This window comes from Anarhichas minor, unplaced genomic scaffold (assembly GCF_050575085.1).
Source record: "Anarhichas minor isolate MPS153535 unplaced genomic scaffold, ASM5057508v1 ptg000028l, whole genome shotgun sequence".
Taxonomy (NCBI): domain Eukaryota; kingdom Metazoa; phylum Chordata; class Actinopteri; order Perciformes; family Anarhichadidae; genus Anarhichas; species Anarhichas minor.
Window position 1 is genome coordinate 4,770,974 of NW_027466474.1, and position 70,461 is coordinate 4,841,434.

The window sequence follows — 70,461 nt, forward strand, 5'->3', positions numbered from 1 at the left end:
CTGCAGCAGGATGTTTGATTTGAGCTCTCTGGGTGGCTTTTGTTTATCAACAGGTGTAAACATGGAGATGCTGGGTCGCCGGGCATTGTGGGAGGTGGGCCTGAACTACGGCCACGGCACAGGTCACGGTGTTGGAAACTACTTTGGAGTTCATGAGTGTATGCTCTCGTTTTATTTTCCACATGTTTTCAAAGTTTACAACCCCAGTATGAAATTGACAAACGTATCCAGTGTAGTGACATCTTCATCCATCAATAAAAAGGTCATTTGAAAGCATATCTTAACAGAGTTCAAATGCAAATATCAATGATCTGTTAGTGTAAAAATGAATTCACACCAATGAAATGTTTTTAAGATTTGTCTTTACTTGGTTTTGCATGGTCTAATCTGTATTTTAATGATGTAAAGTCTTAATATTTTTCCAGGGCCAGTTGGATTTCAGAGCAACAACATTCCCTTCAGAACTGGCATGTTCACGTCTATTGGTGAGATTTTATTCTTTCTCAAAATAAATCCATGTCCACTACAGATACCACAACATTTTGATCATTTGAAAGGAAATTAACTTTGCATTTAGCATGCCTCAAATGTTCAAATAAAGAAAAATGGCTAATGATTTTCTTTACATAAGAACCTGGATATTACAAGGAGAATGACTTTGGGATCCGGATTGAAGATGTTGCTGTGATCGTACCTGTACACACAAAGGTAGCTAGAAAACAGAGCTTTATTGATCATTTAGAATCATGTCAATAATTACCTGCTTTTAATGAATGATATAAATTCAATCTAACTTCTTTGTGACTGTGCTTTTTTTCATTCAGTATGGTCATAACTATGTGACCTTTGACACTGTGTCGCTGGTTCCATATGACAGAAAACTGATTGACATCACTCTCCTCAGCTCAGAGCAGGTATGTAACTGTAGTCAACTGCAAAATGAGCTGGAATGTCTGGAATTTCACCATCATTTCTTTTAAAAAGGAGTACTAAAGGGTGTTAACCATTAAACACATTCAATAAATGCACATTAACAAGCTTTAATGTAAGTTTACTTCCCAAAAGATATGATCAGTTTCCTGATTTAATTTGTAAATACCTCTTTATATAAGAGAGTGACATCAACCGACTATTTCGTTTTCCTGTTTTACGAGTGGCGGTTTCCTTTAAAATCCCCTCTTTACACTTCAGGTCGAAGCTTCTCTGCAGCTCAGAGATCAAAATATTCTTTGAAAAAACAAAACCACGTGTGAAATCAACTTCTGTTTTGTTTTCATCGTGAGACTACACATACGATTTCTTTGTAGCATCATTGTACGGTAAAGAACAAGTTTACAAAATATTAACTTTTCATACAAGCACAAAACAAACCTGTTGTTTTTTTGGCTGCACAAATTGAGTTCCTGTTTTTTCTTCAACTTCAGTTTATTTATTGTGAACTTCACCTGGAGACTTAAAATCTGTGGTGGAAAGTAACTAAGTACATTTTTTCAATTAATGTACTTTAGTAAAATCTGAAGTATTTAAACTTGATTTTATGCTACTTTATCCTTCTATTCCACTACATTTTACAGGAATATATTGTATTTTTCAGTTTACTACATTTACCCGACAGCTATAGTTGCTAAATACTTTTAAGATTAAGATTTTATATTTAAACAATGGCAAAATATAATAGAATGCATTGTTAAGGATTAAACTATTGACCAAGTGGCAGAACAGAACACAGTGGTCCAAGAATTGATCCCTGTGGAACACCATTTTTAACCTTAGACCAGGAAGATACAGTATAATAATATTTATTTATTTATTTTTGTCTGTTATCCACTGATTACTTCTTTCCTTGATACCTGTTTTCACATGCCAGCAGTGTACATATTTAGGCTCACCTGTGACTGTCATTGAGAGTGGCCTTTTCTCACTGCAGCTTCAGTGGCTGAATAAATACTATAAGACAATACGGATGCTGGTGGGTCCTGAACTGGACAAACAGGGACTACAAGAGGAGAAGGACTGGATGCTCAAACATACAGAGTCCTTCGTGGAGTCTGGATCTTCTGCATCTGTCTGTTCCTCCTCGCTGACCCTCATTGCTCTGGCTGTCGCTCTCCTCCACAACATCATCTGAGCATCTGCATCTCTTTTGCACATTCACAGCAGACTTGCTCACTAATGTTACTCCTATGCAGTCTCTATTGAGCAGCTATACCAGGTTGAGAGATGCACTGCAATTTAGAGATTTTCAATTAAATATATATTTGTTTGATAATTTAATTGGGTGGGTAAATGACTGATATTATGGTATTATATATAAAGTAAAATTAACTTTTGTGTGATTTTTGATGTTTTCGCTTTTTTTGTTTTTAATCTGGACATTTGTATAACCAGCTGATTTAATTTCTATTTTATTAAAGTAACAGTCTTTAAAACAAAGGTGTGGATCCATAGAGGGAAATATTGTACTTTTCACTCAATTGTATTTATCTGACAGCTACAGTTAACATTACTAGTTATTTTATGGATAAATATTTTTATATTTAGAAAAGGATCAGTTTATAGATGATGCTGAATGTTTTGATTGATTAACTGGCCTAAGAGCATAAAGTGTTTTGTTAAACTCACCAAAATGGCCAAAGAAAAAAACTTGATCAAAATGGTTACAGAAGTTTACAGAAGGCAGCAGAGTGAGAAGTCCTTTGGAGGGGTCCCAGTTCCAATATGATGCAGCTGGTCGTGACACTCTATGGTTAGATGGTGGACAGGATGGTGGAAGCGCTGTTGTGCCTTCTTGCTCAGGGAGATGCAGTTGCGTGATCAGCTGAGGTCAACAGCACCGATGTGCACACCTAGAAACTTGCTCCAGACATGATCTGTTGATGAGAAGTGGAAGTCAATTTCCTTCTCTTTCCTCTTATGAACATTGAGACACTGCTCCGGTCAGCTGCTCCACCTCGCCTCTGTATGCTGTCCAGGACTGTTCTCGACCAATGACATTTTTAGTCGACAAACACTCGATTTTGTCAACTAATCGATTAATTGATTTAATCAACAGTAAAACTGAGTTTCTCCTCAAAGAATCACACAAAAGCACCACTTTAAATTTTGTGTCTTATAAGTTTATTAGAAAAAAAACATTTAGTATGAAAAAGCATACAAAAATGATGAATAGACTAAAGAGATCTCAGCTGACTGAGAACAAAGCAACCGTTTAGATTACTAATCGACTAAGAATAGGCAGCCCTATGTTGTTTCTAAAGAGGCCCACCAGGGTTGTGTCGTCTGCAAATGTATAATATGATTGGAGTCATATTTGGTGGCTATGGAGGTGATGTTCCCAATGCACACTGTATTGGGTCCCTCTGTGAGAAAGTCCAGGATCCAGTTACAAAGGAAATTGTTCATGCGTAGGGGGGCCCAGCTTCTGGGGGATGATTGTGTTAAATGCTGAACTTATTGAACAGGATTGTCACGTGAGTGTTCTCGTTTAGGTGGAGGGCAGAGGAGATGGCATCGCCTGTGGACCGGTTGGGTATATATGCAAACAGGAGGGTGTCAAGTGAGGTCGGTAAATGAGATTTGATGTGCTCCTAGACTAGCCTGTCAAAGCATTTATCTGTGATTGGTGTCCAGGGCGGTAGTCATCGTTAACGTGAGTTGGCTCTTAATTTTCCGTGCTTGCGTGTGCTTTTCTATTCTGATGGCCAGGGACAGGTTAGCAGTTGCTGCATACTCCTTTAGGTCATTTACCTGAAATTTAGTTTGTGGATCTGTGTAGCTTAATCATGGATGTATAAAGAGAACTGGATACAGCGTTTCATATGCAAGTTGTTTAGTGGCTCATGCAGCAACAAAAGTTTGACTTCCGAGTAGAACAATACCCTGTTCTTTGGTTCTTCCGGCTGTCTTCCCCATCCATGGGGCTCATGATGGCGTTTCCTTTAACCACGCCTTCCAGCCTTCGGCCCAGCCTCGTTCTCGGGCTCCTTCACATGAACGGAGGAAGGAAAACAACTCTGGATTTGGCCCTCAGGTGACAGAATCTGATGGGTCACATTAAACAGCATAACACCACATGTGTCAAGTCTTTGTGCTAAGCTAAATTAGCTGGCTGCTAGAGGTAGCATATCAAAAGCATATCTGTAGCATATCATATCAAAGCCTATACCAAAAGCCACTAGCTTTATTTACTTGAGGATGTGTTTTTTGAATTCATCATAACTCTGTTTTTCTGTAAAGACTCCATTAAACATAAAATCATATTGAAACTCGCCATTTAAACAGCTGAGAGCAGATGTTGCGGTTTTACTTCTTCCACTTGTTAAGAGTTCATGCCGGCAGATAGACGGTTGCATGGCAATTATGTCAAAGCGACTTGAAGGTGTGAATGTGCTGCCGTCACACCACACCCTGTGTCTGCATGCTCTTGTCAAACATCACGAAAAGCACATGAAGAAACATTTGATACAGAAAGTTCAACAGCTTTCAGAAAAGGCATATTCATCCATATCCGTTCTGCGTTGGGGTTTGTGGTAAAGAGGCCCAGAAAAAGAGGAATAACAAGTATGAGATCATTGTTCTCAGGGAACAAACGTCTCTTCTGCTGTGTTTTTGTATATGTAACACATATATTTATGTAGTTACTGTTAAGTATTTGAAATTCTATATTGTTTACATCTGTGTTTGCTAGCTAGCATAGCTAGCTGCCTTTGTTGTCAAAACATTGCTCCATAACTAGTGGTCAAACACTCAACAGGGTTCCTCTAAGTACTAAATGTTGTACTTCTTTATACTGGCAATTTAATCTACAACAATTCATCCTATTTTATAAACTGATCATACGTTTGAAATGTAAAATCTTTATCTTCAAAGTAACTAGTGACTAGAAAAAGTACAATATTTACTGTAGTGGATTAGTCCACATTAACAAACTACAACACCAGAGTGCTGCTTACACATTAATGCATCACTCATAGTAATGTATTTTCTAACATTATAATGGCTTTTTAACATTTTAAAAGGCGCCATTCTGCATGATGAGTACTTTTACTTTTTAATACTTTAAATATATCTTTCGTATACTTATGTTCTTTTACTGAAGTAATATTTTGAATGCTTTTCTTTTGCTTGTAATGGAATATTTTACGTTTTTACTTTACTCTAGTGACGGATCTAAATACTTCTTCCACCACTACCTCTGAGGTTTCAGGTAACCTCAGGTGGAATCAAAATGTGTTGCCTATTGTTTTTGTCTTTTTAAGCTCTGCAGACGGATCAGTTTGTTGCCAACCTTCAGTCGAGTGACAGGAAACTTAAATAGGGCATGCTCTTATCATGTGGTTTGCTACCCCACTAAAATAACAAGCTAAACTTGACTTACATTTTACTTCCCTCTCTGCTTCTACTGCTAATGTTTGCCTTGTTTTTGTCATGAGTGTACATTCAAACACACACACATTTCTGTGACTCACTCAAGCTTTTTTAATCTTAATTATCTGTTCTGGATGTTTTTACACTGTCAGCATTTGTCTGGCCTTTTGCAACTCATTTGACTCCCAAATTCTGTATAAATCCTGTGCTGGACGAGCTGGACTGTCTGATCACTAGTGTGTGTTTTTGTTATGGCCTCCTGTAGCTGCGGCAGGCTCCTCTGCTGCAGCTGCAAAGCCGTTACTGAGTTTCTAAATATGTCATCCTTAGATTTCTTTCACTTCCACACTTCAGATGCGATGGAAAATATGTGCTCTTTGAGAGGGATGGCGAAACAGCAAGCTGTAAAATCAAAAAACATAATTTGACACAGAGCTAGTTGGCAACTTCAAGAGCTGCCGTGTTGCAAGATGAAGATCTTTCCTGACTTAACTTTTACCTCGACATTTTGCTGAAGTTGAAAACTGATGACTGTGAGAGTAGAAATGTTTTAAAACAGTGACAATGCATCAAGAGATGACTTGATGTTTTTAATCCTGAGCTTTTATCTGACTGAACATATGAATATAATATGAGTAACCAGTGGTCGATTGATCATAACATAAAAAAATGACCTGTATTAAGCAATATACACAATTTCTTTTGAACCTTTATCAGCTTGTAGTGAAGGTCAAAACTGAATTGTGATGACATTTTCATGAACTGTTTTGTGTGTCAGTTCTGCTTGCCACAGAGAGTTTGTGGCACGCAGGACTGAGAAATACATGTAACAAACCCCCTGGCCTACCAGAGGACCAAAAACAGGGTTTGCCTCTCCAGTTTCTCTGTGGCCACGTAACTTCCTCTCAGCTTCTGCACTGTGTGCGGCTGCAGCAGAGTGCAACTCTACCTTTTTTTTTTTTATCTGACAACGTTGGCAGCGACAGCACGGTCACAGAAACCCTCACTGATTTAAGACCGGTGTATCACTCTCACGGCTTTTTATCCAAAGAGATCTCTGAAGGACCACTAAAGAAGAAAATGTTGAGGCGAAGGCCTTCCAATGCCTCGGAGAAAGAGCAAGTGCAGAAGAAGAAGGTGAGTTTTTGGCTATTAGTTTGTTTTGGAAGGTTTAAAGTGAATTTGCTCAAATTGTGCCTCTATAAATGTAAATATTATAGACAGTGAATTGTGAAGAGGTCTTCACCACATAGTGTTAAATGTGTTGATGTTTGCATTTCAACATCTAGTACAGCTGTCTTTGTGTGCACATCGTGTCAACACAGGATGTCTGCTCAAGTTAGTGCAAATGTTTGTGGTGAAGCTGAACGAACCCACCCACACAACTAAAAGTTCAGTACGATCTTAAAGTTAAAACAACTTTTACGTGTCTAAATACTCTCTGGCCTCAACATATTGTTGTACAAAAGCAAAGTTCCTCTTTTCTGGCCGGGTGAATCATCGCTGCAGATGTAGTTTGAGTCATAGCTTTGTGGCTTCTTTGTCCACAGCAGCCAACATGAGAGCGAGCCTCCTACGCTCGACACCAGTGCCCTTATTTACCATTAACATCTCACCTCCTGTCGTCCTATTCACGCCTTTTCATTACACATCTCGTTGTCTGTGTCCTCGGCAATCGTCTCCTAATACATAATTATCAACGGTGATAATCGAGGCTGGAGAGGATCATTGTTCCACATCACGAGTCACTACTCTGCGGCAATAAAAGATTGATTTATCTTAAAGCTTTGTGGCTTTTTAGGGAGCACAACTGTTGCAGGGAAAACAGACATTTACCAGCAACATTTGTAATAGCCTCAGAATGATAAAGGTCATTTGTTCCCTCGGCTGCACTGGTGGTTAAATTCTTCAGGTTAGACTCAGACAGAGACCATCAGCCTTCAGCACTGACTGGATGTCTGCACCAATTGTCTGCCAGCAGTCGCTCAAGCTTTGCCCGTTTCCTGTGGCTTCGACAAAGATTCGAGAAGGATGAGCTGCGATAAAATCATACAGAGTGACGTGGTTATATGGAAAATTTGATGAAAAGTTTCCGCTGGAGGAAACTCTAGGCTGTGAATATTATGCGAAAGAGTAAAAACTTGGCTTTTTGGTCTTAATTTTATGGCTTAGTATGGCTTAAGCAGAAAGGATCAGTTCATTGACTAGACGACAGATAATTGATCAGCAGCTATTTTCATAATGTTTCTTCGTCGTTCAAGTCACTTATTTCAAGCATAAAGGTCCAAAATCTCCCAGTTCCACCTCAATTATGATGATTAAGTTTTGTAGATTTGTATATTGAATTGGTTGGAGACATTTTGAGACATCATCTTGGGTGTCAGAAAAGTGAAAGAAGCAGTATTCACTATTTTCTGACATTTTATTAACCAAACGATTTATCGATTTATCCAGAAAATAATTGGCAGACAAATCGATACTGAAAATGAATCGTGCAGATTCAGAATAGGGGATTTTACAGTAAGATTTTTTCCACTGGCATTGAGTTCAAAGATGAATTCTAGTTGTTGTTTTACACAGAATACTTTCAGATGTTTCTGTTCCTGTTATGTGTCTTTGATAAGTTTAAAATAATGTCACACTATTTTTATACAGGGACTGACATGAATCGCCACACACGTCATTTTCTTTGTGTTTGCTGCTATACTGCTCAACTGCATTTGAAACATTTTACAGAACACATTACTGTCTGCAACATGACCCAGATTCATGAGTTCATCGTTGATAACTGGGTGGAAAGACAGTTGTTCCTTCTGAGAAATCCGTCTTTCACACATTTGAAGAGATAACGAGATAACAACATATGTGCTCAACCGTGAGATGAGTGTTATCAGTGTTGCATTACAGTAAAAACCACATGTTAATGCATTTTTGTTTACACCGTTTGCTTTGTGGTGAAAGTTTAGTACTGCCCCTTTGTTGGCTTTTGTCATTATGATTTTGACATGAATGCAATTCTTTGTGTTTCCAGCTCACTCTGCAGAGGTCCAGCAGCTTCAAGGATTTTATGAAGCACAAACCTACTTCTCCTGTTGCAACAGACAAGGAGTTCACCTTGGAGGAGAATGTAAGTTGGACTCCTCTCAAACATGTTCATAAAAACAAACAAACACATCTTCAAACATACAATACATATATGTTTTGAAAAGTAGAAGTAGATACCTCCCAAAGTCTTTTGTGTTTTTAGTTCCTAAATGGAAGATGTTCTATCACATTCTTCCTCATTCGTCACACAGAACATAAATGACGTTGCATCCAGAAGAGAGCAAAGAAGTTCACAGAGGGCAAGCACAAATTGTTATCAGTAACGGCCGTTACAGAAGTGCACAGTTTGTGCTTCCTGATTCAACACTCCGCCGCACGTGTGTGAAAATGTTTTATAAAAGTTCACAGAACTTCAGTAACTTCCCAGTAACACTCTGCGTACCCCGAGTAGAAGTTGGAGGACAAATAAGCGTAGAAGAAGAGAGGAAGTAAGAACGAGAAGCATTGCACAGAGCCCAGATGACAGCAGCATGTAGACAGGATGTCCGCTAGTCTCTCAAGCAGAGAGCCTCCGTATCAGACAGAGAGTTGCAGAAGCAGCAAGCATTTAACCAGGAGGTCCTCCCCCAGAGAATTTAGGCTTTTTTTTAATTTAATTTTAAGAATTTGTATTAATATGTTCAATCGTTTCATCCCTCTCTGTCTCTTTGAGTTAACAGTTAACTCTGCACTTTTGTGCTCAATCAAAAACACATTTTAGTTTTGTAAGAGAAAGACTTGAGCATTTGAATGCTGAGTACTGTGTCAGAATCACACAAAAACCAGCTATAATACACTCTGTTATAGTTTATTATTTACATTCACCTTCATAAAATAAATCCCTAGCTGCCAGTTTGTAGAAGCAACAGATTGATGTTCAATATTTAAATAGTCTACTACATCACGAACAATCCCTCTGAATAAACGCTCTATTTTCTCTAAATCGAACAGCGCTTCTGCTTTATTTTCCTTTGCAAATTGCAGGGGACTTTTCCTTTTGCGCTGTAACTGAGTGCCTCCATAAAAATACTGAAAACATCATTAGCTTTAATTACTGGGCCAACAGTGTTGTCTGCAGAGGAGTTAAACTGAGCTAAGTGCCTACCCACAATAGAGTACAGGTGTGTGTGTGTGTGTGTGTGTGTGTGTGTGTGTGTGTGTGTGTGTGTGTGTGTGTGTGCACTTTGTGGGCATCAGCAATGTGTGTGAATATGCAAACCCCATTACCGCAAAATCTGTATGTTGTCTAGTTTGTGAGAAGTGAATACTTGACAGTGATGCCACTGGGAACCACCGTGAGACTTAAGTCATGTCAAAGCCATAGTTTTCGCATGTTTTAAAATCATTTTACTTAAATTGAATACGGTTTTACCACATATCCTCTCATCTCCCAACACTTGTCGATATAATGATTTTTTTTACTCTCATCTCAGTTGGCGGAGGGTGTAACGCCAGAGGAAGCTGTGAAAAGTGGCAGCAAACTGGGAAAGAAATGGCGCAACGTCATCTCTCGTACCATGACCCGAAAAACATCCAAGATGGTGCAGAAGGCTCTGGCTGAAGAGGGGGTAAAATCCTGTTTACAGTTACATTTAAGTTACTGTGACATGATCACGGTAATAACACGTAACAGTATATTCTAAAACTATAAAACAGTATCTATAATAGTTGTAAATGAACTAAAGAGGATTGCTGATGCAAAAACACACCTTGACATCTTTACATAGAGCTGTTGTTGTTGTTGTAAAATATTTGAGTTGTGTCCATCTAGTGGACAAATGTATGTACTGTGTTTATGAAAAGAAAAGCAGGAAGTCTCAGTTAGATTTTCAATCATGGAAAGTAATATTAAGTAGAATATTATTAGTCAAACAAGTACAATTGAGTGTAAAAACAAATGTAAAGCGTTATGCTGTCATTATGCGACCTTCAGTTTTAAATCAACATTATTAATTGAGTGAACTGAAGGCGAATAGACTTCTGACCTGCACTGCTGTCCTGTGACGTCTCCAGGCTGAGAGTGGCGAGGAGCTGTCTCCGGTCTCTTGTGATTGGGTTCCAGATCTAACTGCAGGACAGAGGACGTCTGTGTGCTCCACGGGGTCAGAGGACACAGCGCCCAGCCTCATCAGCCGCCAGCTCTCAGGCAGTAAGTGTCCATCATGTACAGTATATATATACATGATACACGTTTGTATATATTTTATTTTTAGTGTTACTAACACTTCAACAGGATATCGTTGTCTCTGACGTCCATAAGTAAATAAATGTCCATAAATCTGCTTAGAAACCATATAGGTAAAAAATATTATTCTCCAAATCCAGAACTTGGCTAAGAATCATCACTTTGTAAAGTTTTCTTCAGCATCAAAGTAATTCAGTGGTAGTTTCCTGTATATCATTAGGTACTAGGAGTGTCTCCCACTAATAATTTACATAGTAAAATCTGATCAAGTCTTGCCTATAGTGGACTGATCAAATCATGTATATTTTATATATTTTCTTGCTCATTGATCCCCCTCAGTTTTTGTTTTATGTATCTATACAAATAGTAAAAACAGTAGCAACTTGTAGCAATCCACAGACAGAAGGGAGTCGACAGGGTTGATGTCGACTCCCTGATGTTAGATGTTAGAGATTCCTTAATGAATCCTAAATAAATCTAGTGCTCTGATAGTGCTACGTTCTTATGCGAGTGCTCTGATTAATACATGCAGGCCTATTCTTTGATTTTGAAATAGCCATGTTGTTATTTATGAATGTTGAATGATCCTTTCGTTTCATTACCACATTTTCCAGTCACAGCGACAATTCAACTGTGAGATTCGCAGTCGAATAAGGCCCCTTACATCGTGTCGTTGAATATTTGGGGTCGCTCCTATTGGGTACCTTACAAACAAGAACGCTAATTTGGCATACTTATGAAACAGGGCCAACATGTAAACAAATATAGGCCAAAAAAAATGAGTTCAAGTTGTAGCTTGCAGCTAACTGACTCCATGGCAAAATTATACTTCTTGGTTACATCCCCCAAAGCATTATGGGAACTATAGTTCCAAATCCTAGAGCATAAATATTCCCCAAATATAAGTTGAATACTGATAATAGGGGTGACTTAAACCCATAAATATGAATTCATTTTTTTCAACAACAGTAAGAAGGTACCATCAAAACATTTCTGTAATTTCTCAAACACTGACACTCTCCTCCATTCATTCACATGCAGATATTCACAGTGTGTTGGTAACCTGTGGACATAGAGTGGATGAATCTGACCCGGCTTCTTGTCTGTTGACCTCAGGTAGCGACAGACAGAGCCTGGACAGTGGATACTGCCAGCGGGACAGCATGAGGCTGGAGGAGAACGGCGTCTCTTACAACGGACCTTTCTGTGGTCGCGCTCTGGTCCACACTGACTTCACTCCCAGCCCCTACGACGTGGAGTCACTCAAGCTCAATGTGAGTCTCGTGGAGAAGTCGTCCTCGCTGATTCGGCCCTCGGCCTGTTCTGTCATCTCGACAAGTCGTCCTCCAGGGAGCTTGTTAACCGAGTGAAACAAGACGGGTCGTTTTGATTCATATTCCTCAAAGCAGAGTTTGAACTACACGACAAAATAAGATAATTTCAGTAGTGATTGTGTCACTGCATTGTAAATTATACAAGAGTTCAGAGAGAGAAGCAGTATTCCCTTTACACAGTAGCGATCATATTTCTTATATTATATCACTCTTAAATCATATGTATATTTTCCCTTTAACTCACGAGATGCAGGTAGCATGTTTTATACTTAATGTGAATATAATTTATACTTTGTTGGCATCTTATTCTGAAAACCGGATGTTCGTCTGAAGAAACCGGATGTTGTCTCACGTTAATCTTTCCGCTAACTTTCAAAGTCCTTCGCTCGCTCCCGACCTGTGCCGTTTGAATGCGTTTACCGTGAATTTCAGCATATAGGTGCACTAACATGTAAGTGTCTGCTGAGTTGACCACAGCGATGTCCAGTAGTCTCCAGGGAGAGCAACAGCTGGTACACGTTGTAACGCCATGTATTCTAACCGGCTGCAGTTTGTATCCACTTCTCTGTAGCATTTGTTAGCTTGTCTTGGTTTTGTTTATCTATACTTCTCCCACACGCTGCATCAACGTTGTCTGCTGAAGACTTCCTCCATGGACTTTCAAAATAAAAAAATGCGTTAACGCGCGATAAAATAATTGTCGGCGTCAATTAATGAATGCGTTAACGCGATAATAACGCGTTAACTTGCCCAGCACTAATAAATAGGTATATTTGTAGTGATTTAATAAACAACCAAACGGTTCTTTCTCTCAAGGTCTTTCTTTTGTTCGCCTTTTCCTCTTTATCTCCTCTTCGATAACACCGGCATGACTGAGCCTGGCGTTCATTTGTCATCTCTCTTCTAGAAAGGAGACATCATCTACATCATTGATAAGCCTCCTGTAGGGACCTGGACGGGGAAGCTCAACAACAAAATGGGCTCCTTTAAGTTCATCTACGTCAACCTGATGCCCGATGACACCCCTCCAGCCAGGAGGAGACGCTGCAATAGCAAGAACCGCCGATCCAAATCCAAACCCAAAACCCTGGAGGAGGTCCTGGACAGCATCGGTCTCACTGTAAGATTCACAGTGTTTGTTACACTGCAGAAGGACTACTGTACATCATAATGGTGGATATCGTTATCTAAATGTTTGTGTTTATGATCTTTTGTTTCAGGAGCTGAGTTCTCTGCTGTCCATGCATGGTTTTCAGAGCCTGGAGGACTTTACAGGACTGAAGGAGTCTCACCTCAACGATCTGAACATCACAGACCCAGACAAGCGCTCCAAGATCCTGAATACCTCTGAACTGCTGAGAGACTGTAGGTGCACCCGCTGTACACCTGCAATGAAATAAAATAAAACTCTAATCCAGAATTTCATTCAAATCTGAGAGAAATGTCACAGTATTGCTAATTACAGAGTTACTTTGTGCCTCTCAGACTTCAGGTTTAGGCAGCGTTAAAATGTCTTTGGGGAATACTTTATGCTTCCATCATATTTCTTCTTCCTCAGCTGCATAATTGGATCATTTTCTGGCTCAGTTGCACAGCATTACACTCAGTTTCTCATTAAAAAACAGGTATTTTTAAATGTCCGCTACATCAAAAACACTTTATTTTTAGGATTAAATATTTATTATCTATCTACTTCTATTATCTGTTAGTTTACCCATCTGTTACCCATCCAATTATTCCTGGCTCTCAACTATAATGACATTTTCCAATTTAGCATCCATCTCCTGTTTTGATGAAGTATTTTCTCTCTTACTGATTATTTTAAGAGTTGGAGCTGATTAAAAATAATGCCGCGTATTCTCCAGAGATTGACTATTTATTTGGAAATATTCAATAATAGAAGTACTTCACTCTCTATCACTGCAATGCTGAATTTTAAATGTCTTTTAAAAGTGGAACTTTTTTTTAAGTGGAATGGATTTTAATTCTATTCAGCAGAATTTTACTTTGAAATTCCCATAAAGATGGAAATTGTCTTTGATTCATGAACAACAGAAAACACCATTCCTAGTGTCCCCTATACTGGACATTACTGGAGAATAATTACAAAAAAAAAGGCTCACACTATCTGACTGTAGAGTTTGTCTCTGAAGCTGAAAAACGGCCTCTCGGAGTCCAGGATGGATTGTTTGTCAGTATTTAAATGTGGTTTATTTGCCCCGTGTAGCTGAAGACGAGTCAGAGCCAGAAGAGGAGGACAGATCTGGGGAGGATGACAAGGAGCCGAGGGATTCAGGCTGTTTCGAGAGCTCTGAGAACCTGGAGAGCCGACGTGAGGAGCCTAAGACGGAGGAGCAGACAAACCAGGAGGAGGCGGAGAAACATGAGCAGCAGGAGGAGAAGCAAAGTGAGCAGCTGGACGCTCTGCTGGAGCAGCTGCAGGAGCTGACGGTGGACGAAGGCTCTTGAGAAGTAATGGGAAAATACTTTCTTTTCTTTTCTTCCTGGTTCTCAGGGACTCTGTGGACGGAGGTTATTAAAATGCCTCTTCATTAAAAGAGAATGGACTAGTGATTGGAACACAATGTAATGTTCAAATACTGTATGAAGATGATGGTCTTTGTTTTCCACAGCGCGCTTGCGCTGTTGAGCGAGCGGCAGAGTTTCTCTTTGTCTTCCACGGCTCAGAGCGCTGCTTAAATGAGCATGTTGTTTGTTGTTGTTGTTTCCTCCTGAGGAAATCATATTCGGTGTTTGTTTATGATGGCACCAGCAAAGCATTCTCTTCATTTATGACCCGGTTATAAAAGTTTTCGTGTCGTTCACTCTTATACACAATTATGAATGTAAAGTATTTTTCATGTAACTTGAAATGAATTGTAACTTTCAGTAGTTTGCTTTTACTTGTGAAATGTTGTACTTTTCACTGATTTATGTCACATGATGAGGTTAACAGTTGCTGTAAATAGAATTGAAATAAAACTAAATTCGCTGAGATGTTGATAATGTAACCTGTGAATTACTGTCGTTCCAGTTTTAAATGTATATCTTAAGAAAGTTAACAGAAAATAGCAACTAATCAAATCAAGTTTTGTATTAAATCTCTATAATTCCTGGATAGTAAATAGTAAATACTTTGATTTACTAATCTGAACTCAATCTCACTCACTAGCTTGTTTCCACAGCTCATCAACTGTGCCACACGACTCTCTGGTGGAGCGGTTGTAGCTCAGGAGGTAGAGCTGGTCTTCTTTTAAGGCTCCTCCTCTCATCATGTCGTCCTTGAGCAAGACGTTGAACCTCAAGTTGCTAAACTATATTACTGTGCTACATTATGACTTTTTTCATAATAAGTCTCAGTATAGTATGTTTAAAAAAATCACCATGTAGGATGTCGAAAATAGTATTTTATACTCTGAGTTTTATCTTTTTATGACATACTATAATATTACATTTTACAACATGCTATAGCCTACTATGATTTTATTAATGACCTTTTTCGACTATATTATGACTTTTTTGATATACTATATACTACGACTTATTAGGACTTTTTTCGACATACTATTCTATGACTTTAAAGAAAGCATACTGAAATATAACTTTACGGACATACTTTACAAATTACTCTACGTACTTTTTTATGATTATACTGTGATTTGTTAAAGAATATTTTAGACATACTATATTCAGATTATTATTTTTTTTTTAAATACTACCCCATGGCTTTTTTTCCACCTTTCTTTGACAGTATAATATAGCATGAATAAGTCATAAAAAATAGTTGTATATAGTTATAAAAAAAAGTCTTAAAAACTGATACTACAGTCAAATTAATAAATAAATCATAGTATAGTAAGTCATAAAAAGTAATAGTATAGTACTGTAGTATGTTATAAAAATGCATGACTTGTATGACAAACTATAGGCCTAGTATTACTTTTTAGGCATTTTTTAATGACATTTCATGGCATTAATTTCAACTGTGTGTATCACATTGTAATGTCCCGTGGTTTCCGTCGATGTGTGTTCTACTGTCAACACGTTTCTGTATTTGGTCATGTTTTCTCTATTTGAAGCCGTGTGTTAAACATTTTCTAAAAAAATAAAACTTCTTTTGAAAGACAAATAATAATAAGACAACATTGTTTATTTACCAGACACATTGATCATGTAAAAAGAAGTGAAGTAAATTGAATGAAATACAGATAATCACAGTGCTGATACTTAACAAAGTGATCATAAATTAAGAGTTCCATCAATGGTATAGTACTGTATCTGTATACATAATGCAATGTAATAGGTTGATCAGAGCATTCAGATCTGACCACGTCATGGCATTTTAACACAGGAATCAGAAGTACAAGAGATCAGCTCAGATCTTAAGTCTGCAAAACCTTTAGAGCTTAAACTTATATCGTCCCTTTCAATTTAAAATCTCCCGTCCCTTCTTTTATCGAATATCATTCACATACATTCTTGCTTCTCGGTGACAGCTATCAAACACACCGTCTTCAAATACTTTCTACAAAGAAAGTTTAGCCACTAATATTAAAAAACTGGTCTTTGTTTCGTACTTTTTACTGTTAAGTTTTCCAAACAAATACTCAGCAGTTATACTTCTTTTTTATACTTCACAGAAACAATACTGCCACACACTTAAAGCTTCTTCCAATGCGTCAGTTATTTTTCCTGTGTTCCTCTTAGATAAATCTTGAGCTGAAATTATTACTCAATTAATCAATTGGTCGACCGCAAAAAAGCTATTCTTTGAAGCAAAAATGCCCAAAGTGTGCTAGTCCCAGCTTTTCGAATGTAAATATTTTCTGATAATAAATTGAATATTTGGGGGTTTTGGACTAAAGTTACTAACTTATATTAAATGTATCATTATATAGACCAAACAATCAAGAAAAGTATGCAGAGATGAACCAATAATTACTAAAACTGGCCTAGATTCATCTTCTATCATTCAAAGTGTGGAATCTCTTAAGGTTTAAACTGCTCCAATATTATGGTACAATAAAAATAATCAAACGGCTGTAAACAATCTCAGGATCCTTAATTGCCTTTCCCACTCTTTGTCTTTAAATCCAACGGAGAAAATGCGTCTTGATTTTAATTGTGTCTGAATAATAAATAATCTCGGTCAGATTTCAGAGTCTGATACGAAGCTGTTGAACACGCTAGAACTTCTACACAAGTATATTTCACAAACACTAACTGTCTTGCATACAACACAATCACTATTACAAACCCTCACTATCAGCTAACATCATTTAAATACTAAGAATTAGCTTCACTTTCTCTCTCTCCCTCTTTCCTTTCTGTGGATGCTGCCCCCTCGAGCAATCTGTGACCAAAACAAAATAAAGTCTCCAGCAGCCACATTAAACGCTGAAAAACAAGAAAGGATCTCTCTGGCTTGGCTTTATTCTTGCAGATAACGAGCCTGCCACAAACTACAAAGATGCAAGGAATAGGAGAAGAGTAAACTATGTTGGTATCGAGGGACGAGGCAAAAGATGGCAGGAAGAGGGAGAACTCGGAGGAAGATCAGCTCTGGTGTGATTCGCAGGAGGAAGTGCTCAAGCTCACAGGCAGCAAAATTAACACCAGCCCCACTGCAACAACGTTTTCAGTACATCTTTACTTTCTAAAACTATGTACAATTCAACAATGGCTTTGCTTAGTTTTTTGTTTCACAAGGTTTAATTCAGTGGTTCCCAACCTTTCAGACCTGTGAGCCCCTTGAAACTAAGCTATTTCATACATCTACTGAGTGTGACCTGTTCAACCAGAGTCATTGTATCTTCTCTGATTGTATTTTTTTTTCTTCTAAAAAAGGACAAACATTTACAGTATCTTATAAGTACACAATTTTGTAGTATTAGGTGTATGTGTATTATGCCTATCCTGGTAAAAGGAATACTTGGACACACGTTGTATCTGATTTCTTGCTGGGATTTAGATGAGTAGATCGATACGACTCTTGTGCGCTAAATATGAAGCTACAGCAAGCAGCTGGTTAGCTTAGCATAAAGGCTTGAAACAGGGGTGAAAAGCTAGCCTGGCTCTGTCTAAAGTTAAAACATGCATCTACCAGCACCTCTGAAGATCACTAACTTTTTTGTTCAATCCGTAAAAAATTCAAGTCAATCAAATTTGATTTAGCATAAAAATTTGTGCGCTTTCGAGGTGCCGTGTCCAGTCTTTATGCTAAGCTAAGCTAACCATTTCCTGGCTGTAGCTTCATATTTACTATACAGACATGAGAGAGGTATCGATCTTTTCATCCAACTCTCTGGAAGAAAGCAAATAAACTTCTCAAAATGTCTAACTGTTCCTTAAATCTCGTGACCCCTAAGATTTATCTTGCAACCCCCAGGTTGGGAAACACTGGACTAATTGGTGTATAAACGTTGGCATTTCTCATTTAACACTCATTTAGAACGGATCTCAAGGGATTCTCTGATGGTCGACCTCAGTTGCCTTTGATGGTGCAACTGTTGTGATAAGGCACTGTCTACTATCATGAGAAGTCAGGCCTTTTCTCTCACTCACTGGAACTCTGGCTGAGCGTCTCCTGAATACAAGACTTTAACTGCACATCAAGCAATTTCATCTGTTTCAGAGCACCGACGTCATGATACATCCTTGTTTTATAAAAATGGAAGGACAGGCGTTGGTCTGGATCACTTTAAAAAATAGATGCACGTAAGTAACAACAGTACTGAATGCAGCAATATCAGAATACAAGGTAGATTTTGACTTGCCTGGAAGGAGCCTTTAGGATATCTCAGCTAAGGATTTGCACATCTTCCCCTGCATGGACATCATGTGCGCTCAAAGACTCAAAAGGTGTTATCACTTCTTTCCACACATCAAAAAGCTGCTTGTCCAGCCTTCTCGTGGTTTGCATAGGGCATGTAATGTGCACACAACAGAAAAGTAACTGTATGTATGAAGTTGTATACATGTCCAGAAGTAATATTGTCTTTGCCAGACACTTGCAAGGAATATATTTGAACTGGCCTCTTACAATAAATGTCATTATGCAATTTTAAATCAATTTTATCAGAGCGACCCACTGGTGACCTGTGGGGATGTCATACGCCTGGAGATTTTTATGTCGCCGCAGTTCTTCCAGCAGCTTCTCCCTCTGCGTGTCTTTTCCATGCAGTGTTCAGGAGACAGAGAGGAAGCTGCTGACTTTCCATTAAAATCACTCCTCCTCCTGCAGGAGTAACTGTCAATCAAACAGCTCTGCAGCTACTGGTGGGGAGAGGAGGGAATGGGAGGAGCTGCCGCAGAAGCTCTGCTCTTCTGGTTTAATGTAGCGTGGGTGTCAGAGAACAACTGAGTCACCTGCACAGTAATCACACACTGATTATTAATGTTTCAGTTCCTGACCAGGCAGGATACTTGGGGAGTGGCTAGGGCAAGAGCCACGCCCCTCATGCAGCTACTGGGCCTTTTCCTTGGCGAGGGTTGCTTCCGCATCAGTCTCGGGTGAAGCCAGGGGCGGGACCTTTGGAGCAGGAGGTAATTCCTCTTTGGGGGAGTCGCTCTTCTCTGCTGAAGCGGCGATGCTCGGCTTGGCATCATCAGGTGTGTGCTCGTTGGGGATGAGTGGAGCTGTGGTTTTCTGTAGGCGGAGGAGAAAGAGACGCTGACAAACTGAGCTGCAGCAAAGCATCACAAGAATAAATACATGCAAACAACAAGCAATGTCATAGAATCAGTGAAACGTCAGAATGAGAAAGCAGCCAGTGGATGTTGCTAAAAATGATCGTGGTGGCTGTGACACAACACCAAGTGGCTCAATACGTTTGACGCGTTTGTGACATCAGCTGCACGTCATCTATAGCTTTTACATTCTATATGTAAAAGAAGCACAAACACTGCTAATGATCTATTAGCAGAAAATATGACAAATGAATTGTTTTTTTTAATGGATCCCAACAAAAGGTATGTAAAGAGCCACAAAATGGCTCCACATCCATGTGTCTCAAGATGGATTATCAATGTCACTTCGATAAGAAATGTGCTTTCCACTTTCTCTCACACACACCTCATTTCTGCTCTGTATTCACTATTCTGTGTTTTGCAGCCTCACTGCACTTTAGAGCCAGAGAGGTGCTTGGTAGGAGAGTTTACAGTATATGTGTGTGTGTGTGTGTCCTCTCACCATGGTTTGTGACACTGGGTAGCTGCTGCTGGAGATGGAGGGTGCAGCAGACGTAAAAGAAACAGGCGAATCCTCCTGCATCAGTCCTCTTCTGTCCAAGACGCTGGAGAGCGAGACAAGGCGATCAGTCACTAACTGCATCCTGCTCGTTATTCGCCAGGACAAAGTGTAGGATAGGGGACAAATCTAAAAGTCTATCAAAGGCACTGATATAAAGCTCATTGATAAGAACAGGAAGACAAGCACAAACCTAATACAGACAACATGACAATAAATGAAAGAAAAAGGATGTCCGATTCTTAATCTGACAGAGCTACCTTGGGTACGTTGGCCCACAGAGCGCCTCGCAGCAGTTCTTGATGAAGTTCTTGTGGCTGTACGGGTTCTGGACTCTGTTCTTTCCCGACCAGGATCCTTTAATCTGGGCAAAAACAAAATGTGCACAACACTCATCACCGGAGCAGCCAACCTTCCCAAAACACATCCCCCGATTTTCCCTGTGCTTATACCTTATTCAAAAGCATAGTTCCTTTTTTAGATGTTATTCCCACAGGCTTGGCTTTGACCTACTAAAAAGGATCTAGTCATGGATCTAATGATTCCTAGTTTAATAGGAACTCTATGTGCTAATGGGTGCACAGCAAGATGACAACAACTTTAATAATTCATTGAAACATCTGAGAATTAATACAAAGGATTCCCCGAGCAATAAATTAAGTCATTCCACATTGTACTGTAGGTGTGATCTCAGTCTAACAGGAGGCACATTTTAACATCAAATGGAAAAATGTACCACGTTTTTAAATGTATAAGGACATATTAGAATAGTCCAGACGGAATAGAATAGAATAATAGATAATACAATAGACGCTGCTCCTTGTAGTAAATATGCAAATACAACCGTATCATTTTTTATCAAGGAGACAAATTTGATTTTAAGCAGTTACTGCTTATTTTAATGTTTAATAATTTGATTGCTTTGTTATATTACCATTGATGTGAAAAACGCCATAACCAATTATTCCATCGTAATTTCTTAAGTGCGAGATTGATTGCATGAAAAAAAACATGCAGCAGAAGAAAAAGTAGATCGATTGACATTTACACTGACTGACCGTCCGGCGAGTCAAAGAAAACTGCTTTTTTTAGTTGCAGTACATATAGGTCAACAGTCTGGTACTTCTACGTGTACCATCTGTGTGTGTGTGTGTGTGTGTGTGTGTGTATGTGTGTGTGTGCAGGAGACACAGTTGACAGAGCATGTGGTATCCTATGGGAGAGACCAGAGCAGCTACAACACTTAAGGTGCTTTCTCTTGTTCGCCTTTATTCCACCATTTCTATCTCCCCCTTTATTTTTTTGTCTCCTCTCACCCACTCCCCCTCCCCCCACCTTTCTGCCACAGCAGTATATCTGGGAGCATGCCCAGCCCCTGCAGGTATCGATGCATCTGTTAGGCCAATCGCAGATATCGAAGCAGCCGGGCTGACAGCCATTGTTTCATCTCCTGGAGCAACATTACACTGTAGGCCTACTGTAGGTGCACATTGCAGAGCTTCATCACTGGTTAAATGAAAAAAAATGAGGCCAGCTTTACCACTGGAAAGAAAAAGGGGAATTATAAATTAATCATTACAACAAAGTACGAGTGCACTCTCTTGCTTTCAGGCATCTAGAACCTCCAACCACCACCATCACTGCTGCTCTCTGCTTCTCAGCAGAGTCTCTGCAGTCAGATCTGGGCTAACAAAGCCTGCAAACGTGTACACACCGTTAACGCCAGCATACACAGACGACATGATGGATTCATCCACCTGCATCACCACCACTCATCTTCTGCTTCACATCAGCCTGCATGTGCGTGTGTGGTGACTCAATAATGACTCAACGGTACTGCGATCAAGCAATCGATACTTCTTTTCCTCATTTAGCCTCACAAGCGTCTTCTAAATGTAGCTATAGTCAGGAGACAGCAGGTCTGTTTTGTTCTTATTTCAGCTCAGTTCTATCATTGTTTATTTTTATTAAGCTCTTCATGCTTATTTTTAGATCATTAGACGAAGACGACAGGTTGAGCAGAGAGTCCAAACCTAAACCAGCCGATTTCTCATATGGCTCAGACTCTGAGCAGAATAAAAGTGTTCCTGATGTATCGGCCACATTTGGTCTCAGTGTGGCTGAACTGGGTAAAAACAGGACACATTATACATTTTGAAATAAATCGGTCAGTCCCTCTGTGTGATCCATTTTGCCTCCCGCGAACAAACAAATGTGACACACGTGCGTCTCTGTTTGAACTGCAGTTATAAAAAGATTTCCTAGTTTCCGGTGAGATCTTGTTTTTCCACAATCTCGGTTTTCTTTTAACCGTTTCTGTATTTGCTTTACTGTTGTTTACAATATAACAACCTTGTTTAACAAGCTACAGTTTACCAGCCCGCCGTCCTTCGGTGCTGAAAGAGGCCGAGCCGTTGTCAAGGAAACAGCTCTGTAGTCTTAGAAAGTCCATGTTTATTCCTCCGAGATGTACGTTTGTCTTTCCAGACACGTGAAGCCAGGCTGCCTGATCACAACATTTACACACTTATATTCCTAAAACTGTACTTAATCTTCATCATGACTATTATAGCGTCAACAATTACATTAATCAAAATCTAATCCTAAAACATATGTGAGGGCTAGAGATCAAGACTTTGCTCTGACGGGAAGTTTATGGTACAAAAATAATTGTACCTACTCAGCTTAGCAGCAATCAGCAGTGTCAAAAGTGTCAGAATATTTGGGTTTCAGTTCTCCTTTATTTGCATTTACCACTTCATGCGTTTCTGCAAATCGCAGAACTATCGGATGTAAAAGAAAAATAAAGAAGCTCAAATGCAAACAAGAAGCATTTTAGTGTTTCTAGCCAGATGTTGAAAAGGTGTAAATGTATGAGTCTCTATTTACATATATAGTTTTTAGCTACCGAGCAAAACTATTAGTGTTGTAGATAAACTACACGTTATTCTTCTTCTTTTCTTTTCTTTTGGTTGGTTCAGGTGCATTATGCAATCAGCTGTGTGGCCTGGCCAAGAGGGTTGCATGTATGTGCATATGAATTGTTAATGTTAAAAAGTGTGATAAAAACATCTGGATTTTATCCGAACACTTGAAATGAGAAGTGTAAATGAGAGTTCACTTGTGGTGGGAACTCAACATGAAACAAACTCGGCATATTAAGTCTTTACGGACACCCATATCCAAGGGTTTTTAGTTGGTAAGACCAAGACAAATAAAGCCTTTAAGAGGGCATGATTTAAAAAATGCATGTAACTGGAACACAATACTTTAATTATAATAATAATCATCATCATCATCATATAAAAGAAAACAAAATCAACCAAAGAATGAGTTACGAGTTATCCTGTTGGTCCACGTGTTTACAAGTCTTGGTTCATTTGCATCACAGCGTGATACCTAAACAGACTAGATGCAAAGTAGAGCATTGTGCCTCACAGGATGATTCAAATCTAAAACAAACAGAACACATGACAGCATTAGTCATGCAGTAAGATGCACTTACGTCCTCGTTGGTGGTCTGGTTGAGAGAGATCAGGTAGGTGTGGAAGCCGGTCAGTCCCACTACTGACCACAGGGTGAAGAAACACACCAAAACCTCCAGCACAGTGGACTCGAGTTAAGAAAACAGCAACAGATGTTTTCTGCCTGACACGTGGCCACTGATTAAACAGTGGACAGCAAGTGACGGCAGAACTGCAGACAAGTATGCAACATGATTAAAGCCAGTGACGGTCAGTGAAAGCAACCAAAGCCTAAAAAAAAGTATCTTTTTTTAAGGATTAAAAGCAGGAGGTTTTTACCCTTTTTACTGTGCAAAAAGAAACTTCAGTTCCATCAATAAAATGTCAAATTACTTTCAACTGATCATAAGGCCCGCTAACCCTTAATTACTTTCCATAATGCGGTTGATCCACAGTAATTGTGGCATTATTATCAAATCAGTTTTGTATTTCTATCCATTGATCACGATTATGCTGACTGAAATGACAACCGTTGCCAGCAATCTAAGCTAACAGCTCAATGACTCATGACTTTTTCATGTGTCCAGCTGATTTGTTACAAAACTAAAATCTTGTAAAAGGGGTTTTAAATGTGCACTTGATGCTACAAACATGTTTTTGTGCTAAATAATTGAGGCTGAAGCTACATGCGCCAGGCACAAAGTGAGCATCCTCACCAGTTACTAATCTGAGTGGAAGACAATAATCATTGCAGTGTAGAGCTAGCTAGTCCAAGTATTATGATTATTAAGATATTTTGTTCTAACATGACCCTGTTTAGCAGCATAGCTTACTATAATTGCTCATATTTTTGATCTTTTTTTTCTCTTTCAGTGTTACAAGAGAAATGTTTTTTAGGAAAAAGATGAACCTGCGTTTTAAACTCTTATAACGTTCAGGACTGGCTTTCACACAGTGGTGAAGAAGTGATCAGCTGTACTTCATGGCCTTGGAAGTGACACTTGGTTACTAGTGTAGCTATGTACTATTAGCTGGACATGCTAATGGCTACAGCTTTTGCTAGAGCAGATTAACACTTTCTTTTATCCAATCTTTACACTGTTGCTCTTGTGTTTTTGGTTTTGGAAAGGCTTCAAAAGGACATGTTAAGAAATCCAAGCTTGATGGGCTTGCTGTGCCGGGTTACAGATGATAAGATATTATTTGAGAATCACTGTTTGGGGAGATGATTAGGGAACAGTCATAGTCAGGGTGTGCCACTTGAAAAATTTCTATTCTTGGAAATCTGACAAACATGGCCCACACAGCGGCTGTTTCTTGTAGTGTATACTGTGGTCAGAGCTTCAAAGGATATGTTCCAGGTGTTTCCTTCAAAGTGTTCAAAAAGCCATTATCCACTGAACCTGTGAACAGAGCAACACAGAGAGAAGTTAAAGAAAAGACTTTCTAAAAATCCCACTCTCCCTTTTTTATACTGAAAAGACAAATTGCTCCAGTACTAAGATAACAAGCCCAGAGCTAATTATCCTGACTAGAAAGACACTGTTTCCTTGTCCCGCTGTCTTCTTTCTGTCTGCGTTGGGTAGAACAATGAAGCAGGAGGATGAGGATGAAGGAGGAATCATGTCAAGCTGTCGGTTGCTGTTGCGTGTCATGTCACGCTACAGGAAAAACCTGGTCTGAATTCTGTCATAGTTTCAGCACATGTGCATGTATTTGCATATGCGCTAGAAGCTGCTGGTGCATTTGTGTCACAGGTCATCCTTCTTGTTTTTTGACATTCTTTTATCTATTCATGAACCAACCTCCTACAGGTTTGTTCCTTCAGTTTGGACAAAAGACTGACGGGATACTCACGCATCACCACATGGACGATGTCGAAGGTGAAGATATAAATGGTGAGCAGGGAGAGCGACAGGGTGAACATGTAGAAGTATCGGTAGTTCCTCTTGCCCACACAGTTCCCTACCCATGGACAGTGGTGATCGAAACGGTCTGTGAAAAAGAGCAAAAGGTCACAATATAAATATGTCAATTGTACCACACAAGTTTCTTAGAAAACAGACACTTTTGGAAATCAGACAAGTGTTATAAATACACCAGTATTTTAGTGCTTTGTGCGTCTGCTTCTAAAACTTGCAGTCTAAATATAGGGATCACTTCCTCTTTGCCTCTCCTCTTCAATAATTTGGAGGAGAGCCAGATGAAAGCAAGGCAGGGTCAAACTGACAAAAGGGAGTGCAGTGTGCAGTGCAGTGTCTGCCGCACTACCTCGATGTAGTAAACATCGAGGCATGCAAGACGTGAAGCAGCTCGTAGATATAAGGTCAAAGTAAATGGATTGTGCTTTTATCTACAGAGTGGAGAAGATTCAGTGCTGACTCTGGGTGTAAACATAAATACTTGGTAAAGAGTGTAGGAATCACTTAAGGAACCTTTTTATACAGTCAACTAATCTTTTTTTAAGCCACACTAGCAACATAGCTCTAGGGATGGCAGCATCTGCCAGTTGGTTGGTCCACTACTTTCATTCTAAACTCATCAATGGATTTTTATTGTCTCCAGAAGATGAATCCTACGGACTCTGGTGATCCCCAGACTTTCCCTTTAGTGCCATCATCAGGTCAACATTTCAATGAATCCAATGCTTTGGTTCATGAACAAATGACTGAAAATCAAATGACTTTGGTGCAGCTTAGTAAATTTTAACATGCTAACATGCTAAACTAAGATGCTGAACATCAGCGTCGTATTGTGAGCATGTTAGCATGACAATGTTAGCATTTAGCTCAAAGCACCACCAAGTGCTGAGTCACAAAGCTGCTAGCGTTCATGTTTATTTCATTTTAAGTATCAAGTAAAAAAAACAAGCAACAATCACAACCAAATATTGGTGCTAATGCTCCGCCCAGTTGCAATTGGCCATGAAGACGAAGTCTAAATTCATGCACTACCCAAGTAAGTACATAGTGTACTAGATGGAAGTGTACTAACAAGTATCCTAATTGAGACACAGCATTTGTAACCATAACTAGTCGCCCCTCCCAGTTTTTTAGATTGCATATAGAGTGCAGCAGGACAATAATCCTCTACGCTGTTCACTCAATATGGACGTCACAGCCCTCCCATTAAAGCTGAAAGCACTTTACTAGCTTGGTAATGAAACTAAATTGCATTTTTGTCCATTTGAAAAGAAGATTTTATGTGTAAAGCAATTCAGAGGTCTGGAGCCAGGTGAGCACCTCACCCCATAGTTATTGTTTTATTTTAACTCCAATGTGCTGCATACAGAGCTTAAACAAGTGTCCAAATACTTACAGGCTATATGGTACATCAGACATCTGATAATATGTTAACCAGAGAAGGCTCCGGGTACAAACAAATATAATTTGTGAAGCAGTTTGGCTGTTTTTTATTATGTTGCAGATCCTGTGAGAGACTTTAACCGCTATAAACAATGTCAGGTTGAGGAGGAAAAGATATGACTGCAGTAAAAGAGGGATTGAGGCACGCTGCTGTGATGCTTGGACTACTGTATGTGTGTGTGTATTTCTACAGCAGGTGGACACAGATGAACCAGTGTTCACAATGACTGAGCACTTATTCCCTCACTGAGCCTCCACTGTCTCCTCTCATATCGCCTATGAGTCTACACTCCCTTCAGACGCATTCCTCAATCATGAGTAGCCAAATCACTGCTATTCTGCAAGGCTGAGAGATGACACACACACACACACACACACACACACACACACACACACACACACACACACACACACACACACACACACACACACACACACACACACACACACACACACACACACACACACACACACACACACACACACCAAAATTCAAGGCATATTCCATAAAAAACACTCCCTGTGAAGTTTTTGGCTCATTTGATTCAGTTTTCTAAAACGTTTGCACCCTGTCTGCTTCGTCCAACATTCATTTTTAAAGCTATGATTTCAATTTTTTTTTAATTATTTTGACAAATGAATGCAGAGGTAATTAAGATCGAGGCTTCAGTAACAATCATCGCGTCAGCATGCTATTTTTCCCCACAGATCATTACTCACCTTTCTATTTATGAAAACACTGAAATAAACCGATTTCAATGAGCCGTCTTCTCACTTTGTAAAGCCTTTGACGGCAGATCAGAGGACATTTCTTACCGACGCAGTTGTCACAGATGCTGCAGTGAGATGCTCGAGGTGGTCGGAAGATCTTGCAGGTGTAGCAGTACTTGAGTTTGACGATCTGGTTGTTGATCTGAACATTGCGGATTCGAGGTGGGGGCCGCTGCCCTGCGGGGACGTTCCCATTGGCAGCCTCTGTGGAAACACAACGACACTCATCAGTAGCTGATGGCAATCTTGATCACACAATGAAGGTGTTATCGAATCCCAATCTAATACAACAACAGCCCCACAAACTATGCCGTCAATCACAAACAATGATCATTATGAGCTGAGAATGTACAGCTCTTAAACAGGCAGTGAGAAATGTGAGATTCAGTGACAAGGACAAGAAAAAAAAAAAATAAGACGTAAATCTTGTCAGCTGAACCTTGAGGGTGTCAGTGAATGACAACATTGACTCGATTCAGTATTGATGATGGTGAATTTATGTGTAATCACTGGTGAGCAGTTAGTATTATGTATTTGTACCACTATAACACGATATCCTGCTCTGTTTGGCCTTCAAATAACCTTCCCAACACTGAAATATCTCTTAGGTGAGACGGTAGAGAGGCTGGCTAATGACCAGAGGGCTGCTGGCTGGAATCTCCCAAGAGAGTAACTGTTTAGGAGAAATCTACCATTAACATGCTGCATTAGGAAGGCGTGAACGTGGAGTTAATAGAAAAGAGCGACCATGCTCATTTGACTTTCTGGAGAAACATTCATACAAGAGATGTAGTATTTGTGGAAATTTCATTCTGTGAATGCACAGTCTCTATTATGTAAAACAAAACAGCCCCTGCATAGATAAATCAGTGAACTACCACGCTTACAAGCTTGAATGAAAACCATCCATAATACATCTAGACATACAGATTGACAAATGTTCTTCATCCGACAGCACAAACTGCCCGGCATTATGATTCTACTAAATGTAGGATTAGTGGCTTTCAGGATAAACCAGCCGAGAATAAGTGAATGAGTCATCATTCCCGCGGGTAGCAAAGCTCTGTCTGCTAGTGGCATTAGGTATTCCAAGAGGATGCCTCTCCTCCCATTAGCATTCCCCCTCGGGAACTGTGGCTAACAGGCTGAGGGGACAGAGCATCGAGGCAGCGGCGGCTTCATCAACAGGCCTGCCTCAGACTCAGAATGAGATCCACACCTGCTCCCTTTTCTGGATGCTATCTGTTAGCATGCCCACACCTATAACAGCAAGCAGCTACCCTAACACGTTAAAAAACATACTGTATAAGAGCCACAAGTGTGGGATGGAAGCTGTTAAACTAAGTGCTTCATTTAGGCTGCTTCAGTGCATATTCTTCACATGGTAATGTGACCCATTTTAGCGTTTAAGTGATGAATTTCTTGCCATTTTGGGAGATGTGTTTTGTGGAATGTAAAACATTTCCCCCCCAAAAAAGATATAACCATTGCCATTAGGTGACTGCAGTGCTGTAGTGGGTCTCAGCACACATATTTTGCATATTTATTTACTCCCCTAAATCAACTATCTTTGGGTTGTTGACTGTTGAGCTGACAAAGAAAGGAAACTTGAAGACATCACCTGGCTCTCTTGGGACTTGAGATGATGATAACTAAAAGACTTAACAATAACTAGAAAAAAATAATTGATCAATAATGAAAATAATCATCTCTATTGCAGCTCTATTCACATACATAATTCCAAATGAGATGTCATTGTACAAACTACATGCAGGAGCTGTACAGGTCATCGCAGCCAGTCAGAGCAGAGAGCCATTGTCATCCTGTGAGCGGTATGAGTCACAGAATGATGAGAGCAGCGCTGGCTGCCAGCTAACCCATATTCTCAGAGGACCGACTGCCTCAGCCTTGCTTTTACAGCCCTCCTCTGTCATGAGCTGAGACCAGTCTCCACCCATGCCTCTCGACTGGAGCGGGAGAGCACGAGTGATGGCCGAAGGACACTGTGAATCTTTAACAGAGACAAAGAGTGAACATTGAACAGCCACACAGGCAGACGGGGCTGTTGCAGGAATATTGCAGAATAAAAGCTTATTCCTCCAGATATAAAAAATAAAATGCCCCTAAGACAACAGGGCTTGTTTATTTTGTGTTTGCAAAGGCTTTGTTGCCGTTATGATGCAGCGTGTAGTTTGCTTTGTGTAATAAGACAACAGGATCCCTTGTAATGAATGTGTGTTAGACTGAGCTCTGTGTTCACGGGTGAGCACACCCAACCTTCAGCAACATAAAGAATAACAAACATGAATAAACCAACAGGACTGAGGCTGCCTGCTCATTGCTTAACTAGCATATATACTGAAGTATTTATGCCTCTAAAATACTTTCACTTCAGCTACTTCCACCTAACTTTGAAGTCATTTTATACAAAAAGAACAACCTAGATGATGATGACGTAACAGCACATGAACTGTAATAAGCGTTTGTCCTGTTGGACATTTGAATGGATGTAGATAAGGGTTTGTGCCTCGTGGCATTATCAGTACTGATTGTGCATAATGCACACTTCAAGGTGAGGAGCTGGACTGCAATCACACAAGATTTGAGAACACATGCTACTTCAAATCTGGCAACAATCTGCAGTGGATCTCAGCAGTATTACTGAAGCTGCATGAATAAGGATGCTACTGGGCTTTTTCTTCTATTAACAGCAACACATTGGTATTATCAAACACAAATGTGCCAACAAGCATTCAGATTCACACAACCATTGTATATTTCTATTTCTATAAATATATTTAAATATTTCATTCAAAATTACATGATTTTTTTATAAATGTTTATAAACTTTTAAATATTCCATTTGATATAATGGCCATAAATAATGTCATGGATTTGAATGTTTCCCTAAATACAAATAAATACTTACCTGCAATAACAGGGCAGCGAAAACAAGTAACACAACATTGACATATTCGAGATGAAGTGGCACACCTGTTAGCAAACAGTTGCTTGTTTACACATCCAGCAGTTACGGAGCAACATTATCACGTTTCTGACCACCTGATGAATGTAATATTCACTGCTAAAAATATCTCTGACTGCTGCTAAAATCTCCACCATGTTCACCAGCTGGTCTCTAACTGTGTCTGTCTGCTGTTTGATGCTGGGCAGGTGTACAGTAATCAGCCACAGGTGTACACTTCAAACAAAAGCACTATAGAGAGCGACCCAAAACACTGAAGTTGCAGCCTAACGGCTAAACAATGAGCTGAAACTCACAGGAGATGCAGATTATAATTCTCTCTGTAGGTATGGTCATTTGATACATTGTAATTATAATAATATTGATTATAGCAGCTTTAAGATATGTCTTCCTCAAAGCACCGACACTATCACAACACAGAATGTGAAGCTGCCACACAGTGTGGGTTAAATGTGTGGAGAGCTAGTAAAGAGGATCCTTAAAGGCCACAAACTCTTATTTTGTCAACGATCTTCATACTATGAGTGATGAGATTCTACATGTACACATTGTTTTCTGACAACGTTAGTAAGTATTTTTTCCCCTGTGCTCTTCTGACTAATTTGAAGTGGGCAGGAAACCGGCAGGAAAAAGATGATGTGATATACATACCGAGTTATTTTTTTCTTATTTTGATGAGGCTTATTCAGTCAAGAATATTTAATATCACAGAGAAAGATTTTTAGTGCTTATTAGGTACGCTGACCAACTTACCAATTTCCATCTCGATGAATGTGGCCTCCTCCGGAAGAGCCCGTGGCAGCACCCCGGGGTCACTGAAGCTAGTCCTCAACAACATGGCAATGACAAAGAGGAAGATCAGGGCAGCGAAAACTGGGATGGCAGGAGACAGATGGACTGCCAGGTAGGGACATCTGTAGGAAAACGAAGACAGAAAGAAGATAAAGAGCCAATCTAAAAGCAGGTAAAGTCTCTCAGAAAGGGGAAAGCAGGTTTTTTTTCATCATCAAGTGATAAGCTGTCGAACCACAGTTTCTGTCTGCAGTTACTCCGTCTGGCTTTATGATGGTATAAAACAGAACTGTCAGTGAAAATCTTTTGTGTCTTGCTTTGTTCTTGTTTACATAACTGATCAATCGTTATTTTTTCGTTCCAGCTTCTCCAATGTGAGCATTTGCTGCTTTGTTTTACGCCATTGTTGACAAAATATGAAATTTTGGACTGTTGGTTGAACATTTGATTTGGGGAAATATGATTTTAAAATGTTCATATATTTGACATTGACTAAACGATGAATCATTTTAATGATAAATTGAAGCCTTGATTGCCAGCCTTAAAAATCTCATACCAAAAGAAATACTCTGAATTAAAGTATTTTATATTTTGCATCATAACTACACATGACAACTGCAGAAGCGGGAGAGGCCTCTCTAAACGAACATGTGCAGAGAGGGCATGACACGACATCGCACATATCCTGAAGTGATGTCCTGAGCAGAAGGTCGTGAACCGTGTGAGTCGCCCTTTCTCTGGACCGTGCAGAAGTCATGGCCGTGACTAAACAACGCCACGCCAACACTTCCCCCTCACCTTCTGGAGGAAGAGCGGAGAAACATTAGCATAACTCCGTTTGCCGTGGCCATTGAGATTAGAAGGCCTGCTTGCTCAGAGCGATAACAGATGTGAGCTGCAGTGCAAAGTGCTGCGACAGAGCAGAGCAGCAGTAGCAGCAAAGGCTTCTGCATGAAGTTATTAATAGTTAAACTGTGCGGCCTCATCTCCCTCCCAAGTGGCCGGGATCATATATTCATAATGCAACACTAATGTTGCACTGCAGGGTAGCAAGGTATTGCGCCATATCCTGTACAAGACTAACTTCTGTACTACATGTCATGCATAAAGCCTGCACACACACAGATGACACACACTCTGCTTCATTAGATGGAAGTTTTGACCAGTGAAAGTCTCTGAGGAGACACACATCAGTTATTTCATCAGACTACATTATGTTTATATATTTTTCTCTTTTTGTTCAAGTAAATTATTCATATGCTGTATAAGTAGAGCTAAAACAATTATTTAATTAATCAATTAGTGGATTGACAAAACATAAGTCTGTAGCTAATTTCAAGATCGTTGAAGTCGTTTTTTAAGGAACAATTCCATCAATGATACGTCTCCAGCACCTCAAATGTCAGACATTTCTTCTTTCCTTTGGTTTAAATGATAACAAATTCAACATTGTTGGGGTTTGGACAAAACAAGTCATTGTGGACATTATTCACAATTTTACAGACCAAATGATGGACCGATTACTCAGATTAATATATAAAGAAATAATGATTAGGAGCCATCTTAAGTGCAAGTAGAAAGGATTTTAAAGGACTTTTATACAAAAAAAAAAAAAACATAGTGCACAAGGTGCATTTGCGTGGAACATAATATCCCATATGGACAGCAGCCATTTATCTGTATCACATATCAGCCAAAACACTGCAGATACAGTTACATAAATGAGTACGACCTATAAATTACTCTGGCAGGCCAAAACTACTTGAAAGCGGCAGTACTGCATGAGGATGTTTTTATTACAGTTTTTTGTTTGTTTTGTAGCCATTTTCTTTATTTCAATTCAAATCTGTTGGGGTACAGCGCCGACAAGACAAAAAAAGGACTATCTGTCCAAGTACTTAAATACTGCACTGTACATATAACATAATAGTAGCTGAGACAATTAGTCATTTAAATGAATCAGCAACTATTTGTGATTAATAATATAGCACTCAAGTTGGTTTCACCTTCTTAAAAGAGAGGATTTGTTACTTTCCTCCATTTTATAGCATTATTATTAAATTATCTTTGAGTTTTGGACCCTGACAATCATCTTCTTCATCATTTACGGCGCCATCCATAATAGTGTCTTCTTCTTCTCTGGGTGGCATTTCATTCATTGTCACCACACACACACACACACACACACACAGCAAAAAGAAAGTTTAAAACGAATGTAGCCGAGTAAACAATTGTCAGTCAGCACAACAGAGAACAAAGTCCACCTGTTTAGTCGCACCTGCCCATATAGCTAGATACACCCATTCAGGTATATCAGCATACCTGTGGACTGATGACACCACACACACACACACACACACACACATACACACCTGCTGAACTAGTCTAGCAGTGCCTTTTTTCACATTAATGGAAACTAGGAGCAGAAATCAAATCAATAGAAATTTCCACTGGACCAGGCCTGTGAAGTATGTTTGGCCCATTTGTTAGAGCAGAGAGCAGCCAGAGGATTCAGACCGAGGAGAGGAAGTCTGCCGATGAAGTGTAATTCCCGTAATGATGACTGGTAGGTTCGGAGGCACACTCAATCATCGCTTCCCATTAAGCTCTGCACGTCCTTCCCGGACGTGACCGTTTCCCTTTGCTGTTGAGGAGCAGGTTGGTGCTGGCGTCGTGATGCTGTTTGTTCATCAGTCACCACAGAGGCAGCAGGAAAAAAGACTGGATTTAATCAATCAGGCTCTGTGCCCATGTGGGGAAAATGTTTTCATCAGTGAGGCGATCAATCAGACCTTCATGCCACTTAGACATTCCCTCTCTTTCTGAATCTTTGAGGCTCACCATAAAGTAGTTCCCGTGGTCTAAAGTAACGAAGCACATTTCCTCAAGTGCCCCGGCCCAGCTACAGCATTAAAATGCTACTTAATGTTTAAGGGGAATCCATCAAAGTCTGTTCACAGGCGTTAGGGAGAACTACTGCATATGTGAAAGGAAAAAATTGCGGGGAAGCTGTACGAAATCTGATAAATTGCCTCAAGTGTCAGCGTCGGTTGGGGCTGAAAACTGAGATTGTTCCAATACCCAAACTATCATCGCACCATACCAGAAAACGGTGGAACAAATAGTATTTAAAATGCTGTATGCTGAAAATACCAGAATGTCCTACTGCATTTGGTAACAATTTGTAGTATGAAAGCCAGCATGCTTTTCTGACCCACAATCCTCTGCACAGCGGAAGATACATCACATCGACTGAGTAGCTGAGAGAGCACGAACAGGTGACAGCCTGATGACAGATTATTGACAGCTCAACAGAAGCCACAAAGCCAGATGACAGTTCAAAGCACTAAGTCATGACAAAGTAGTATGTCCTAATCATATTCATCCCGAATAAAACGATATGTAGTGCAATATGCAGTACGTACTAAAAGTGTCAACATCAGATTTGGAAAGCAGCATAACATCTGGGGGTGTGGAGTTATGAAGAAGAGAGCTCATCAGACCTCTGTAGCCCGATCCTCATTGCTTGAAACTAAAGACTAGAAGCTACATTAGCTGCTACTAGCACAACACAACCAAATTGTATACCAATTTGTCTTCAGTCAAAATGCATTGTGGGTAATGAAACGCCAGTTTTTGACAAGAAGATGAGATGATATGTCGACTGTAATGTTTTTTTTTAGGCTGGATCCAAAACATTACAATTCAGTCTACCAGACTTATGCAAATGAAGTGTTTCTGCCGTATGTAATACTCCTACACAAGTGTCATATTATCATTAAAGGAGTGGCCATTAGGCCCTGATGTTTATGTATATTGAAAATATATGTTTTATAGTTTAATAATGGGACTCCATTAGCTGACAAAACCTGCAATCAGCTGGTCATAAATTACAATAATCACATTAATAGAGAAATATTACATAATAGAAAGAGATTCAGTACTGCAGATTCTGCATAGCAAGTGTAATGTTCACTTTCTCGTGTGTGTGTGTGTGTGTGTGTGTGTGTGTGTGGCATAAGATGCATTAGGGTGCGTCTACTGCAGACTTTGATCCCGAGGATTTCTCCTCTTAACTCAGTACGACACAAGCTCAAAGATGAGAGGAAGTAAGGAGAATTAATATCACTTTAACTTCTCAGCATTAAAACCACTGAACCCAGGATTAATACGTCGCCGTGTCCCGCCACAGGGACTCATGACATTTTACCTTTGTGGAACATTTCAAGCCCTCCCTTTATTGATATTTAACAGTTGTAAGCTGTAGCAGAGCCGAATGACTCATAGTAGTACAAATAAGTATGCACTTGCTGTGCAGACAGATCCACAGTGGGCCTCAGGAACAGCTCTATGTCACATAAACATCTGTAGACTATGACTCTGCCTGTTTCTAGAGCGCTGCTAAACAAAAGCTCACAAACTCTACTTGCCCTCTTCCTCAAAACAGTAACCAAACCACGCTATTACCCAACTTGGTAAATATTCTGAGTAGAAGGGGAATTTGACAACTTTTGCTCTTTTCCACAGATGTGCCTCTCCAGTTTGTCCCTCTAACATTACATTTGAGTCACAGAGCCTAGCATCCTTTTTCTGAAGAATACGTATAACCCTGTTCTGAAGGTATTTCCAGAATCCTTAAGGTCTGTTTTGATTTACTGTACTGTATTTTGTATGTACTGACTAACCACTGTACTTGTATTGTACTGTATTTCCAAAACCAGGAAGCCAGAACTGACAAATGTCCCTTTGCGCAATGAGAGATGTCATTACTGGCTAACATCACATGCTTCCTGGCACTGGATGGATGCATCTTCGTTGCTGGCTACAGCAAAATGACGTAGTCCCTCTGGAAATTTTGAAAAGCTCTGTCCTCTGCGACTTCCCCAAACACCTTGTCAGATGTGCTCTGAACCCAGTGGGGAGCGCAAGGCAAATTGTGTTGTGCCTGAGAGGGCCTTCAGATTTATCTTCTGACCTTTTGGCGGGGGCCGATCCCTTGGTTGGGAACCACTGGACTAAACTACCAAACTCTAGATAAAGTACTTAAAATAAGCTCCACCTTAACCTGGTACTTTCACTTAAACATCTATTTTAGTGTGCAAGAGATTCATCCAGATGGTTTAAAGAGTATTTGAGGAATCTGGCAATATCTTCAGAACAGCAGTAAGTGTTAAGACAACCTTTCAGGTATTTTTTCTTTTCAGAAAATGTAACACTTAATTCTTTGACTCGAATGTAATGGTATAACATGAGGAGGCTCTAATTGTACCATAAATATCTGACGAGGAAAAGTCTTTGGAATCCTAATGCAATATGTAAGAGAATTAAAAAAAAAAGAAGCTACACTAAAGCTCCGTAGGGTGCAATCTATTGTCCAGTTTAAATCAGTCTTCCTTGTTATGCAACACTAAACCACCATATGAGAGAGAGATGACTATGAGAGCCAGGATCAAGGTCCTTTTACCAGGATTAAAGCCAGGATTACAGATGTTGCGTCATAGAATATTCACTGAGTGAAATGAAGAATAATGACAAATCTGATGATTTGATTTCATCTACATGAAAAACAATACTGGTGATTTAACAGCATGATTAAAGATGCAGTCATCTCTGTACATTTCCTTTAAGAGCATCTATTTCAAGCTAAATAGATGAAGACTAAGTGAGGAAACATGTAAAGCATCACTGTATTGCACAGGATGCGGCCAAAACTATCACTTCACCCTCCATAGAAAAGCAGCCCTCTCATCCTGCCAGAGCATCCAGCAAACAAAGCCTGTAGATCCCGGTTACTGTAAATGGCGCATGTACTCTGAATAGGGCGTAAATCATGTTATTGCTCATTAAGCAAGGGCCTGGCAACCGTTTTCCGATTGGCTAACGGGGAGACAGGGTGGGGTTAGATGCTGAGGGAGACTCAGGAGTCGGTTACAAGATCTCCTCCGAATGCAGCCGCTCGCTCTGCACTTCAGCTGAATACATCTTAACGTTTTATGAGGCTGACTAGCTCACGGGTGTCTCAGCCGGACATACTGAACGTAACACATGCAAGGATGTAGAGAGAGTACGAACGCGTAGGCAAAGAGAATGACTCAGTCTCATTACATGCACATATGCTTCCCTGGCCCCGGAGCCCAGCGTCCTGGAGTGGACGGACAGATGACACGCCGTCCTTGTGTTCCAGTTTCTTGTTCCTTCATCCAAGCTCCATAGGTGGCGATCAACATGCACACAAACCACGTTCACACATACAACATACAAACCAGTGAGCATCAAACTGTGAGGAAGTCTTTTGCCTATTACCTAGCATAGATCAAATATAAATATGTAAAATCCTATTTTAAAATGAGATCAGTGGATATTAAATGGGCAGAAAGCCAACAGGGTAAGGACACACCATCCTAAAATGAATTCTGCCAGTAAAGGGAAAAACAGGCCGGGCCCACATCGTCCCTGAATAATTTGTTTAGTCATTCCTAATGGGTCTTTCCATTTGTGTATTCGGCTGCTTGTTTCCACAATTTAGTACAAATTAAAGCACAGAGAGGTCTCCCTGCACGAGGGTGCCGATGGCTGGTGATAAAAGTGAGATGTCTGCACGGCTGGTGTTGGACGTGAGCCAACCCTGCCCTCTCTGTTCTCCCACCAATGCCCCCCTGCAGCTCACAGTGCAACTTTAAAGCCAGCATGTGAGGGACGAATCCTCCAAAACAAGGAAACTACGCTACAAAGAGAGTATGTGATGTCAGAATGATGAACTGCAGCTAAGTGCATCAGAATGAACCCAGACAAAAAGCTGTGTTTCTTAAAATGAGCTTAGAACGATGCAGAGCCCTGCATATTTTCTGCAGTAAGACTCGTACCGTTTTTAAATCAATGCCAAGCCCTTTTACAAATTGATTTTTTTTTTTTAAATCAATTATGGCCTCTGCATGGGGTTTTGAAACAGTAATGATATCATAAACCATATGAGCTGGAGCTGTTATTAGTCCATTTACTGACTGGTTACGATTTTGATAACCGATTGTTTCCCTCATCTTTAGCACAAGATGAGTGAAACAACAAAGTAGAGCTGATGGGAACGTCATTAGGTTTGCAGGTATTTAGCCATAAACCAAAGCAGCTATTTTGACAGATGGTGGCGCTAGATGAAAAGTCACCAGAGTGATTAGAATTCATTCTGAAGTGGGGCATCTATTAAACATAGCTGCCAATGGGCAGTTTGAGAATGCATTAAACCTCAGAGTCTTGTGCAGAGGGCTATTACTCTGTCAGAGGTTTCAATCGCATACGTATGAACATGCCGTGTAATGACGAGTTGGAAAATCACCCCCATGTTGTCTGGGCCGAATCTCTGCGTTAATATCCAGCCCCCCGTGAGAGATAATGATGTTCAACTGTAATATGAACATATCATACTAACAACCCTCCAGCCATTAGTCACCGCAATGCCTCCTCTGGGCTCTGGATGTTCAGTGCGAGAAGTACCATCTCTCTCTCTCTTTGCTGCGAGCCGGACAACAGCTCTTTCTGTCCGGACTCAAAATGAAAGCAGGAGGCCATTAAAGTGCAGAGCAGACAGAGATGGGAAGGGCCAGCCACTATATGAGAGAAGCTGCTTCTCTTCTCCGATATGCTGCAAATCCATTTGGCCCGATACACATACACGCCCACAGTCAAGAGGGGTTACTGTGTTACCGAGCTAAATCATTGTTCCCGATTTGACAGTTAAAACTGGCGAGAAAAGAGAGAAGAATGAGGAAACAAGTGGGACAGAAAGTTAATGTAAATGAATATGAGAAGCAGCACTGCTTTACGATCGTCATTCAAACTCGTGTTCACTGTAAAAAAACAATCTCTGTGCAGCTTTAGCTGATAGGACTTGGGTTCACAAGCTGCATCCGAGCCAGTGTTCGCACACCGCTAATGAGTCCACTGGGTCTGTGCGAGTAGTGGTTTGAGACAGAAACGCAGAGACAACAAAAAAAAGGCAGCTTTCCGGACCAGAGGAAAGGGCCAGAGGAACAGCTGAACAGCTACAGGGCTATTAAATATTGAACACCTGAGTATGTGGTCGATCATTAACCTTCTCTCTGTCATGGACTGGATTTTGAGCCAAAATGGATCCACAGTGTGTCTAGGAGCTTATCGAGACAGAAATTCTAGCTTGTTACAAATGAAGGTATGGGGCTACTCAGGTAGCTCACCTGGTAGAACTGGTGGTCCATGGACCAAGGTTGAGTCCAGATAAGACACTGATCCAACGAATCGCATTCAAGTACATTTTAGAAGCTTCAAAATGTCCAATACTCATTTAAAAACTATTGCCTATCAAATATATACAAACAGAAATTACTGAGATGAGACTTTCATTATTTTTTTCATACAAAAATACCAAATATTTGCTTGTTCAAGCTTATTAAATGTACGACACTAAAACAAGGACTTTCAATGCACCACCTTGTGTTTTGGGAAAGGAGATTATTTTTAAATAATTTTTAGTTGCAGCTACCAAAAATACCATGATTAATCTACATTACTATGATTAAATTACTAATCGTTTGGTCAACACAATGTTGAAAAACAGCCATCACAAGTTCCCAGAGCCCCAGGTGACGTCTTGTTTTATTTTTGTCCCAAATATATTTTGTTTATTATCTCAGAAGGACAAAGGAAATCAGAAAACATTCACACGTGAAAAGCTGTAATCAGAGATTTTTTTATATTCTTTCTCAAAAAATGAATGATTTCTGTCAATCAACTTATTGATTTATCGACTGATAGTTGCAGCTTTAAAGTTGGATAAGGTTTACGCACTACAACATACTGCCAGCTGCTATAGAAACATTGGGAATTGTAGGGGATTGGGAAGAGGCAGCCTCAAAGTGCCTTGTGAGCTCTTTGTGGAGCAAATCATAATTCATAATGTCATTAGGAGTGAGTGGCTTACTCGAAAGCGAAGAAGAGCGCGCAGGTCCCCATGATGAGGAGCAGCGTCAGGTAGAAGACTCCCTTCTGTCGGGCCATCATCACCCGTCCGTCGCAGCAGAAGGTGTTTTTCCCCGGAAGCTTCTCCCATTTTCGCACCTTTCGCGCTATCATCACCGCCGACATGGTGTCCTTCTTTGGGTGGATGTCAGCTTGTTGTACTGTGAAACGATTCCCACAATAAAGATGATGCGTCTCACAAATACCGTTCAGTCAACGTGACACAGTCCAGAAAAACAAAACAGACGACTTACTCAGTGATATTACAGATTTCTGCACGAGGCGTTGGCCGTAAAGCATTTCATTTTGGTTCAAAGTGTCGCAGTCACATCATTGTTTTCTAATCCATTATTATTTCCAGTTTCCCGTCTTCACTGCAGCATGTCATTCCCACAGCGAAGCTCCCACGCTGCTTGAAACACCGACAATCTCAGTCCTCTCACCAGCCACTATTAACATTTAATAAAAAATATATATTAATTAAAAAACCATCCAAATGCTTGTGTCATATGTTTCCCACCAGAAACTAGAAAATCCAGCCGCGGCTGTTGCATTGGGAGCACGGACCTTGACCGATTGACTTTCATATCATCTCGAAAAAATTCATAAATGATCGTTCAGGCGTTCACAGACATTAGACTGTGGCCATGCTGCTGGAAGGTGTCCGTCTGCCTTCATTAATAACACAAATAAAAATCCTTCAGGAATAAGAAATAACCGCCTGTTTGGACGCAAACATGTAAAGCTGTTTGATGCTTTATTTTTTTCTTCTCCCCGCAGGATGCCAGCTCTCGGTTTTAGTCAATGGCAGGAGGAAACACGCCTAGATTGAAATGTCTAATCTTAAAGGGGCAGGACAGGTAGAACTGGAAGGAACAAAGGACACAGATGAAGGTCCTGCATGGATCACATTAATATGCTGAAGCGCTCGCCTGTGGTATTACCCGAGGGAGATCACTGTGAGGGAGTGTATTCATGAAGATAATTCGTTAAAGACACCAGATGCATTAATCCCTCAGGTGTTGCTTCATGGCTCCAGAGAGCAGAAAGTAAACACTGCAGAGCTCCTCAGAGCATTTTACTTTTCACTGAAACCATAAAAGATGTGTTCACTTTCAATTTCATGGATAACATATTTATTGTTTTTCATATCCAGCATTGAGCTTAATTTAATCTGTATTCTTTGTTTTGAATATAGTGTTGTGTTTTTTATATTTGTATATTTTTGTTAACATGTTTCTCCATGTCAAAATAAAACTAAACTAATATAGTGTATTTTCAAAACACAACAGAGTAGTCTATTTGTAGTAATTTGTTGATCTCAGCAAAGACAGTTTTGGATATTCTTTCCCAAAAATGTTCCTCATATTCCTTGCAATAATGTTAAAACATAAGAGCTAATTCTGATTTGAAACTAAGCTAAAATGGCATTTTCACTTCTGAATTGTTTAGAACAAGTTTCCGTGTGTGAAACACTTGTCATCTACAGACGAAAGCATGAAAACATATTAAAAAGTGAAGAAAAAAATTCAGATATTCAGATCAGAAGTGTTTTTTAATGCAAATTGCTGATTGTTTCTACAGTTTGTTTGTTCTGTGTTCATGTGTCAATAATACACACATGTGTAGTCAAATTAAAGAAAGGAGACATTTCATCAGGTGTGGTTAACAAGTATTTACAAATGGAAGCCTTTAATAAATAAGAAAGACAAAACAATTTTGGCAAAAGATGTGCAACTCTCATATAAAATATTTACTTGCCCAACATTTTTATCTTTAATATTATTAATGATGATAACATTATGATATGTTTGTAAAAAGCCATGGGTTAAAACTTAAAATATGAATTGATATAAAAATGTACACAAAGCCCTTTAAAAAAAAGTGTTTTTTTTGTCAAAAGTAGCCAGAGAAGTTTCTTCCAGTTAATACATATTTCTCAGTTGATACGATCATTTAAAAGAAGGTTATGCCTGTCACAATAATGAATACATCGACTTATCGTACGATATATCGACATGACCTCAATCCTTTTTGCTGACCTCGATATTGCTTGTTATGTTTACATGTTTGTAACTTAAGAATGTCAAACATTTTAGTCAACATGTTGTCACAATAAACAGCACGGTTTTCCCAAACACTACGACTTGGGGACCAACATTGCACATATTGTTACAGAGCCTGATAGTGTGGTTGTGTTGTTATATTTCATTAATTTAGACATTTTTTATATATTTTCTTTTTCTTTTTCAAATGTCTTGATATTCTTAAGAATCAAAAGTCCATTGCTCTTTTAAAGGGTGTTCTTGCCTTTTCATGCCATTATATTATCATTAAATAAAATGACAATATATAATTTCTTACAATTATATTCTGTGACAATATATCGTCCAAGAAAATTGGTTACTGCTACAGGCCTAAAAAGGGTTATTATTACTGATCTTATATTGTTGATATATATTCTTAAACAGTCCCTTTTGTTTTGTCTCATTCAGAAGCCACAGTCACCAAAGAATCAGTATTTATCTCAGCCTCTTTGATTCTTTGTAACTGTAAACTCTGCATGACATTATAATTTAAAGTCTGTGTAGTTATGCGTTCTTGGCTACAAAAACTATATTTACACTGACGAGCAGTATAATAGCCTCTGCTAAGTTTCCTTAAAGACATTAAAAGTGATATTATCATTGTTAAATATTTGCTCAGCTCAGTTATCCGATCTACCCTCCCTGTGGCTACACAGAGGCCAGAGGACAGCTGACGCAGGGAAAGGCTGGACCACAAATGACCCGGAGAGTGCACTAAACATCCCTCAGTGTGTCATGAAGTTATGGACCAGAGGTAAGAAAAGCTACTGCACGTCTCCGTTACTCAGGACCTATGCTGTTTTTGGTCTACTCCAGAGGAGAACATTATTAATAGAAGACCTGTCAGACGCTCCTCTGACCAACCTGCCAACTCAGGTTCAAATGTACTCGTGACTGCAGACTGCTAAAAGTCAGAATTGTAAAATGTGGTGCCACTTTTCATTACATAAGTAGAGATCAGGGAGGACGAGGTAGAGCTAGTTAAATCCTACAAGCAGGAAAGCTAAAAGGTAGCGTTGCTGATCGAATGTGCAGCAGATAGACACTATAAGAGGAAATAAGATAGAACTTTATACATCCAGAGGGAAATTATCGTGCAGCAGTTGCAGTACAAAGTAGAAAAGAGTGCAAATATAAATTACTAATTAACATAAAATATAAATAAAGGTGCACATAACTTTAACCCCCTAAGAAGGAAAATGGTTTAATATATGAAAGACTTTCCATACCACCTACAATACCACTAATGAAGAAAGACAAAAATGCATCCAGTATTACAGAGAACATATAGTGTACTAGCATGATGCTTGTATGAAACAATTTCAAATACGACTTGAAATCACTACAAAAAGTGCAAGTATTTGATCTAATTTAACGTTATAACTTTTGGACTAAATGTCAGGATATGTTGGCCTCTGTTACATCCATTTTGACTATTCTTTATTTAAAAAGTGTCTCCCTTAAGTACAACCAACGTTATGGAAGTGTAACAACCTTAACAATCCCAAGAGTGACCCTTAAATGAAATGTCTCGCAAAAAAAAAGAATGATACGTGTAGATGACGACGGGTCACCTTTTTATTAACCGTATATCAACGTTACTTTTCTCTGTCTCGCTACTATGTAACGTAGTTAGCGTAAGTTTACGCACCCTCCTGGGTTTTGAGCCGTTTGTCTCCATCTATCGACATCCACGAGCCACTTTGTCCAAACTGCTACTGCCCTATTCATGACGTTCTCTAACAAAAATGAAATATATTCATCATCTTTTACTCAGAAATTGCTCCTCTTCGGCGTCAAAGGGACGTAGAATGGTGGCGTTTTAAATTCAGACGTAAGCAAGCTAAAGAGTTTGCGCTATCCGTCAATGTTTACAATAAAGCTTTTGTAATTTGAAACGTCCATCCTAAAAAATAGTCCGACTAGCAACACGCGTTGATTGAACAGTAACAGGTGTTGTGTTAAATACTGTTACCCAGTCGATATGTGTCTCCCACCCCCCCCCTCCCACCTAAACCTCTATCAGCCCTTATCCATAACCGCAACGACCGACGGCGCTATGGCTTTAACTGAAGGGAGGCACTATTCGAAGAGGGAACTGGTTTTGACATAACACCTGTTCCGGTATCTTTAATTTCGTTGCAGGCTAAATTATCGAGTTTTAACCGTCATACATAAATACTGGAGATATGTTTGCGTGCTTGTAAATGGATGGTGTGCCTTGCCTTCGCGTGTCGCAGTGTCATGCACAGCAGTTCAGGTAATCAGTCATATAGCTTAGCTGCTTAAACTAGGTTAGCTAGCAGTTAGCATGGGAACCAGATACACTGATGGGAACCAAGAGCAATGTGGACTGAAAAAAATGTTTTCTGTGGCTGTCTGTAGTAATTTTAATAATATTTTTTATTTCAAATAATAAGATTATAATCTTATATGACGGTTGAACCTTTTACAGGAGATGTCTACAGTCCAAAGGGGCTCTTGATCTGAGTTTATCTTTACTGAAAGACTCTGATGAGACAGTCCTCTTGCCCATTTCCGCATCCTGTCTGCCACAACTTGATCTGCTCTCTCTCAGAGCCACAGTGGTTTCAGATGGTGCTTGTGAAGTAGTTTGGAGTCAGGTGATTAAGCTGAGCTTCACTGGAATACACTAAGTAACAGATAGTACTATAGTACAGCTTTAAAGTATTTCTATGTATCTCCTGTTGTCTGTCCTGTTTACACCACAGTCCCACCTGCAGCAGTCAAAGACGAAGAGAGGAAGAACAAGTGGCAATAAACTAGAGAAAATCCTCCAGGAGGTGTTGGAATCTCACGGTGAAGGATGGACAGAGGAGCTGAGGGGGGACCTCCCTCGCAGCTTCCAGAGGCATGGAGACCTCCTCCTGCTGGGAGACAACTGCTTCTCTCTGCCACTCTGGAAGAAGATGGGTACTGTTCTCAAACTCATCCTCACTTTTCTGTAGTAATATGTGGACAAAAAAAAAAATCACAAGGAGATTTATTGATCGCTTTTGACTTTTCTTTTTTTAGATCAACAGATATGGAGTGCGGTGGCCAGAGGCCTGGGGGCAAAGCGGCTGGCAAAGATGAGTCGAATATCCACAGACGGTTTTCGGTCTCCTGTGGTGACGATGCTGTTCGGAGAGCACAGCTGGGTCAAACATGTGGACAATAGGATTAGGTAAGTCTCAGTCCTAATCAATTAGTCATTCGTTTGCTGTTGATTTGCAACATGAAACATTTGGGCACATGAATGAAAAATGTGACCATGACTGAAACACGTCTTAACTTTTGATTTCTTCACCTTTTTGTTTCAGTTATGAGTTTGATGTCACCCGATGCATGTTCTCAGCTGGAAACATAACGGAGAAGCTCCGGGTGGCTGGATTTGACTGCAGAGGGGAGACTGTGGTGGATCTGTATGCAGGTGGGATAACTGACAATGTGTGACAAGGTTTTGACATTGATGAATAATTCTCTTTTAACTTAATTATCAACAAAGGAGAAATGATAAAATGCACAATCCTAGATGTTTCATTGGATTTCTCTGGTGGATTTCGTCTTTAGTCCAGGTTCCAGGTGGATTTCCTGCCCCATCATGTTACTTTGCTTGTGTCCAACGCTTGTACTCTTCAGTGGTAATTAAACATAATTTGAATTATTAAGTATCAGAGCTGTATCTTGTGTTAGGTATTGGATACTTCACTCTCCCATATCTGGTCCACGCGGGGGCCAGTCGTGTTCACGCCTGTGAGTGGAACCCTGACGCAGTTCAAGCTTTGCAAAACAACCTCGAGGCAAACGGGGTGTCTGACCGCTGCACCGTTCACCACGGAGACAACCGACAAGTAATGTTTCCATATGTGTCCCATACTGATTATGTGACGTGGATAAGTTACAATATTAGCTTAGTATTAATAGATCGCATCTCTGTGTTGTCTTCAACGGAGATCTAAGTGAGGTTCACTCAGATATTAGTGGTATTGATGAGGTAATATCACAATAATAAAATAAGGAAAATCAAATATTAGTTTGTCTATCACTGTTGTCATTAATAGATTATCTGTGGAAAAATATTGTGATATTTTGATACACAATTCTGTCAACATCAACACAATATTATACACATGAATATATTTGATATATTTTTGACATCACACTTGTTACCTTTCAATTCAGTTTGAGGAATATTCTTTATATGTGATTTTTTTTATACTTAAATCTGATTCCAACTATATCTCGTAGTTCAAACCTCTGGTAGCCCTTTAAGTCAGATGTTATGTCATGAAATGTTGCACAGTACAAGTATCTTGGTTTTAAAATCCCATCGGCCATCGTTTGATCTGCATCTCCTCCTGAATAGCTCAAATCATTATCATCATCAATATTTTGTGCTCTGACTGTAGCTATAAAAATCAAATCAGCTTTATTACAAGAATGAAAAATAATGACACAAATCTATACACATTTTTTTTGGAAAATAATTTAGTATAAAAGAGCTAAAGAGCTTTTTATTTGTATTGTTTAGCTCCAGCTGTGTGACATCGCTGACCGAGTGAACCTGGGTCTCATACCGAGCTCTGAGGACGGCTGGCCTGTTGCCTGTCGACTGCTGAGGAGAACAACCGGTGGCGTTTTGCACATTCACCAGAACGTTACGTCAGCGATGGGCGACGCCACCCACAGGACTTCTGGGAAGAAAGCTGCCGGAGAGGCGTGGCAGGCCTGGGCTGATGACACAGCAGACCGCATCGCCTCTCTTTTAGAGGACACCACTGGTGCACGGTGGATAACAAACAACCGGCACATAGAACATGTGAAGTCGTACGCACCTCATGTTCACCACATGGTGCTGGACTTAGAGTGCAGGCCACCCTGAGCTGAGGAGATCAACACAAATGTTTAGTGCGTTCATGATTCTAATGTGCTGCTCTCCAGAGAAGAAATAGGAAACTTTGTTGTTAGTGAAATCAGCTGCTGCTGTGTTTTTATAAACCTTTATTTATCCAGGGCAGGTCCGCTGAGCACAAATGCTATTTTTCTGTTTTTTTAAGAAACGCCTTGCATATATAATCCCATCTGGAAGCTGCCAAGCTGTACCACAACCACAGCCTTATCTGTCGGCCACCGGATAACAGTGGTGGGTTGAGGTGATTTACTCAAGGGCACCTCATTGTCGTGTTATACTCACTCAGAAGGCAGCAGCCAATTTAATCCATCCTACATGACTCGTGAGCTGTAACCAGGTGACAAATTGAAGGGGAAAAAACTGCATGAGTGGAGAGACGGAGTGCCTTTTGCTTACATACCTGGGAGTTACTGAATGGTTTCATAAGCATGGAAATGATGTGAATCCTATGATATGCCCTTCGCAGTCAGCAGGTCTGACCCCAATTGAACAGCGATGGGAGATTTTGGAGCCAAATAAGGGAACGTCTTCTGGATGACTGGTGTTCATCCCTCCAGTAGAAAGCACTGGAGCTGCTCTGGTTGTGGTGGACCAACATGTTACGAAGACGGCTGATGTTGTTTTTGGGGTAACGGGGTGAAAAGTACAAAATGTGTCTTTGCACAACTTGCCAAAAGAGCCATATTCAACAGACACAGTTGGATTTTCTTAGTGAGTGATGGCCTCAATGAGTTGCTGTATTAATCAATGAAATACAAAGTCAGCAGAAGTGTCCAGGCTCATCTCTGTAAATTAATGGAGGCACCTGGTTGTGCACATTTAATTTGTTGGGATTAAAAGCAGTGTGTTTCAGACATGAATATTTATATTTAAATCAACAAAGACTCTCCTGCTTAAATAAGATTATATTTACAATGGGGACAAGAGACCCTAGGAGGTTATTAATTCATTTTTGAGAGAAATAATATCTCACACAGACCTCTTAGATACCAGAGATTTGTTTTAAGTCTGGGTGAGACTTTAAAACTATTTATAGGCCGGGTAATTATTTGCTTAACAATGTGTTCCACCATCACTTTGCATACGCCTTGATAATAGTGATAATAGTGTTTATGCAGGCACACCATCTGCAGTGCATTATTTTCTCAACAGCAATAAATGGCTCATTCTTTGTTTACTTGTTGCCTTTCTCACTTAACTTCTTTTTTTTTTTTTCTTCAAAAGTAAAAAGCTTGCACTTTCCTGAAACTGTTACCGGTCACGTTAATAAAAATTAATGGACTGTTTCAATGGGTCACATGTTCCACGTGCAGCCCTCCTGTGGTGAACACGGCTCAAGGAAATGCACCTGTCATGGAAAATGTGGAGAGGCGCTCCTGCCTCTCGGCTGCAAACTTTCCTTATCTTCCGGTACTCGGGACTCCTCGAGCGCGCGCAAAAAGTCAACACTTTTTTGGAGACGGGAGGCAAGAAGGAGAAGACGAAGTGGAAAAGTCAGGTCTTGCATGTGCTCACAGCCAACGAGGAAAGTGAGTGAAGCAGTTTATGGACACACGGAAATGTAATAATCTTAAATGCACTGTTAGCTCCTCTGCTACTTTTAACCCTTTTTGTTGTGTTTTCTGTCAGGAATATCTCGCTGTCGCCCGTAGTGACGCAATCCGTGTAGCGGTGGTGAAGTCGACGTTTAACAGGTGGGTCATTTTATTTATATTGCGTAGATCTACTTTTCTTTTAATCAACAGCCGATTTCAGACTTATCCATGTGGTAAAATAATCAAATCGTTTCTTCCCAAAATCGTCATCCTTCACAATCGGATAAAAGCAAACGGTTTAATAAAGACACCATGACGTTATTGTGGAGTAACATTAGCGTTAGTGTGATTTTCAGTTGGTAACATAACGCTTTAAACGTTCCACTGTTGGAGTCGCAGCCGTTTGCAGCTGAATTTTAACAGTTTGTCGCACTTTTGTTGAGCTACAAGAACAAGACGCGCATTGTTTTTCACGTTTGTTAAATCCATTCTGTCAATGACATTTGCATTTTTTTTTTTAAACATGTCTCAATGTTTGTTTTAAACAAATTCCTTCCCTATTATCCATTGTTTCGTGTTTGTAAAGGATGTTTCCAGTTCGTGCACTCTCTGTCATTTGGTGCAGACGCATATGCGCCATTTCCTTGAAGGTTAAGTTTTACCTTATCAAGTTGCCTTACAGGTATTATTGAACTTCTGCTACAGTTAGTTGGCTTCAGGCATTCAAACAATGAGGAAAAAGTTTTAAAAGCAATTTTGACTTCCAGCTTTCCCCACTTGTTCTGTACTTAACAGGCACAATTTCCTCCCCTCTTTTGACCCACTTCAAATGGAGCATAACGTTTCTGAAGGGAGCCTGACAGACATGGCGGATTATGAGACAATGGGCCTCTGCATGGTCACAGATATTCAAAAGGCCCCATCTCCTCTCCTACATGGTGCAAGACACACAGACGTTACAACCGCTAGTTGTTTTTATGTTGTTTTGTGTCATATTGTGTCTCTTTATGGTTGTTTTCCTATAGTCGTGAGTCTCTTTGCAGCTGTTTTGCATCTCTTAGTAGTTGCGTTGGTCTCTTTGTGGACTTTGTGTGTCGTTTTATGTTGCTTTGTGGTCATTTTGAGTCTCTTCCTGGTTGATTCGTGTCTCTTTGGCTGACATTTTTTAGGTGGTCAGGGGGGGTCTCTGACAATTTTGGGCCCCTGGACCTGTGCCAGGTTGGCCTGTTAAGTAATACATCCATGATGACGGGTGATAAAATTGGGATTAAACAAATTGTGAAGTTACTGAACTCCACCCAGATCTCTGTATCCTTAGAGGGTGGGAACCCTTCACAGTAGCTAAGTTCATGTTGTTTTGCCTGTCTCTCATAAAACAAACTTTCACCCGGGCAGAGGCTTTCTGTGGGAAGTTTTTAATCCTCTAGCATCCTGGTTCCTTTGAGTCATCTATATTTTTTGGAACACTGGATGAGGCCAGTAGTTTGCTGTAATTCCTGTCCTTGAAAATGGAAAACATGCCTCAGAGTCGGTCTCTGTTGGCTTACTAGTTCTCTAGATTCCCATGGGAAATCCTTTTTTGACAGATGGACATAAGTGTTTTTAAATACAAGAAGGAGGCTACAACTCTTGTACTCCAAAACTATCCATCACAAAGTTGCTGTACTGAGGCTTCACTCTACGCTTATTAGTCATTTGATGAGGACCACACAGCTGTTTCTGCCCGTCTGTATCTTCATCAAGTTCCTCGTTTTACTGCTTTTTACTCTTCTTAAAACAGCCTCTCCAGTAGTAAAACAGTGGAGAGTTTATTCCTGAGGATATGTTTCGTCTATAGGAGATCTCCTCGATACCACTGAGCTGAGCCAGTTAAGCTACGCTGAGGGTTTATGGTTGAAGGCACGATGCCCGAGGCCGCTGACATGATCAACCTGGGCTTCCTGTCCGACTCTGAGCGGGAGCTGATCCTGGAGGTGCTGCAACGGGACGAGGAGCTGAGACAGGCTGAGGAGCAGCGTGTGCGGTGAGAACAGAGCACTTCCTCTTAATAATATATTTTCAAATGAGACACATTTTCAGATTTGGAACCGGAACAGATGTTGAAACCAGTGAATTTTTACCTACATGATAAAAGTTAATAAAATATTTCTGTTAATCGATTATTCAACAAGTTGTATCGACTATAAAACATACAAATCAAAAATGTTTTATTGTATTACAGAGAAATGTATAAATGTAAAACATGTTACAATATTTAAAATAACTTATAGACACTAGACAACTCAAGAAGTTTCTCAAAGGACAACTTCCCCTCTTCTTTAATATTTGTGTTGTGTCTCAGGAGTTTGAAGACAGAGTTGCTGGATGTGAAGAGGAAAGGGGCCAAACGTGGCAGTGGACGATACAGTGACCGTAGTTGTGGCAGATGCCAGCAGCCTCTGAGTCGACTGACTGTTTTCTCCAGCCGGTGTAAGATTTGCAATCACCATGTGTGCAGCAAGTGCCGAACAGTCCTCCCCGACGGATCCTGGCGGTGCAACGTGTGTGCCAAAGAGTCGTAAGGGATTGTTTTGTTTATCCTTTAACTTGCCAGAATAATTGTGTCTGGATACAATCAGTTTGTCTTTAGGGTTTATATTGTTCAGATTGTCAACAAATCCTGAAAAGCTCCGAGCCCATCCATGCCTCGTGAATATGTAAAAGTCACACATAAATTGTGCTTATATTTATAATCTTAAGTTTGTGTTATCGGTCAACAAACATTTAAAAAGTGCCAACATTTCTCACAATTGCCAACTGTAGCACGTGCTCCTGACTGTAATGGATGTATATCTAATTAACCGATGAATGAGTGTAAATTCTGTTCAATTTACACCTTTTTAAAATAAGTATTTGTGTTGGATTCTAGGGATCTAAAGAAGAGGACCGGTGACTGGTTCTACGATCAAAGGATCAACCGTTTCTCCCTGATGCCTGTACACGACCTCATGAGAGCCTCCCTGAAAATGAAAGCTCAGGGTGAGTGCAGGAAGAGGAAGTGGGTATCGACTGTTCAACCGGGAATGTAAACAGCGCTCAGCCGGAGCCAAATGAAATGCCCACAGTCACTGGAATGTTGTCTCAGTCCAACAGTAGGAGGAGAGAAATGTTAAAAACTGCAGTAACATGATTGCATTTTGTTTAACTGGTGTGCGATTTAACTTTTGTTCTGTGTTATAGGGAAGAAGCGTGAGACAACGGGAGAAACACTGTTGAGAAGTACTGAAATGAACCCAGATCCTCCGATTCCTGTGCCACGGGTCAGACAGAAGAATCAGATAACGGATCACAAAGGGTGCGTCGTCACTCTTCTCGTCAGTTTAAGAAATGTTAACGGATTTTCACATTAAGAACATTTCAACCTTGTCATATTTACAGTCATTCAAACGAGAATTCAGGATCGATTGCTTCAAAGGAATCATTTGAATCAAAGGAGGAAGTTTGGTCAAAGTCAACACGCAGCGACTCGGAGTCTGCGGAAAAGAACAGTATAACTAGCAGTAAAGCAGACACTGAGTCTGGCCATGTGACCCCTGAGCAGCAACGGTAAACTTATTCTGAAACGTCCAAACACTACACGTTGACTTCAAAGACCCACTTTAATGGCAGGATGTGTAGTGTTTGTCCCTCCTTCCCCATAGCCGGTCGGTGTACTGGAGTAGTCCAGTCTAAGGCTCATCATAGATCATTTTTAATTACAAACTGCATTGTAAATCCTTGTTAAAATCCTTTTAACAATCAGATAAATAAGTTGAATATTCACAATTTAATTTTACTACACATTTGGATTTGTTGGCCTGAAGCCTAAACTTCCTACTTTCCACTAAAATAGTACAAAAGTGTCAAAGTGGAGACATAAACATTAAAGAATAAGTTATTTACTTTGCAGTGAAAAAAAGATTGCTGTTTATGTAGTTTTAAATAAATCTTGTGAAGGGAGATGTGTTGTCTTGTTCACCTGACCCTATAGTTGGTGATTACACTGTTAAAATTGAGAATAATAATATTAAATCAGTACATTCAGCTTCATTATGTAGATAGTGTGGAATATCCTGAGAAGCATAAACTCCCAAATCATGAACAGGACAGCACTTCAATGAAGGTATTTACTCATGCATGGACGTTTTGGGCTTGGCTGAAAAACTGTTGCCTGCGTGCACGCTGAGTAATCATCTGCCTGAAACTTCCGTGCATGAATAAATAACTTAATTGAAGTGCTGTCCTGTTCATCTTTATTCGGGTTCTACTAAAACCCACAGGTTGCAGACAAAATTTGCTGAAATGTCCCAATTGCCAGAGTGTAATTGGGATGAGACGCATGTAGACACTGAGTCACACACACGAGATGAAAAAGTTAGTTTACTTCTATTTGAATGTAAAATGTTGTAGCTGTTATTAATAATGATTTGTGTCATCACACAGGAAAGGGAACCCTTTCGTTCCGTCCAGCCCAGCAGGGTCCACTGTTTCCAGTCTGACCGCTCCAGTCAAAGTAGGTATCATTAGCGTTGACGGCGCCAACTTGAAAGCTAACGACGTATGCTTCTTTCAAGTGACAGGTTCATGTTTCTGTGTCAAACCATTTAAAAAAAGAAAAAAAATTTGTTCTGACTGACTCTGTCACTACAGGCCCCAGAAGTAAAACCGGTCAGCCCGAACCCGGAGACAGATGTCGATAGACTCTTCAAGAAGAGCATCAAACGAGACCCAAAACCTCCTGGTTAGCATCTGATATTACCATGTGCAGTTGTTTTTCTTCGTCCAGAACCAAATGAAAAACATTGTGTGTATCGCAGCTTAATTGCTGGTCTGACTGTTTTATAACAGAGTATGTATCGACACTGGATCTGCGTGATGTACGTGACAAATCAGAGGCCTCGATGGGCAACAGGAGCCAGTCTGTACCGGGCCTCGACATACAGGTAAGAATCTAGCTTTTCATACACTTATAAACTGTTTTGTCATGAATCTGTTATTTCTTTTATTTTTCCCATCAACTGAAATGTTTTGCCATATTAGTAAAACATTTGTCTCTTTCTCTTTACATTCTGCACCATAATAAAGAAACCTCAGTGTAGGAACACGCAACTGATCCGTCTGCTATTACATTTTTAAAAAATTGCTTCAATTCAAATTTTTCAGCATCCCCAGCACCACGATATACTTCAGGAGGCGGTTTTCGTAGATCTAGCTATCCAGCAGCAACCGAGCAGAGAAAAAGTGACAGTCAAGCCTAAAACGAAACCTGTTTAGTGGCTCCATTTAATTGTGGTCTTTTGAGGCTATTTGCATGCTATCTTTGCCTCTCCTGTGGTGGTTTATTTCCTGTTATTCGTTGAACGTCACTGCCAAATGAAGACCATCCTCAGATTGTAGGATATATCACTACAGCCTGGCATTTACAGTTGGTTTTAAATAGTTTAACAGTTTTCTGCTTTTTAAATTGACTATAATTCTGTTAAAAATAAGTTGTTGGTTTTCTGAATAACACAAGCCTTATTTTTTTCTTACAACAAAAAACTGAGGATAAACATCCCACTGTGTGTCTTTGATCAGGCTTTTACATGTTTATTGTGTTGCCACAGGAAGACGGAGAGGAGGATGAAGATATTGACAGCTTGGTTAGCTTTCATAAAAGGACGATCGCGTCGAGCTCCTACAGCCTGAATAGCTCAAAGGTAAAGTATTGACATTTCTCACAGCTCGCATTAGTCCTCTAAAGGCTCTTTTGAAGAGCAGCTCATTATGTCTCTCAGAACGGAACCAATGTTAGATAATCTGAACGAGCATCTATAACCTCAGGACATCCTGCAGCAAGTCAGGAAGTGTGAAATTGATGTATAGCGTCTACCAAAGTGTTTCTATAGTTACCAAAGGCACAGGGGGAAGCAAAGCTGCGGCCAATCTGGATTCAGATATTGACATAAACATATATATATATATATATATATATATATATATATATATATAATTATAATTTGTTTTTTTTCTGATCTGCAGCAATAAACCTGTAAAGTGTGTCTATCCAAACATTATCTTAATATTAGGTATTAATGAATCTTGGAACATACACAGGAGTTGTTGATGCTTATCTATTTAGGTCAGGTGTATGTATGTTTCTCCAGAGCACACTGGGCAGCCTGATGAGCATTTACAGTGAAGCAGGAGACTTTGACAGCGTGGAGGTGAGCGGAGACCTCATCTTCTCTTTGAGCTACGACGAACACACCCAGAGCCTCCAAGTCCTCATCAAGGAGTGCCACGGGCTGGCCTACGGCAATGCCTCGAAGCAGCTTTCCCACCCGTAAATATTCAAATAGATGTAATGTGGAGCTCCACGAGGTGAAACGCATCATTTGAAGCACAGTTTGCTAAAATTTTGGCTTGCAGATTGTGGCTCTGAAACAGACGCGTGGTTCTCCGCGCACACACACACACACACACACACACACACACACACTCCTCAGTGATGTTAACACAGCTTTGATCTGTGCAGATAAGAAGTTGCTGTGTTTACAAAAGTCTTGATACTCGCCCCCAGAGGTGATTACTTGAGCTTCACAGGAAATTGAATGTCAACAGATATTTTCATAGCATTTAGTCAGCAAATAAGGCAAAAGAACCAGCAGTCGCGTTGTTCTGTTTTTGTGTTTCAGTTACGTCAAATGTTATCTGCTCCCTGACAAGTCTCGCCAGAGCAAAAGGAAAACCAGCATCAAGAGAAACACAGTCAACCCCGTCTACGAAGAAACACTGAAGGTGATGGTTTATAGCGTGCACGTCTCTAACTCTACTGCAACTGTTGACCTTATCCTGTTGACTTAATGACACTCCCTGATTCGTGACCTTATGCAATACCTGCTGCAAATAATGACCACGCCTACAGAGACTATAAGATTGATATTGACATTAAAGATAAGAAAAGCTGTTGTCAAATATTGATTTTTGGTCCAATGTAGTCTGCTTAAATACAGTGACAAACAATACTGCTAAAAGGGAAGCAGCTGGATGAAACAATTTGTGAAAATTACTGGGTTGTTTTTAGATTTGCTCTGTAGAAGAGGAAGAAGGTAATTATTTAGATTTTAAGATGGTTAATGGCGCTTCCGATAAGATCTGAATTCATCTTCTGCTTTAATCTATGATTCATTTAAAACTCCCTCGGCACTAGAGCATTAAAATGATATAAGGTTTCAGTATTGAGACAGCCCTTTGATCAATCCTGTCGTCTTGTCCTCCTCCTCCCCCACTAACAGTACTCTATCAGCCGCACTCAGCTGTTCACTCGCTCCATCTTGATATCAGTCTGGCATTATGGTCGCTTCAGCCGCAACGCCTTCCTCGGAGAGGTGGAGATCGCTCTGGACACCCGAGACCTCGACTCCCCGTACACGGACACCATGATTCTCATGGGGAAGGTAGATCAGAATGAAAGACGCATAAAATACTTAGTAAACATGGGATGTACCATGTTATGTTTACTAACAGTCTAATAGAGGTTAGGAACTCCACAGGGTACCTCTTGTTGATGGATTTAACAGAGGGGACTTAAAGGTGTTTGTTTATCCTTATGATCCAACAAACGTGTTGAATGTCTTTCCTTCCTCCTATTTTTCTTAAAGGTTTAGAGCCTGCATTGTTTGCATACATGTTAACTTGTCAAACAAAAAGGGGACCCATGCGTAAAATATTGCTGCATAGCACTAGTCAAAAACTGCACCTGTTCAACTCATTCATATTTATTATAAATATTGTTAGCAACATTTTTTATATTATGTGGAGTACCATTTTTCAGAGAAAACAAAAGTCTGGCAATCAACACTTGGTCAGCGAGTTGTCAAATGGACAAGAGAACAAAAAGTGCTCCAAAAAAGCACAATCATGTATGACAAAATGCACATAGACTCACTTTTTATACCCAGGCTAAGAGGGACTCAAAAATGATGTGAAAACTCTCCTAACCTCAAACAGATTGGATAATTTGTTAATCTGCGTAATTTTGTATAAGTACTGACCTTAATTCAAAGAAACCTTTTGTAAATATTGTTTGCTATGTTAATGGCAATTTCCTTCGACGCACAAATATGGACATTTGCATTCGCAGCCATCCAGTGTCAGTCAGGTGTTGGTGTTGAGGGCTGCTTCTCGGTATGTGTTGTTGTTGTTTGGGTTTGTGTCCTAAATATCATGTACCTTTCTTAAACAGTCACCCTCTGGTGGGCCTGCTCCAGCGTTTGGTCAGTACAAAGGAGAGTTGGTGATCTCCTTGAAGTATGTCACACCTACAAAGCCAAAAACCGAGAAAATCAAAGGTAAGACTATGACAAGAAACTCTGACCGTGTTTGATGCACTTTGCCTTCATTTTATAAACGTGTCCATCTTCTCCTCAGGAAAAAAGGTGGTGGTTGAGGGAGGAGGAGAACTACATGTCCTTATTAAAGAGGCAAAGAATTTGACTGCAATGAAACCAGGAGGGACCTCAGATAGCTTTGTAAAAGGGTGAGTGACAAACTCTGCAGTTTTAAAATGGCATATTGCAATTCTCTTTTAAAAGACCTAACATGTTTGTGGTTCTGCAGGTACTTGTTCCTAACTAAGGCAAAGACCTCAAAGAGGAAGACTTCAGTTGTGAAGAAGAACCTGAACCCCCACTACGACCACACATTTGTGTACAAGGAGCTGGCTCTGGAGCAGCTGGAGGAGATGTGTCTGGAGCTGACGGTGTGGGACAGAGAGGGCATGTCAAGCAACGAATTTCTGGGAGGAGTTCGTCTCTGCTCAAGAAAAGGTAAAAGATAGAACTCTCTAAATACTTTATTCTTTTTGCACCTGGCTTTCAGGGCTTACATGTGAGAATGAATTGGATATTTCTCCTATTTCTCCTTATTGTGTTACTATTGTTATTCTGGGAGGTCTTGTTAGGCTTATTGGTTAACTGTGAGTATTGTAAATCACCTTTTGTAAATGTCACCACATTTGCAGGGGTGAGCATGCATTTATTTTAGGGATTCTGATTTAATTAACGACTTTTTGCTTGTCTGGTTCACAAAGGTTTTCGAGGAGGTAGATTCTTTTGTTTATTGTTTTGGCCTTGGTTCATCCTGATTTATACTGCTTCAACCTTTTTGTAGTAGTAATGGTTTTGGTACCCTAGACATAGGTGTAGAACTAGAGGGAAGGAAAATTTAATTAACCTTCATAAAAAGAGAAACTAATACCCTGTCTACCCTTTTCGTTTCATTGCCAAAGCGTTACTGCCTTTGTGAGAAAGACACGCTTAATTTTAGATTACTGTTTAAGCACCTTCGAGGCTTCCATTTGTTTTCCACAATGTGTGAAAATTCAGCGAGTACAAGGAATTTGCCATCATTAATAGTAAAAAAAGACTCTGCACTTCATTTTACATTCATGTAATCTTCGCTCCTGCAGGCACTGTACAAACAGGAGTGGAAATGGACCCAGCTGGAGAGGAAGTCAGTCTGTGGGAGAAGATGATGCAGTACCCAGACTCGTGGGCAGAGGGCACTCTTCCACTGCGCTCGACTATGGTGAAGGGCAAATGAGGATCGCTCACAGGCCTGCACCCTCCAATAGAAACCAGAGACTAAAGAGGAGAAGCTGTGACGAATATGAGATTGTGGATTATCATTATTTGGCCATTTTAGACCAGAAGCTTGTCTACTAAAGTGAACCTACACGCTGGTTGGCTGTAAACAGACACACTGGCCTGCTGAACATCTGCCTCCCTGTAGGGGTTTGTCTTTAGCACCGCCCCCAACCCCCCCGACTGTGGACTGATGTGCCAAAATATCACAACACTAAACTTTGGTCTGATTTTAAGAGCACCTACAGTCATTTTATGTTTCTAACATTCAGGCTGTATATATTATTGCACAGAAAAAGTGTTGAAATGATTCACCTTTTTCCTTATAATTATGTACAGAATTACACAGATGCGTGGGAAAACAAGTCATTTTAATCTGGTATTATACAAAATTTCTGGTATTGTATCCAACAAATTGTGCTCCAAATTGTAATACTTCTGTAAAAATTATATTTATATTAGTTGCATGAAAAGCCTTATTTTATTACATTTAATGAATTAAATTCGTCTGTTTGCTGGTTTAGATGTAGATTTTAAACTGTGAACTATGTGATCAGTCGCGTTTACCTCAATGCCATGAATATTCTGTTCACCCAATAAAAAATGTACTAAACCCAAAGACTGTTCTTCAGCGTCCATACCAGCTGGATTTAAAAACAATCTCAAGACTTCCTCAGTATTCTGTTGTTGAAGCGATTGTCGTCTTAAGTTCTCATTCAACATCAGAACAAGGGCTCTTTGACAAAAACACTAATCCACCTCATGTATCCAACATGTTATCTATGGTTCAAAATATATGTGATTATTTTAATGTGTTTTACTTTCTGCAGCTGTGATGTCCAGTTTCTGGATTGTTTGAGAGAGAAAACAGTGCTAGAACTTCAGTGTTAAGTGATCACATTTAGACATGAGGAACAGCCTTCTTGTCCTTTTTTCCCCCCCTAATGTCCCTCTGGACCCGGTGTCTGGTTGTTTGTCCTCCTTCCTCATCTTGTGTTTAGTAAAGCTAATGAGTTTATCGCTGTGGCAACCAGAGAGGTTTATTAAATTAGTCACAGAAGTCCCTGTGGAGCTCCAGTCTCTCTCGCTCCTCTTCATCCAGCAGGAAGCTATCGATGTAGGAGAACAGCTCTTCCGACGCCATCGGATGGATGAAGCGCTCTCGGTCCAGTCCGCGCTCGTCCAGCAGCAACATGCTAAAGTAGAATCTGGAGATTCTGAACACTTGTCTACAGAGAGACACACACTGGATTGTTAAAGGAACACTCCCAACATCTCATCATTTGATAGCTGCAATATTTTTATTTATGCTCGTAGTGACTGATCCACAGATGATTATCACCCGCGAGACATATATTTCCCTCAGGAGTTGGTGGAGACCATAACAGAGCTAGAAGAAGAGTGATAATTGTACTAAAATTCACCAGGTGGCCAAAAACGCAACTGCAAATGAAAGATAATGTTGCTTCGAAAGTCAACTTAACGGTAAAGCTGTCGGCTTTCAAAACCGAAACAATTAGCTGAAAGATGCTAAAAGGTGAAGAAAATATAATGTATAAAAATAATATAGTTGGGTGATAATTCTCTTTTATAATACAGTCACCTAATGCATTACTAACATTAAAATATTCATTCAATCTTAACTCTGAAATGCTCTCTTGTTTACATTTATGGCGATATCCTTTAGCCCTAACGAGCATTGATCTGATGTAAACCGGTCCCTCTACGTTTTCTACCCTAGTGATGTCTGACTCTGCATTTCTCAGAGTGCTTTGCATTACACTCATGAAATGTACCTCAATATACCACAGCTGTGGGATTTGTGTCAGTGGAGAGACTGAAAAGATTTTCCAGTCTGGAAAAAGTGAGCAGCGCCACATACTCCAATTACACATCTCTTTCTCTCTTCTGAGATAAACTAGTACCTACATGCTTGTCTTTGTGCAAAATGTGGACTTTTAAAGAATCCCTCACTCATTGATTCTCATGAGAACCAAAGCCAGGTGTTTACTTTTGATGTTCTGTCAGTCTCGTCAAAATCCCATTACTGCGACCCTGAAATTATGATGTTGCTATTTTTAACAGTGTTAATCCTTCAAGTGGATTTTTTCCACAGAGGATCCCTTTTTATTAGGACGCTCCTGACATTTTAAGAGAGTGAGGAGAAACAACCCCTTACTGTTAATGAGAATGGGAGTTCTATAAAGCCATATACACACACACAAGATGAGCCATAAAACTGCTGAACAAGTAGGCCAAGTGAGGAGGTATCTAACTCTTACCTCAATCCTTCGATGACTTCAGAGCCGAGCAGATTTTCTTTAATGCGACCCGTCTCTCGAGGCGGGGAGCCCAGGAGCTCGATGACGGTTACATGTCGCAGGTCTAATCCACAGTCTGATTTCTGGTTGAAACAAAGAAAACAAGGAACAGATTTTTAGGCTCTTGTTCTGTCGGCACTTCTTATCATTTTGGGAGGGAATATTCATGTGAAGTCACCAGCGGCACAACTTTTCCTCACTTGTATCATGATGTTCTGCAGCTGGTAGTCTGGGTCAGATATGTTGGGCGCAGACATGATCAGCAGCCTCCTCTTTTCATAGAACTGATCCAGGAGAGCGGAGACTGTCTTTACGTCTGATTTAATCTCCATTGCTAGAAACACACAAAGTCGCAATTGCATCCTGCATTAATACCTCCCACATGTATAGCCTACTATTGTGTTCATGCCACAAATTCATAAGCATGATTGGAATTTTCACGCAGACTCACGATAACACTCGGCAGGATTTCCTCCCCAGCTGCGGTTGAACTGGCAGACGCGACTAGATACGCCCCTCCGTTCATGTCCTCCGTCACAGTGGTATTCACATGTTGCACCATAGTTGTTCCCATCAGAGGAGCAGGTGAGGTAGCCGTGCATAGGTGGAGGTAGATCTGGACATCTTCTCACTGGAAGGAGGACACAATGCAAATAAGAAATCCAGTGTGTGATCCAAGTTATAATGAGTTAATGTGTATCTAAATTGATTTCATAAGTCAACTTACCGTCAATACGTACAATAAACTTGCAGGCCGCTCTGTTTCTGGCTTGATCGTACACTTTGTATCGGATAATGCTCGCTCCCTCTTTAAAGTCGGTGCCTGGCTCCTGGCCTACCAATATCACACTGCAGAGAGACGAAGTGAAGGCTGAGTGTTTAATTGCGTTTCAAGGTGAGCAGGAAAGGGAAGCGAAGGAAAGGAGCGACATACTCAAGTGATTTATCTGCCGTATCCGTAGCAGCCGGGGTGTCCCAGGTCACCAGAGCAGTGAGCTTTCCAGGCTCGGCAACCTTGAGTCTGGATGGAGGACACTTGATCTTTGGAGGATCGGTATCTGAAATAAACAGAGATTTTGCAGGAAGGAAATTCATCTTACTGTAGCAGTCATAGAGCAGAAGATGAAGACTGAAAGACAGCAGGCCACATTTCTGGATTCAGTCCAAAAACCAGAGGAGCAGGAAATATACACACTGGCTTGTGAAAGAATAATGAAAAACTAGACAGCAATACAGATGGCCTGACTTCAGGTTAATTTCACGGCAGTAAGTTAAACCTCTAGTTGACAGTTCAACAGAGACTTTTGAGTTCAAACATCTGGTTAGCTTTATGGATCTTCAAAAATAAGACCTTCATTTGTACCTTCACAATCCGGCTGTGCTCCATTCCACGAGCCGCTGCGCTGACAGACACGTGAGTATTCACCCTCGATGCGATAGCCGGGGTCGCAGGTGAATTCGCACCTGGAGTCCACCATGAAGCCTTGAGTGCAGGTGTATCTGCCGTGTGGAATGAGGTGCAGCACATGGCAACGCATCTCTGAAGGAACATCACCACAAATACATACAGTATGTTGAGTGAAAAGGACGAAACAATCATATCATCAATATACAGTTTATCTGAAATGAGGACGCTGGTGATAGTCTATATTTTTGTCAACAAATCCTGTGAAAGACCAAAACCAACAATGGCTGTTACAAAGGAACTGTCTTAGCAAATGTAATTCATTTGTTGGGGACTACTTTTAGCAGTGGATTAATACACAATAATCTGTGCACTGTTGAGATTTTACAACAGCAGGATGGTGTAGTCCATGTTTATGGTAATCAAGGAACATAGTAGCCAGTGCAATGGTGTGTTTTGAATAAGGAAAAAGTAGAATATCACCAGATTCACCCTCAAATATGAATTTAAAGTCTCAACTTCCACATACTGCGGCAGTAAGCAGTGCCAGACCAGCGTCTGTTGGCGAGGCACTGAATTGAGCTCTTCCCCAGCAGTCGGTATCCTCGGTCGCAGCTCATCTCACAGCGGGTGCCCAACGTGCTCCTGTAGGCCGGGCCTCGAGGGGAGTGGCAGGTCACCTCCCCATTGGTCAGACCCGGAGAATGACACCAGTGTGGGTCTGTGTTTAAAGAGTAAAGCCCAAATCTGTATGGAGCACTAATGGTACTGAAGTGTTAAAGGGACATCTGATAGTAGACAGCAGAACGGTATAATAACTGGTGTTACATTGTCATATCACCCAACTCCCCTAGTGAGTGTTTGTTTTTCCATACGCACTTTTGTAGTCCAGCTGAGGAGCGTTGTCTTCTTCTACAAAGTCATTGTAGCCGTCATACGCTGTGGTCCCAGAGCCAGCTGAAAAAACAAACATCAGACAAATCATTAACAATTCTTATGTGACCATGATTCTCACCGCACAATCTCTTTTCCTTAACTTCCTTTCAGGTTTCCTTTAACATGAGCTCAATAACATTCCAGTCCATAGACACCTGGATTTGCAATCAGTGATGCTAACAGAAACTCCTGAGGGGTTTAAACGTGGAAATCCTATAAATCGCATAAAGTTTATGTTGTTTTCCCTTTTCGAAAGGGAAAGGAATTAACTTGGATATGAGTGCAGAGAAAGCATGTTAGACTAAATACTCTAGTGTTTTCTGGCATTTTGGATCGACAATAACATTCACCACAAGTTAGGACACACAGCATGTTTTCATTACTCACTTGGAGATTTTCCATCTTACTCATCTCTTTTTATGTAATAAGCAGAAGTTGTGCGTTGCCAACTGTAGGTTACTGTGGCCTTTATTCAAAATGTTGTCTTTCTGCACAATGAATCCTTTTCACTGTTATCCTGCTCTCTCAGCAGTTGTGGTTCATAATTCATTTTGCAATCCCCAAGAAATGACTCCATGTTTAGAGCTGAGTGCCAAACTTTCCAGGCTGTCAACCTCCACCCCCATCTCAAGGCAGTTCCTGTGCTGCTTCCTTTGCTGCAGCTCAGCCCTTCTGTTTTCTGGCCCTCAAACAAACAGGGTTCACTTTTAACACAGCTTCTAATAATAATAATAATAATGATGCCTCACATGCAACTTCCCCTCTCTTTTCTCTGGAAGCTGCTTCAGATTGTTCCAGCGATGTGCAAATTAAAGCTATCGTCAGCGGGTTTTTTTCCTCATAATGAGCCCGATGTTCCACTCAGTAACACTTCCCCAGACTAATGTTTCCCAAGTCCCCCTCACAGAGAATTAGTCACAGAGGTAGAAAAAAACAAGCTACGCTCATTGCAGGGCCCAAGTACAGGCATTACTTCAGGCGACATCATGCATGGCAGTTAAAAGTCAGTATTTTTAATTACATGCAGGTAAAACTACTCCAGCGCTGAAAAGTAACCAAGCCCATTTACCAAATCACTGTATAATTGGTACTTAATTAACTAAACCATTTAATCTATTTTATACTTCTACTTTTCTATTTCACAGGGAAATATTGTACTTTTTACTACTTACTACATTTAACTGATGGCTCAAGTGCATTGTTAAAGATTAAACCACTGGTTTCTTAAGGATTTGGCTCATGAATGCTTTCAAAAAATTAGGGCTGCAACTAAAGATTATTTTAATTATCAAATAATCATTTTGTCTCAAAATGTCAGAAAATAGTTCTGTTCATATTTCCCAAAACCACAGCCCAAAGCAGCCAATGCTTAATAACAATATATCAGTCACAGGGGACCTTTTCCTGCAGAACTAGTAGGCCTACTTTTAATTTATTTTGAAATAATTTGATAACATTTAGCAGATAATACTTCTGTTCTTTAATCTAAGCACTTTTACTTGTGATGCAGTATTTTTACATCGTTGTACTGGAACTTGTACTGGGTCTGAATACTTCTACTATGTAGAATACCGAGACACTGATGCAGCCACATGGTGCATCATGCACCTCTCACAGTACCGACTTTACACAGAGACACGCTGTGAGCCGAGTGAGTCCATAAGGCAGGAATGAGTCACACCAGAGGAAGGTGTGTAGTTTGAAAATAATGTTGCCTGTTTGAGTTACAAAGGCTTCATTTATCTCTAATGACAAAGGTGTCCAGCATCCGTTCAATCACTCTGCAGCACCATCTGAGCGTCAGTTCAGACGGATCTCAGGTCACGCTATTATCTCTGCAGGATTAAATAGAGGCTTCTGCACACTTGGCCCAGAGGGAAGACTGCTCAGTAGTTAACTGGCAGTGATTGGAGCTGAGCTGTAATTAAACTGCCTGGTCAGCAAAGCAGAGGGGCTCCTGAAGAGGCAGGCAGCTCAACTACGAGCTCAATTTAAGTTCATTTTGACTGGATTCTACTGCATCAATTCAGCTCTGAATTCCTAAAGGGAGGCGTTGAATCCATTTGCATTCATCCAGCACATCTGCATCTAATACAGTTGTTATTACTGTTGAGCTGAAGGCATTTCCCTACTGCAGGGGTTGGAGGGGATTTCTATGTTTGAGTAACTTCAGCTAGCAATCGTGATACGATTTTTTTTTTTTTTTTTTTTTTTAACTTTTTAGAGAAGATTTACGAACAATTCAATGATATTTTGACTAAAGAAAGCGTGTTTCCTTATTTGTTGGACTTACCTTTGAAGTATAAAATGAGCACAGCAACAAAGCGGTTGAGAATCATGTTGACACTCCTGGAAAAACAAAGTTTGTTTTGCTCAGGTTGGCTCAGATCACAAAGTCCCTCCGAAAAAGTACAACGTTATAATCCAAAGAATGTTTACAGTTGCTTTAGCAAACGACTTTTAAAAAAAACTTTACTTTTTTTTAATTATCCCCGCGGAGGACAATGAGTGCTCCCGTCATACCAGAGTCTCCGCAGTTTTTGAAAAGGATCCTTCTAGTTCATCATCTAAGTCAAACACCACTTGGTGGCGCTATTGGATCTCCTGTGTTGATGTTTCCTCCCAACGCTGCATTAAACATGATGACTGAGCCACGTCATTAAACCCCGCCCCTCCAGCATCCCATAAAACCCAGAAAGTGAAGGTTATTAAAGGCCACACGTGAAAATATAGATATACATTAATATTTGGAAGAGTCGTTCTCTTTAATATTATTTATTAATTGATTGTGTCACTAATGAGATCACTGGTGGCTTGTAGTGATTTATGGGCGACATTTTTAATCTCCCCTGATTATTATAGGCTACTCATATAATCCCCATCCTCAGTCATTCCTAATGGTAATTTTGTTGTTTTAATAATAATGTATAAAAACTTTTATGCACATATAGTTCTTTTTAAAAACAATATACAAAGTGCTTCAAAAACAGAAAATACACTGTACAGTTACATAATAGATCCCACAGGTCTTTTGTAATATCTAATGTCCATTTACACGATTTAATGTAGTAGTTTCAAAGTCTAATTTAGTTTGAATGTGTCCCACAGGAGGCCTAAAAGATATAATGCTGTAATAAAAATAAAAGACATCTTTGTGTTTATCTTATGAGCTCCGTGTTATGATAATTTTATTTATCTAACTACCTGATGTAATTTAGCCAATTCAACTGTGTCACATCACCAGAGGAATAATGAATTTTATTATAAAGTCAGACAGCACCAGACAGGAAATAACGCTACTGCACTAAAAATAAAAGCATTTATTTGAGATCGAGTAAGTATACCTTACTATGTCATAATTGTGGTTAAGAAGGTTAAATCATTTAGGTTACTGTCACATTTAAAGCCACAATGTAAGCTAGAAAGTCAAAATCTTGACTTGACTCAAAATGAGGAGCTAGTAGTGAGCCACATTTTATATTTACTAAATCATAATTAGACTTTGACTTAGCAAACTGATCACATAAGCCAAATACTGAGTCTAAATTATAAGATGGAAAGTCAATTAAAAAATAAAAGATAATAAGGTTTCTCATAATTTTGACAAAGTATATCATACTTTTGATTTACCATGAATTGGGAAATTATTATGGAATGTTGGAAATGTAAAATGAACATGACCAAAATGCCAAACATTTGGATTTGATGTCAAACTTGTCAGAGAGAAAGTCAAATTATTCAAAATGATGAGCTAGTACTTTAGAACATTTATTTACTTTCTCATAATTAGACTTAGCATAAATATTAGATTTATTAAGTCAAATTTAGTCCAAACATTTGACCCGTTCATTGAAAAAAATATGAGATGGTAATTTCAATGTTACATTATGTCATCATTTTGTATATATTTATCCATTTTTAATTTTAAAAGATGAACTGTACATGCACATTTAATAGGACAGTTTTGCAGAAAAAACCTCACTAAATATTCACCCTTAAAGGTATTGTGTGTGTACAATAATGAAAGTGTTTTCAGTCAGTTTTCTTTTTTAAAGCTTTTATTCTGAAAGTTGCACTTGACGATGTGATATGAATGTCTCCGCTGACTTCACTCTGGATTGTTTGGATCTGTTTTTCTCGTCAGGAAAGTGAATCTGGGTTAGTGACGACACTTCCCCCCTCTCTCTCCCTTTATCCCTCAAGTTTTTTTTCTCCCCCTCTCCCCTCAGTGAGAAGTCAACTTTTCTCTCCTTTCTTTTTGTAGTTTGAAGTAAAAACACAACCATGTCGCCGCCGTCTCGACGGCTTCAGACGAAGCCAGTGATTACCTGCCTGAAGACCTTCCTCATCTCCTACAGCCTCATATTCTGGGTGAGCTGCAGTCACGTAATGGGGGACAACAAGCTAAAGGAGCAACAATGGGGCTAAAAGCCGCGGCGTTGTTGCCAACACGGCAATCTAACGCAGTGCCCTAACAATCACACGGAGTTAAATACGTTGAGTAAATGTGTTTAGTTTAGTTAAGTAGAGCTGGTTGTCTGTTGACACAAAGAACCACTTGTTGAAAATGTACCGACCGTTGGAGCCGTTTGTTTGTGTTCAGATTTATCAACGTTTCTGTGTCCAAAACAGCCGTTAGCTACTTTTTATCACTGATTTAGAAAAACGTCACACCTAACGTACAAACTACAGTTTAACTTAGTTATTATACCTGATGTTATTTATTGAAGGTTCGTTTTAACACTTTTTTTTAAATTGTTGTACTATAAACCAACTGAATTAAATGTTAAACTGCAACGATACAATGTATGGGCAGGTAATTTATTTTCCAGTTACATCACTTCCTGTAAAGAGTTAATTATAGGGTGGCAACAAACTTATTGTCACTATTTAATCCGTCTTTCTTTTCTTGATTAACCATTTGGTCCATAATATGTCAGAAACAGACTATGTCAATTTGGTACTAATTTGAGTTTTTATTATTGGAACCTTTTCTTATCCTTGTATGTTTAATTGTATGCTTTCATGTAGGCAAATTTCACAACTTTTTTAAATATTAATGTTAACTTTTCTTCTTTTATGCTAATGTGAGGTAGTTGTAGGAGGTTTTAATGTACAACTAATCGACAGTACTGGGCACTAACTTAAAAAACATGTTCATAATATGCTAGCAAAGTTGATTAAATTAGTTTTAGCATCAACACTTTCTAACAGCCCAAGCTGACATCTTCAAATGTCGACCAACAGTGTAAAACCCAAATATATTCAGATTTATTGTCGCATAAGACAAAGAAAAGATGCAAATCTTCATATTTGAGAAGCCAAGACAAGAGAATGTTTAGTGTTTCTACTGGGAAAATTACTGAAAATAGTTCCTGATACATTTTCTGTTGATGGACTTGTCAGTTAATTAACTAAGAGTTTATTATTGTTTATTAACCAAATAATTAAATTAGACAATAATCGTCACAATAATTGCTAATAACTGCTAGTTGCAGCCGTAAGTACATGTAAGAAACATCTAAACATAAGCTTGTCTTGTGAAGATAATGAGCAGACATGTTGTTGCCCCCCCCCCCCCCCCCCCATCTTTGTACTGAGCAAACAGCAATCTCTCAGGCTGCTGCTGCTAACACAAAGTTCAGGTCAGTGCTTTTATCTGCCAATTTATTGCTCTTGGCTGGTTGAGCTGATGCCTCCCCTCAGGCTAATGACTTGTGTGGGCAGTCAAAAGATGCTGAGATGATAAAAACTCAGGCTGAGGCTAGTGTGTGTGTGTGTGTGTGTGTGGGGGGGGGGGGGGGGGGGAATCCCAGGAATCCCAGGTGTGTTTTTATTAAAAACGTTGAACGGTAATTTATAAATATATGATCTGTTGCATCTGAAGACTGACACAAGGAGGGGTTATCAAATATACGATGATTGTGAACAATATTAGAGTTTTTTACTCGATACACAAAGTGAGTCAGAGCTCCAACATCCCACTTTAACTCGTTGGCTTCTCTTCACCTGCATTTCCTCCACTGGGAACAGGTTTAATGAAGGAAATCAATGAGGGAAATTGTGTTTTTCACACCCCAGCATGGTTCTTATTTAAAAGTATCCCAGATTCAGTGCTGATCACTGGTATATCTGGAGGCATCATCATAGCGTTAGTATAGTGTCGCGTTTTCACCAAACAGGATGGAAGAGGTTAGGTGGTGTGAGCGTTTGGTTTCAATTCAGGCTGCAACTAATCTGACAAATATTTTTTGGATTCATTTATACGATTGTTTGGTCTGTAAAATGTCAGAATATTGTGAAAATATCAGAAGTTCCCAGAACCCAAACTTACATATTAACATGTCTTATTTCTTCTTCTACAGTCCAATTTTTACATCCAATAACTGGTTTTAAAAACAATTCATTTTTACTTGTCTGGATGTCAAGTCTTCAAAGTTTAGCTCATAAACATGAAGTTATTTTTTAAAATCATTTAAAGAAAAAGGGAAATAGTATAGATGTGATTTGATACATTATTGCTTAGCGTTAACTGTTCCAGTGTGGTTTTGAGACTTTATTCTCAGGTTTTGGTTCTAAAAACCTGCACGTCTGTGTCTCTGTCTCTCTGCTGACTCTCCCTGCTGTGGCCTTCAGTTCACAGGAGTGATCCTGCTGGCCGTGGGCGTGTGGGGGAAGGTGAGCCTGGAGGCCTATTTCTCTCTGGCCTCCGAGGAGAGCACCAATGCGCCATACGTCCTCATCGGGACCGGCGCCATCATCGTTATTTTCGGACTGTTCGGATGCTTTGCTACGTGCCGCGGCAGCCCATGGATGCTCAAACTGGTCAGTGGAGGTGCAGCAGCAAGTTCCCTGAAATATTCCCCTGAGATGTGACCTTGTTTGATTGTTTTATACGCACTGCTTCCTTCAGTATGCCATGTTTCTCACCTTGGTGTTCCTGGCTGAGCTTGTGGCCGGTGTCTCAGGCTTTATCTTCAGACATGAGGTCAGTTAACTGTCCAAAACACTCAAATATGTTTTTTTTTTAATGG

At 39.9% G+C, this 70,461-nt stretch overlaps 7 protein-coding genes across 7 annotated transcripts in view; 5 read left to right on the plus strand and 2 right to left on the minus strand.

The window, feature by feature from the left end:
• Positions 1–2,433, plus strand: part of xpnpep2 (X-prolyl aminopeptidase (aminopeptidase P) 2, membrane-bound) — an 11,364-nt gene extending 8,931 nt beyond the window's left edge. The window contains exons 17-21 of the mRNA XM_076104034.1: positions 54–158; positions 426–485; positions 632–708; positions 825–914; positions 1,928–2,433. Coding sequence (XP_075960149.1) covers positions 54–158; positions 426–485; positions 632–708; positions 825–914; positions 1,928–2,128 — 533 coding nt within the window. The 3' untranslated portion in view covers positions 2,129–2,433. The remainder of the gene's footprint in view (positions 1–53; positions 159–425; positions 486–631; positions 709–824; positions 915–1,927) is intronic.
• Positions 2,434–6,298: 3,865 nt separating this feature from the next.
• On the plus strand, positions 6,299–16,081 carry sash3 (SAM and SH3 domain containing 3). The gene is made up of 8 exons (XM_076103349.1): positions 6,299–6,504; positions 8,399–8,494; positions 9,885–10,019; positions 10,465–10,600; positions 11,753–11,910; positions 12,878–13,090; positions 13,191–13,335; positions 14,198–16,081. The coding sequence occupies exons 1-8, from the start codon at positions 6,448–6,450 to the stop codon at positions 14,437–14,439; spliced, it is 1,182 nt and encodes a 393-aa protein (XP_075959464.1). The 5' UTR covers positions 6,299–6,447; the 3' UTR covers positions 14,440–16,081.
• An 18-nt stretch (positions 16,082–16,099) lies between these two features.
• Positions 16,100–41,008, minus strand: zdhhc9 (zDHHC palmitoyltransferase 9). Its single transcript, XM_076103350.1, has 10 exons — positions 40,839–41,008; positions 40,547–40,745; positions 31,558–31,718; positions 27,864–28,022; positions 25,540–25,677; positions 25,037–25,085; positions 23,724–23,826; positions 20,479–20,582; positions 20,162–20,264; positions 16,100–19,618 (listed from the first exon to the last, which is right to left on the minus strand). The coding sequence occupies exons 1-10, from the start codon at positions 40,882–40,884 to the stop codon at positions 19,436–19,438; spliced, it is 1,245 nt and encodes a 414-aa protein (XP_075959465.1). The 5' UTR covers positions 40,885–41,008; the 3' UTR covers positions 16,100–19,435.
• Positions 41,009–45,367: 4,359 nt separating this feature from the next.
• Positions 45,368–47,556, plus strand: tyw2 (tRNA wybutosine-synthesizing protein 2). The gene is made up of 5 exons (XM_076103618.1): positions 45,368–45,605; positions 45,708–45,858; positions 45,995–46,104; positions 46,368–46,525; positions 47,206–47,556. Exons 1-5 carry the CDS (start codon positions 45,368–45,370, stop codon positions 47,554–47,556), a joined length of 1,008 nt encoding a protein of 335 aa, XP_075959733.1.
• Positions 47,557–48,897: 1,341 nt separating this feature from the next.
• sytl4 (synaptotagmin-like 4) lies at positions 48,898–59,378 on the plus strand. Its single transcript, XM_076103298.1, has 18 exons — positions 48,898–49,115; positions 49,216–49,280; positions 50,959–51,144; positions 51,463–51,678; positions 52,030–52,139; positions 52,341–52,455; positions 52,539–52,706; positions 53,583–53,652; positions 53,790–53,880; positions 53,988–54,082; positions 54,746–54,838; positions 55,286–55,464; positions 55,817–55,919; positions 56,417–56,578; positions 57,367–57,472; positions 57,552–57,660; positions 57,741–57,949; positions 58,591–59,378. The coding sequence occupies exons 3-18, from the start codon at positions 51,011–51,013 to the stop codon at positions 58,722–58,724; spliced, it is 2,094 nt and encodes a 697-aa protein (XP_075959413.1). The 5' UTR covers positions 48,898–49,115; positions 49,216–49,280; positions 50,959–51,010; the 3' UTR covers positions 58,725–59,378.
• Positions 59,118–66,014, minus strand: srpx2 (sushi-repeat containing protein X-linked 2). Its single transcript, XM_076103300.1, has 10 exons — positions 65,721–66,014; positions 63,371–63,448; positions 63,021–63,212; positions 62,450–62,626; positions 62,021–62,144; positions 61,814–61,935; positions 61,538–61,717; positions 61,287–61,420; positions 61,048–61,169; positions 59,118–59,994 (listed from the first exon to the last, which is right to left on the minus strand). Exons 1-10 carry the CDS (start codon positions 65,764–65,766, stop codon positions 59,814–59,816), a joined length of 1,356 nt encoding a protein of 451 aa, XP_075959415.1. The 5' UTR covers positions 65,767–66,014; the 3' UTR covers positions 59,118–59,813.
• A 1,697-nt stretch (positions 66,015–67,711) lies between these two features.
• The window catches only part of tspan6 (tetraspanin 6), a 5,543-nt gene continuing 2,793 nt past the window's right edge, over positions 67,712–70,461 (plus strand). The window contains exons 1-3 of the mRNA XM_076103449.1: positions 67,712–67,798; positions 70,064–70,252; positions 70,341–70,415. Coding sequence (XP_075959564.1) covers positions 67,712–67,798; positions 70,064–70,252; positions 70,341–70,415 — 351 coding nt within the window. The remainder of the gene's footprint in view (positions 67,799–70,063; positions 70,253–70,340; positions 70,416–70,461) is intronic.

Coding starts and splice junctions, on each gene's coding strand:
- zdhhc9 (XM_076103350.1), bottom strand. CDS start 40,884: ATGCTTTACGGCCAACGCCTCGTGCAGAAATCTGTAATATCACTGA. Junction 28,023..31,557: donor ATTCATCGAGATGGAAATTG/GTAAGTTGGTCA, acceptor GTGTTTCCACAG/AGGCTGCCAATGGGAACGTC. Junction 19,619..20,161: donor ACCCAGTGTCACAAACCATG/GTGAGAGGACAC, acceptor CTCCGCCTACAG/AAAACCACAGCTCCACTCAT.
- sash3 (XM_076103349.1), top strand. CDS start 6,448: ATGTTGAGGCGAAGGCCTTCCAATGCCTCGGAGAAAGAGCAAGTGCAG. Junction 8,495..9,884: donor AGTTCACCTTGGAGGAGAAT/GTAAGTTGGACT, acceptor CTCTCATCTCAG/TTGGCGGAGGGTGTAACGCC. Junction 10,020..10,464: donor AGGCTCTGGCTGAAGAGGGG/GTAAAATCCTGT, acceptor TGACGTCTCCAG/GCTGAGAGTGGCGAGGAGCT.
- sytl4 (XM_076103298.1), top strand. CDS start 51,011: ATGGTTGAAGGCACGATGCCCGAGGCCGCTGACATGATCAACCTGGGC. Junction 53,653..53,789: donor GTCTGACCGCTCCAGTCAAA/GTAGGTATCATT, acceptor CTGTCACTACAG/GCCCCAGAAGTAAAACCGGT. Junction 57,950..58,590: donor TCGTCTCTGCTCAAGAAAAG/GTAAAAGATAGA, acceptor TCGCTCCTGCAG/GCACTGTACAAACAGGAGTG.
- tyw2 (XM_076103618.1), top strand. CDS start 45,368: ATGTATCTCCTGTTGTCTGTCCTGTTTACACCACAGTCCCACCTGCAG. Junction 45,859..45,994: donor CATGTGGACAATAGGATTAG/GTAAGTCTCAGT, acceptor TTTTTGTTTCAG/TTATGAGTTTGATGTCACCC. Junction 46,105..46,367: donor TGTGGTGGATCTGTATGCAG/GTGGGATAACTG, acceptor ATCTTGTGTTAG/GTATTGGATACTTCACTCTC.
- srpx2 (XM_076103300.1), bottom strand. CDS start 65,766: ATGATTCTCAACCGCTTTGTTGCTGTGCTCATTTTATACTTCAAAG. Junction 63,449..65,720: donor GCTCATTTTATACTTCAAAG/GTAAGTCCAACA, acceptor TTGTTTTTTCAG/CTGGCTCTGGGACCACAGCG. Junction 59,995..61,047: donor GAAGTCATCGAAGGATTGAG/GTAAGAGTTAGA, acceptor GTCTCTCTGTAG/ACAAGTGTTCAGAATCTCCA.